Source organism: Populus alba, chromosome 5 (assembly GCF_005239225.2).
Source record: "Populus alba chromosome 5, ASM523922v2, whole genome shotgun sequence".
NCBI lineage: Eukaryota > Viridiplantae > Streptophyta > Magnoliopsida > Malpighiales > Salicaceae > Populus > Populus alba.
Genome location: NC_133288.1, coordinates 16192636 through 16261621, shown reverse-complemented (window position 1 = coordinate 16261621; position 68986 = coordinate 16192636). Strand labels below are relative to the sequence as shown.

Genomic DNA, 68986 nt, shown 5'->3' with positions numbered 1-68986 from the left:
TCACCTTTATAAAATTTATTGAGAATCTTCTCAATGTAATGAGATTGGGACATTACCAATCTATCTAACGTTTGAGTAATTTTTGTTCCTAATATGACACCTGCAACATCTAAGTCTTTCATGTAAAATTTATTAGTTAATATCTTTTTGGTAGACTTGATCATGTAATCATTAATGCCAATCTATATAGAGACATACAATGACATAAACTTTACATGTGTTTTTCATATAAACACATTGATCTTGAATATCAAAAATTTTATGTCTTTGTTTAGGTGCTTGTTTTAAATCATATAATGATTTAACAAGATTAAATAATTTCTTTTCTTATTCATTAACAATAAACCCCTCGATTTATTGCATATATACCTCTTCATCAAGGTCACCATTTAAGAAAGCTATTTTTACATGTATTTGATGTATTTCAAGTTTGTTGATAGCTACGATGGTTATTAAGATTCTTATGAAAGTTATTATTAACACATGTGAATATGTATTAAAATAGTCCACACCTTCTTATTATTTAAATCCTTTAACAAGTATTGTTTTGTATTTGCCAATAGTTCCATCATCTTTCATCTTTTTTTTTTTGAAGATTCACTTATATATTAATGGTTTACTTCTGGGTTAAAGACCCACTAGTTTATATGTATGATTTTTCATAATAAATCAAATCTTATTATTTATTGTCTCATTCTAATAGAAAGCTTTATGATAGGATATTTCATAGGATTATATTCTAGTTTTATTTTCTAACATGTTAGAAAAAGTGGACTAAATATTATGATTTATTTGCCTTTTTACTCCTTCTAAGCTTAGTTTTATCTTTTGACAAATGATAATCATTTAAGTTGATATGAATCGTTATTTTAAATGAACAATCTTCTTGTGTTTCTTTAAATAAAAATGCATCTTTAAAAAATATAACATTTCTTGATTCCATTATAGTATTATAATGAATACCTCTAACATTTGACTTGTGTATAATAAATAAATATGCAGTGCTATTGTAAATATATTTGATAAATACATAATCCACAATTTTAGATCTTATCTTGACTTTTTTAGGATTACATACTACCATCTTTGCAAGACACCTCCACGCTTTAAGGTGTTTACAGAAAGATTTTTTACCTTTTCATAATTCATATGGTGTCTTTTCTATCTTTTTATGGGGTACTTTGTTAAATATATAATTGGCAAATAAAATTATCTTCCCCCACAATTTAGGAGGTTCACTCAAACTTATCAACATGACATTTATCAATTCTTTTAATGTTTGATTCTTATGTTCCATAATGTCATTTGTTGAGGTGAATTAGGAATGATAGTTCGGTAGATAATACCATATTGAGAACAAAATTCATCAAATAATGCTTTATAATCTTCACCTCTATCACTTCTTATTATCTATATTTTTATATTCTTGTAATATTTAAATATTATGCAATCATTTATAAAAGAAATATATTTTTTTCTCACCTCTAGATTGCACAATCTTTAAATCACCAATATTCAAGTAAATTAAACCTAAAGGTTCACTACTTCTTTCAATTAAATTAAAAAAAAAAAAAAAGATTTTATGAATTTTGATTCTACATAAACCTTACACTTATGTTTTTTTTTCTAAAAACTCATACTTCGTAATAAATTAAAAAAATCTTAACATTTGTATATAATTATAATTCACATGACCTAATTTGTCATATTACATGTTACAAGACTCAAACATGTAAGAACAATAGACATTATTATACTTATTCCTCTCATTCATAGTTATAATAGTCAAAATATTCCTTTTGAAAAGACCATCATTAAAATTCCCCTCTTCAGTAAATATTTAATTTTTAGAAAGTACAAATTTATCACTCTCAAAGACTAATTTAAACCATTTTTACTCAATAATGAATCAAACATTAAGTTTATCCTAATGTCAGTAAAATAAAGCACATTGTTAAGGTCAAATGTTTTTTGAAAATCATCTTCAATATGACTTTTCCAACATCTAATATCTTAGAGGCTGATGAATTCCCTATGTACAAGTGTTCACCATCCATTTCTTTATAAATGGAGAACATCCTCTTCTCAGTGCATACATATCTTTTTACATCAGGGTCAACTATCACAAGTTGAGATTTTTTATTGGGTTAACTTCAGAAAAAACAACAGGCATGTTCATTTTCAAAACAATAGCAGTAAGGTAATCAACCTCGGTGATGTTGTCTTTAGCAGTCATTCCCTTTCTTCCATTACTTTATTTAGTTATATTTTTGCAACCTTTAGCTAGGCATCCTGTCTAGTTATAGATAAAATATTTTCCATTAAACCTTTTGGCAATACTTTTCCCCTTATCGACAAGCTTTGACTTTTGGTTTTTCTTATAAAACTTCATCACTTGTTTCATAAAGTTTTCTTTGGGGGGTTAAACCAAAAGAGTTAGCTATTATTTTAAAAAACTTATTATCCTTTTATGCCCTTTGCCTCAAGATGAGATCTTTAACTCTCATTTTGTTGCTCTTATATTTAAGATAGTTTTTTAATTCTTTCCAAGATAGTGGTAATTTTTTCAATAATTACAACCACTTGAAATAATTCACTTAAAATCATACCTTTAGCTTAAAAACCATGCAAAATGCTTTCAAACTCTTAAACTTAACTTATATTAAGTCAACCATCTTTAAATTTATAAATTTTTCAACTTTTATATATTGATGTCTTTAGCCATAAACATTTTGTCCAAAACTTTTTAAATTATCTTTCACTCTTGATTGAACTATACACATCAGATTGTGTATTGTCCAATCTATTCAAGATATAGTTCTTGTACATGAAATCACTATAACTTTGTGCATCCAAAGCTACCACAATAATGAAATCCTATTCATTATCTTATATTTTTTATGTTTTTCTTGACAAAAACTTATCAAAGTTCAAGGTGGTTATAGAGAACAATATTTTATGTTGCTAACTCTTAAAGTTCAATCCATTTAACTTTTCAGGTTTCTCATAATTAAACACAAAAGGTAATGGTAGTAGTTGCTGAAGCAATATTGGTTAGGATAACCAATTCTCGAATTGATGTCATAATTAAATTTTATAAAACAATAATTATACAAATAAAATTGGGTTTTCCAACAAGTATAAAAATATATAAAAGAAAATCATTTTTTTGACAAACCGAAGTTTGATAAAGTTTTTTAACAATTATAAAAAAAAAAAAAAAAAAGCTTGGAAAAACAAATATTCCCAACTAAGCAAGATTGTTTTAAAATATTTTTCAATTAACATTCATCATACCATTTTAATCTTTTTTTTAAATAGCATACCAATATAAATTTGTATAAACAAATTAAACAATTAGCATGTTATACAAGATTGAAAAATTACATGTATAAACTAAATAAATAACTAGTAAAAAATATATGGTAGACATAAACAAGTTTTTATTGTTTAGTTCATAAGGACATATTATATGCATCAATCTAAAAGCATGAAAATAAATAACTAGATAAATTTTAAATTATAACTTAGAGATTTTAATATCCTATTTAACTATTAATCTAGTTATAACAGGTATTATAAATTAAACAAAGTCTAATTAATATTAAAGTCTTAAGATTATACTTGTCACACGTCCCTACACAGCATCATTGGCGATTTTTTTTTTTCATTTGCTTGATTGATCTTGGGTGTCGCCACCTAGTATTTGATTGAAGGTTACTAGGAAACCTGGATATACCGGTCTTGTCATAGATTCACAGGTAAAGGACTGGTTATGGCTAAGGAATGTATTAGCACTCCTAGCGCACCCTACCTAAGATAAGATGCTTCGTGATTTTGAGGTATTAGAGAAGTTTTAAAAATTTTCTTTTTATCGAATATTAGAAATATGACTTGCATGTAAGTTCATAATCCTTAACCGTGAGCAAATCAAAACATTAAATTCTTTTTTTGTCTTTGATACTATATCAAAAAAAAAATCATAAAAAATACAAACACACATTCACTTTTACTGTGTTTTACACATACACCCATGATTACACGTTACAACATAACATAAATTAAAATAAAACAGACAATGCCTTAAACAATTTGAAATTTACAAAATAGACCCAAAACAATTTAGGAATTGTAGAGATGGCCTTTTGCAACTACAGGAATAATGACAGCGCGTCTCCTCCATATGCGGCCAACACTGGCAGTGCATGGGCTTACACGCCACCACAAGAAGAATCTAAACAGCAGAGGAATCTGGAACTGTTTCCTCCCTTTTTCCTTTCCCTGTCAGTGGTAACACCCACCGTCATCTGCAAAAAAAGACACAAGCCAAGTTTTGGTTCTTTCTCCTTTTAGATCTGTTCCCTTATGTCTTCTTTCTTTCCCTTCAGATTTGTTTCCATTGCAAATCTTTTTCTCCTTTACAGGCAGTTGATGGCTCTAAGTTTAGGGCATCTGTAGTCAGATTACAGAGGCGAAGGGGCGTGGCTTGTGGTCAGTAGTTTTTGTTTGATCTGCTATGTTGGGGTTGCTGCTTAAGGAGAAGGGAATGTTGGGCGGTGGTTGGTGGAGATGGAGACCTGGTTCGTCAACGGGGAGTGGTTGTTTCTGGTCTTGGATAACTAGTTAAGGTTTGGTTGGGACAAGAAGAAAAGAGAAAGACATATCGGGAAAGAGAGGTCGGGTGGTGGATGGTGGTGTTGTCTTGGCCACAAGGGAGAGCAACGGTGAGATTGTGTTTGGGTGGCGGCTCAAAATGAAGAAGAGTCAGGCAACTCCTGTTTTGTGTGTGTAAGGGCAGTTGGATCTGTGAGGGGGAAGATCTGGTATAGGGAGAAGTGAGAGGAGAAGGGATAGTAAGGGAGGTATGTCAGGTGGGTGTTAGCTTGCAGAGTTGAGCTGAGGGTGAGATGGCCGAGGGGGGCTGCTGTCTTGGAGAAGATGATTTTAAGGTTTTGTCTTTATGGTATTTTATGGCTCCTCCTATTAAAATTGCTCATCTCAATGTGCAAAATTACCCCCCCAAATCCATTTTTTTCTTCTTTATTTATAAAGAAAAAAAATAATTTTTTTTCAAATACTTAGTAAACATTTGTACTTGAATTTTTTTTTCTGAAAACGAGCAATATAAATGTCGCCTTGATGAGGAAAATCAATAATTTTGAAAATAACGCATGAAAAGTCAAACGCATTTAAAAGACCTTTGAAAATTTAAATTCTTTTGAGATTATGCTAAAAATGTTAAAAACGATGCAAATATATTAAAAAATATATTTTTTGGATTTTTGTTATTTTTGGATTTTTTGAAAATTTTATAAAAAAAGATGGGTAAAAAATTAGGTAACAATACTCTAAATGTAATATATTATATTTGTGAGAAAGTTTAATTTATCATAACATGAACATTCTATACAAATTAGATGTTCAAGAAAAGTCTAGTGTTCGTACATTTAAAACTATAAGCATGTAATTCTATATGTCATGGAAAATTTGCAAACAATTTTAAAACAAATAAAATACATGCATGCATATATTCAATATATCACAGGAGATTGAAATGCAGTCCTGGTATTAAATTAAACAAAATCAAAGAGGGTTACTTACTTGTTGAAGCACATTAAAATTAACCGCACATTAAAATCAACAAATGGTTCTTTGTCCTTAAGACTTTATTACTTCTGACTTAGTGTAAAGAATATTTACAATAAGCCTCCCAAGATTCCAAAACCACCATTTTATTTAGATGCATTTCTAAACAAGGTTTATGATCCAAAGATAACGTAACTCAAGTATCTTTAAATAAAATTGAACTTAAGCTTTAGATTGGGAGGGAAAACAAAGCTCAAAACTGAGGACAAAAAACTATAAGACTAAGGTGATAAAAAGTGTATAAATTAAAATTAAAAAAAAAAATTCTTCTCATAACATCATTTGATTATTCGTCATAAAACCATAACTAAACCTAATAGTGTTGGTTTTAAAGAGCTACAGAAACTATCTAAAATTATACAGTTTATGAAGAGTCAGTTGGGGGGGGGGGACTAGAAAAAATAGTTAGACTTAATCCATGGTCTAGAGAAAATAATCCTTTATAGACCAGACCTAAGCCTAAAATAATTAAGTTGACAAACAAATAATCTTTTATACCCCAAAAAATTATTTTATAGTAAACTCAAAATCAAGCCCAGACTAGGTCGTCCATGCCCTAAACAATTAAGCTTGCGGGAAAAAAAAAAATTGTAGCCTAAAAGCTCATTTTACACCAAACCTAGGCTCAGGCCTGACTAGGCTATGCGCATCTGGGTTTAAACCTAAAGCCTGCTTTGTTTAGGTCATCTCTCATCTAAAAACTTAGGTGTTTTTTTAGCCTAATTTAACTTTTCACACTCCTATTAACTAGGAATGCTTGTTTCTTTTCTATGTGGGATAAAAGTTTTAATAGGTTTTGGGTTTCTTCAAAACATGTCAACCAATAATTATTTTAGATCAATTTCTTATTCACCCGTAATTTTTTAAAAAATTATGTTAATGTTTAATATTAAATAGTTTATGTTGGAGAATAATTCCAATAAGATTTTAACACCAAAAATGAGTGGACTTTATTTTTTACCTCAATGTGCTTTTTAACCATGCTTGAAATAATTTTCCAACAAGTTTTACCTAATTTCAATACATATTAATGTGTGTTTGGTATTGCAAGGTGCTTTAAAAGGTGCTTTTTAATTAAAAATACATTAAAATTATAATTTTTCAGTTTTGATTTTTGCATAAACTCATCAAAACCATCTAATGATGTTTTTTTTTTAAAAGCAATTTAATGTTTTTTCAAGCCAGAAGCATGGTTCAAAACACTTTGAAAAGTAAAGTGTAATGCAAAAATAAACATTCTTGTATGGCACAATAGGATTTGTGTGAACTAAATTGGAGAAAGTGCTTAAAAGCTCTATATATAAGCCATAAATTGTCTTAAAAGACAACAAGAACATGCCTTTCCTCCCTGTGTCGTGACCTATGTAAGCCTTAAATTATTCAAGGTTAAAAAATAATTAAAAGTTGGTCCCCTTCATCCCTTCCAACCTCTTATAAATATATGATAGGTGTAAAGCACAGTAAAAGAATCACCTAATTAACTTGTCTTGATATCAGGATGGTATGAATATTAAAAGGCAACATATCACTGATACAAATGAATGATTTTGCTTGCCACTCTAAGGTACAAAACTGAAGAGATACAGAAACAAACAACTCACCACTTAAGATACATATAAAATCACCATTTTAGAGATACAGAGTTAAAGGAAGTACACTACTCACAAAAACGATATTGAACTTGATAGATTGCTAAAAAGGCCAAGTCTAAGACTTTTAATTCAAGTTTTGCCAAAAGATCTCAATACATGGTCCAGAAAAACACCAAAATGATTCAACATTGTATGCTTGGAATAACCCTCAAAGTCTATAAAAACACCAAAATGATATGATTAAAACCTAAATAAATGACTTTGATAGAAAACTAAATAAATAATAATTATCACACATTTTTTACCCATTAGAAACACAAATAAACACTTAGAAAACTTAAAAATTAAAACATACATAACTTCTTATAATAAACTCCAATGTAAGCATGGCTAGATAATTTGGAAAGATCACATTCTAAACTTGAAAACCATATAGGAAAAAATTATTTTCATGCAATGAAAAGATGAGAATTTAGGTTAAAAGTTGGCTCATGGGTTAACAATCACATTATCAAGGACTTTATTGACTTGCATTGCCAACCCAAACTCAAATAACCCAATATCAATAGGGTCATTAGAGGACACTCATCTATTATTTTTTCCCTATGGAAAAAAACTTGTTCTCGAGTCATATGTACTATCATTACTCAAGTAAGCAGCCATGTTAGCCACATTAAAAGTGTTTGAAATGTCTAGATGTGCAAGTAGCTCAATCTTGTAGTCATTTTCACCAATCAACTCCTAAACCTTAAATGGACCATAGCTTCAAAACATTCCCTTATCAATCACCCTCTTTGAACTTTACATATAATGCTTATTAGCTTGAGTTTGATACTTTTGATTTTTCCTTTCAATCTTGTCACAAAATTATTCATGCAACTTTTTAAGCTGTTTAGCCCTTTCTTCAGTATCGCCATTGAAATATTGACTTATTAGAAGAGGAATTAAGTCCAATAAACTCAATGGATTCTGAACATACACAACTTAAAAAGGATTACAACTAGTACTTTGGCTAGTAGAATGGTTGTAAGTGAAATCAACTTATAGCTATACAAGATCTCAATCTCGAATATTCTTCTTCACCAAACTTCTTAAAAGACTTTCTAAACTCTAATTGATGACTTTAGTTTGCCTATCATTCATTGATGACAAGTAGTGTTGAATTGAATATGAGTATCAATTTTCCTCTAAAAGTAAGCCAAAAATGACTAATGAACTTGGAATCTCGATATGAAGTTATTATTTTTGGAATGCCATGAAATCTAATAATCTCCTTAAAGTATAAATCAACAATAATAGTAGCATCAAGTGTTTTTCTACATGGAATAAAATGTGTCACTTTAGAGAAACGATCAACCACCACTATAATTGAATCTTTGTTCTTTTAAATTCGATACAAGACTAACACAAGATCCATATGAATATCATCCTAAAGAGCTTTAGCTACCGGAAGTAGAGTGTATAAACCTAAATTCTGGCTATATGATTTAGCAATATGGCATACCCTACAATGTTGTATGAACCTTGTAGTATCTCTTTTCATCTTTGGCCAAAATAAATTATCCTAGATAACAATATGTGTTTAGTCTATCACAAAGTGTCTACCAAGTCCACCGTTGTGAGCTTCAAAGATATTGGCTTTCCTTAAAGAAACTTAAGGAATACACAAACAAATTCTTTTGAAAATAAAACCCTCTAGCACAACAAAATTCTTGGAAACACCATTTTCGCATCCAACCTATATCTTACTGAAGTCATCATCATGCTTGTAAAGATCTTTAACACTTCAAAACTTGTCACTTCCATTTACATATTACTCAATAATAAATGTCTTCGACTTAAAACGTCAACAACAGCATTATGAACTCTAGATTTATGTCACATAAAGAAACTAATAGTTTATAAAAATTCAAACCAAGAAGCTTGTCTTCAACTATGTTTCTGTTGGCTATTAGAAAAATTTAAAGCCTTGTGATCAGAAAATAGCATAAATGGTTTTGGACACATATATTGACACCAATTGTCCAAAGCGAAAACAATGGCATAAAACTCTTTGTCATAAAATGAATATTTTCTTTACAAATCACTAAACTTCTCGTATAGAAAGAAATAGTTTCTTCTTTAGCAAAGAATAACACCAATGCCAACTTTATATGTGTTGCATGCAATTTAGAAAAAAAAAAAAACTTTTTGAAAATCAAGTGGTTAAAGAATCGACCCAATGATCACCTTTTGCTTCATAACTTCAAAACTCTTTTCTACCTCGTCATTCCACTTGAAACTACCTCTTTTCAAGCATTTAGTGATTGAAGCAATTATAATGCTGAAATTTTTTCTGAAACGCTAATAAAAATATGCTAGACCATGAAAGCTTTGAATATCATAAAAAGTTTGAGTATGTAGCAATCGATAATTGCTTCAATCTTTTTAGGATCCATCTTTACTCCTTTATTGGAAACAACAAAACCCAAGAAAACAAGGTTGATAGAGAAGAATTCACACTTCTTCAAATTAGCATAGAACTTCTAACTCCTTCAAGTATGAAATACTTCTTACAAGTGACTAAGATGATCTTCTTTATCCTTGTTGTATACAATAAGATCATCAAAGTAAATAATAACAAATTGGTCAACAAAAGGTTTAAACACATCATTTATTTGTATGAAAGTACTAGTCATATTAGAAAGGTCAAATGGCATAACCATCTATTTTAAAAGGACATCCTATGCTTTAAATGTTATTTTTCATTCATTAGCGACTCTTATTCGAATATGATGGAAGTTGCTTCTAAGATCAATCTTTGAAAAGGTGGTAACACCATGAAATTGATCGAACAAGCCATCTAGTCGAGGAATAGAAAATTGATAGCCAATAATGATTTTGTTCGTTGCCTAACTATTAATGCATATTCTCCATGAACCATCCTTTTTTGGAACAAGAAGAGAAAGCACAACATACAGACTCATACTTTCCCTTACTAAGTCCTTCAAAATTAGCTCATCAACTTACCTTTGTAACTCCTCATGTTCGATAGAACTCATTTGATAGGCTATCTTATTAGAAAGCATAACACCCTAAATGAAATGAATGCAATGTTGAATATCCCTTATCGAAGGAAGTCCATATGGTATATCTCATAGAAGGAAGTACATATGGTATATCTTTAGGAATCACATCAGAAAAACATCAAGAAAAGGTTGTACTTCAAGTGGCAAGTCATTTATTTTATTTCAGCATTTTTCTATATATATATATATATATAAAAAAACAAACAAGAGCATAAGCCAAATCCACATCATCAACAAGTTTTTCTATTTCAAAACATGCAACCAAAAGAGTTTCTGCCCCTTTAAAAGGTTTGGAAATAAGTTGAAGGACCTAAAATAATATTTACACTATCTTTACAAAAGAATAAGTATTTTTAAAGCCATCATGCTAAACTTTCCTATCATATTGTCGTGGAAGATCAAGCAATAAATGACATGCATACATAAGAATTACATCACATCATACCTATTTAGAATACTTTTTCATAATGAAAATTAAAACAAGACTTTTATTTGTCACCTTATGTTCATGCTTCTTTTCCAGCCACCTTAATTTGTAGGGTTGAGGGTGTGCTTCCATCTCGAGCAATAATTTATTTACCATATTAGTAGATATAATATTAGTTAAGCACCATTATCAATGGTCACGTCATGAACTTTCTCATTTATACTACAACATGTGTAAAAAATGATGCAATAAACTCAATCTTTACTCTCATTATGAATAACACTCAAACTTCATTGAATAATTAGTAACTCACCTTGATCAACATAAGCCACTTCATCTTATTGATCTGATTCATTCGACAAGTCATTTTTGCTAGTTATCTTATCCTTTATAACAACAACAATTTTGTGGTTTGAACAATTAAAAGCAATATGTTCATGCCCTTGACACTTAAAACACTTCTTTGAATTAGAATTTGAGGAACTAGTTACTTTAGGACCAACTCCAACACTTCCATTTTAAAGAGCCTTAAAAATGGAAGACTTTGTTGATGTATTAATCTTAAAGAATGAAGTCCTCCCCCGATTAGAAGAACTCTCCCAAGATGCCGATTTTCAACTAGTCTTTCTAACCTTTTTCTACTGCTTTTCCATATTCAAAAAAAAAAAAAATCTCACATCATTGAATGCCTAATAAGGTTGTAACTGAACAACTTTAGAAATTTCCTCTTTTAACCCACCCAAGTATTAAGTTATTGTTTGTTTTTTAGGTTGATCAATATCACCCTTTAACATGAGCAATTCAAATTACATTATATACTCTTCTACAGTCAGTCTTGATTGCCTTGAATTATAAAACTTTAAAAAATTCTCTTGCCAATAGTATTCAAGCAAGAACCTCCTCTTAAACTTCATTTTCATCTTCTCTCAAAACTTAATCTTGCTTTTTTCCTCACAAACCCTTTGTTTCTTAAGATTCTCCCACTAAAAAGAAGCAAATTTTCTAAGTTTCAAAGCCATTAACTTAACTTTTCTATCATCAGGATACTCTTTGAAATAAATAAATAAAATCCCCTTAATAATTTGGAGTCGATCAATGAAATTGTTAGATTGCATTTTCCCTTTGATAATTAGAAATATCAACTCTGATATTAGAATCTTGTTAACGACTTATATTCCTTCTTCTTTGATGCTGAGAAGAACTATCACTGACATCATGGTATGATCTATTATGAAAAGGATTAACATCATTATTATTGCTAGAAGAACCAATTTCAATGTTATTCTAATCACTTCAATGTTATTATAATCATCATCATTGTCTCGATTCTCATATAATTCAAGATGCTCCTGGAGTTGCTTAATTTGCCTTCTCATTTTATTCATTTCAAGAGTACGGTTGTCCCTCTTGAATTCTTACACACAACATCCACAAATAGCCATAGTTGTAAACCAAAAGCTCTGATACCAAATTGGTACCAAAATGACATGAATATTAAAAAGTAACAGGTCACATAAAAAAAAATGATTTGCTCACCACTCAAAGGTACAAAATTGAAGAGATATAGAAATGAACAACTCACCACTCCAAAGATACAGATGAAATCATTATTTTAGATATACAAAGTACAAGGAAGTACACCACTCACAGAGGAGATACAAAACTTGATATGTTGCCAAAAATGTCAAGTCAAAGACTTTTAATTCAAGTTTTACCTAAAAATCTCAACACATGGTCTGATTCAATATTATATACTTGGAACAACCCTCTAAGTCCAGAAAAATACCAAAATGACATAATTAATATCCAAATAAATGACATTGACAGAAAAAGACAAACAATAATTATCACACGCTTTTTACTCATTAAAAACACAAACGAACACTTAAAAATCTAAAAAATTAAAACAAACATAACTTCTTGTAGAAAACTCTAATGCATACATGGCTAGATAATCTAGAAAGATCACATTTTAAACTTGAAAACCACCCAAAATAAGATTATTTTCTGAAGCAATGAAGAGATGAAAATTCATGCTCAAAGTTGGCCTATGAACTAACTGATAGTAAACATCACCAAAAGACTTCATTAATTTGCATTGCCAATCCAAACTCAAATAGCCCATCATCAATTGAGGCCATCATCAATAATGGTCATTAGAGGACACTCTTGTTTCATGCCTGACCATGAAGAAGCTTAACATGTACAGGCAAAACAAAAAGACCCAGATGGCCAGATTCAGAGAAGATCAATTCCAAGATACCATAAAATTAAATTCTCTTGGTTTTGTTGTATGCCCTACATGCACTACTACCTGTATGTTGTTTCCGCAAATGGAGGTGAATGGCCTAGCATTATTGAAGTTAGAACATAGTTTTATAGAGAAGTATAACAGGAAGAAGATGAGCCAATGTCACATCCCAGTTCCAAATAGTGATCAAACAAAGTAGGTGATGAGATGTCACATTTTTGTCATTGCCATATTCTGAAATGAAACCAGTCATTCAGGGCAGGAAAAGAATAAGAACGTTTCAACTTTTTTAGCTGCTGATCAGGATCGTAGTTTGAGGTCACCTGCTCTGACAAATCCAAAGATAATTGATTATATCACATCGATATGGCATTCAACATTATCTTTAATTTTGGTTCATTGGTTGAAAAAACAATTGCAGTACAAATCCGCTATTCACCCTTGACTGCTTGGTCATGAAGATTTAAACTATACGCCATAAACCAGAAGCCGGATTAAAAGAAAGTGTCAAAACTCAAAACAGCCACAACCTTCAATCACATTTCATACAGGAACAAACAGGAATGGCATGATATAGGGGTTAGTCAGCATTACCACAACAGATGCTGAATGAGAACATGAAAGGAAAACACTATGAAAGAACTGCAAACACATACCTTTTGATTGAGGTAAATAGACAGGCAATGAAGGCAAGAAAATAATCATCCAGTTTTCAAATGCAACCTTATCATGGCTAATCAAATTGTTCTACAAGTATTTAACAAATTCGTATGTGGTCTGGGTTGAGGCTTTGCAGAATCGAGCTGCTATAAAATCCATTTCTCCAGGAAATGCTATTTGATGAAGGTAAAAAAGAGAGAATGATCAATTCCGTTTCCTCGCTGATAGGTCTCACCATACATTGACTGATAGTGTTATAACTTACACGTTGCAACATCAAAATAAGATAGCTATCCATTCAGATGAAGGAAGGGGATGGCATGTAGCTCTGATGGCCACTGTAGTACCGAGTCATTTTACTCCCACAGTAGACATGTCCTCGTGAGCTATTGTTAAGAACTCTCATGCTTTTCCTCATCTCGAGGCATGTCCCAATGGCTATCATTGAGAATTTTCATCCTTTCCCTCATAATGAACCACCACTGCCTCATTCTGCTTAGGCTCTGATACAAGAATCTCTTCACCAACAAGGGAAAGCATATTTGAACCATCTGTCATGCTAGTATGCGTCTGAAACTCATCATTTAGCCCTCCTGCTGCGCTATCTTGATGGTTCCTGGGCTTCAATTCAACATTCTCTTCGTCAACAAGGGAAGCCATATTTAAACCATCTGTCATACCAGTATGTTTACGTGCCTCTTTATTTGCCTCTACTGCAGTGTTATTTTGGTCATAGTTCAGAGTTTTGACATCACCATGAACTTGCGTCTGAGAACTGGTCAAAGGAAGAGATGGATTAGCAACACCCAGCCCTTTAGAAAGACAAACATACTTGAAGACAAGTTGTTTGTAATTATTTAGCAGGTCTTCTACATCATTGATTGTTAGATCACCAACACTGGCAAACAAGTATGGGTATTCTCGAAGGACCTGACTTGTCAGATCCTCCTTCAAAAGCAAAGTTGCTCCTTTATTCTCTATATCTGAGAGTGACAAAATCTTTTCCATTGGCGACTCATCTTTGGCATATTGCAGATCCTTACTCATAGATGTCACTTCAGAAGATCTGGATCCAATTGACAAGTCCCTTTCCTTCTTAGAGCTCAAAGCTCGATGTTTGGATTCCATAAGTTCTGCTCTGGAATTGTTTCCTGCATTTTGATCACTTTGAGTAGACAGACCATTCAAATCAGTTGAAAGGCCAGTAAGGTCTCGAGCAAGTTCCATGTTTTTTTCAAATTCAGATTCCTCCATTGAAAGTGATTTTGCATCAATGTTTGAGATGAAAGACTCTGCAGAGAGAATGTTCGTAAGAAAATAGGCTGCTTCTCCAACTAGTCGAGATTGACACCTGTACCGTTGAATATACAACAAATTCGAGTGCAGTTGTGGGGGATTTGCCTGCATAATTTTGATGAAGCAGATCGATCTGAGTTAGTAGAGAATAAAATGAAATGTGGATTCAATTTTTTAATTGAGCAAACCAAAGACGAGACTATAAGGATTAAAAGCCTTTTGGGTTGCTTGAGAATAGTATTGAATTCCATCCATTAATGTTTTCAGGCATGGTTCTAATGCAAAAATCCAGGCTTTCAAGAGTCAAAAGGGCAATATCTGCATAATGAGAATTCACTTTAACAGAATTAATCTGATAATCTATGATTCTTTAGTTTGATTTTTATAAGAGAGTTCTAGAAAAAAATAAAGATCGCAACAAATTAGGGCAGTAAAGATCAAAATGTTATGAGGCAGATTAAATGATCAACAGAAGAGGAACTACATCAACTTGTGTCCATACAATTAACCTATTGATGTGCATATGAAATTTTATTAATTACACAAATGAACTCTTCACAAGCATGTAAGGTTTTGATTTGCATTCAAATTTGAATCAAATGTTTAACTTGGAGGGTCGAAACCCAGAGATCATAAGCATTTTGAATCAGAACTTGCCATGAAAACCTCAAATCTAGTCCAGTAAATTCCTCTAGAAATGCTAATTAAAACACAGCAATCAACTTTACCCAATGATGGTAATTATTGAGTGAATAGTTAATTCAGAACAAATTATTTCCTTTGGTATGGAAGCAAAATTCTGAACAATTTCAAATTTAATGCCAAGTAAATCTAATTATTACAATTGTTTATCTCACCTTTATAGTAACATAAATCAAAACGGGAAGAAATTCATCAGCTCCAGGAGGATTCTCATTTGAAGCCATTGAGGCATTGAACAGTAAATTATTTATGACTTTGCAACAATTGAGGATACACACAAGCTTGTCTCTTGGTGCTCTGTATAAGTTGACCTTTTGCAGCTCTTTTTGGGCAAGCTGCCAACATAAACATAAAGAAATGAATAAGGCAAAGCTGAAGATAATTGAGATATGATCCAGGAATATAGTTCGTTACTACCACCCAATGGAAACCCCCCCCCCCCACCCCCCTACCAAGTAATAAGTTCACTTAGCCAAAAGATAATGATTTGGTTGCAACAACTCATAGCAATGCATAAAGGAGATTTAAAATGTGCATATTACATAAGTGTAAAAAACAGTTGTATACAATATTATCTAATAAACATTAACCAGTCAACTTTGTTATTCTGAGTATTCAATTAGTCTGACAGCAAGCCAACACAGATTGATAAAATTCTTTGATTTGACAAAAAATAAATGGAAAACAGGGTGGTGTGAACATCATATTAATAAGATGGATTATAGAAAAAAAAAGATGAATCCCAAAATTGAAACAGCAGATGATTGATAAAAGTCATGGCCAGTTGTTAACGGTGGTTTTTCATTAATATGAACAGTTTCAGATGCCCTGTACACCTTGTAAATTGATATATTTGTGAGAGTATTTCATGCTAATCAAATGCACTGCTTTTACCTTAGAGAAAAAGCTTTTGTTATTTGAGATAAATAATTGACTACTACCGTTAAGGACAATATATGGATCATGCCTTCTTGGCAAGCAAACACAACAAAAATATTTGGAATTGCTTTTATATCACAAGGTATAACAAGATTGGATCCATCTTCCATCTACAGGCTGTTCTTCAACCTGGTATATGATTGAATTTGACACTCAAGCGTTTACAAGGGCAATGCAGTACATTGGTAATCCTAGCAATGAGGAAAGAAAAAAGAAGTCACCTCCATTTTGCACGATTCTGTATATTGAAAAAGACATGTCTTCCATAGTTATATCAACGTCAAAAAAAAGAGTGGACAGGGCAGGCTTGACAGCAATGCATCATTCATGCAATGTTTTCAACAGAAAAAGTTGCTAACAAGAGGAATTCTGCCTCTTATATAAAGCATAAATTAATGCCACTGGTTTAAGCTGCTGCTTTTGTGTTTCGAATTCGTGGCTGCTTGGAACACATCCATTGTTTCAAACACAGATTTACAAAATGCACTCTGTGCAAAGGGAAAATAGTATCCATGCCACGAAAAGAAAATCGATGGTTATGGAAAACCATCAACTCACCAGCCATGATGTTTCATTTTGAAAGGCAGGCTTAATATCTAAATTTTCTGGTCGAATGAACTGTTGAATCAAGGATATCTTCTCAGAAAGTTGCTTATCAACTTCCACGTCATCTGGAACTGAAGCAAATACACGGGAAGATAACTTTGTCATAACATACTTCTCAAGTCCCTGTGTATTAGAGAAAGCCCAGAAGTAAGAAATGAACATCAATAAGAATTGCCATTCATTAAGCAAGAAGTAATTAGTGTTGTGGCCTCTGATAAGAAATTTTCCCCTATTTTTCTTTTTTGGAGGGAGGCTGAACAGGACATTAGTCTGTTCAAAAAGATCAGGCTAACTTATAAGGAAACATTAATATATCACAGTTTTCATATCATAATGGAATGTCATCAAGGTAAAAGGCAATCAACTCACTTCGCCAGCACTCTCGAGCTCCTCCTCAGAGCAACCAGCCCAAAGCGGATGAGCCTTGAAAGCCGTTTCCATGTTGGCAAGGAACTCCTGCACGAGAGCACTGTCCCTTTCCGGATCAGGAGCATGGTTTGAAAAGGAGACAATAAAGCTGCCATACAGAAGTACCATCGCACAGTCAAACCTTATATTTTAGAACTTAAACAAATTCATGCAAGCCATTTAGCATTAATACTAATACTTTGAAGGTAGGCGGGTAGGAAACACGGGAAAACTGCCTTCCCAACTCAATTCCAACAGCTAAGTAGCTTCATGTATCGTTGCATTCCTAAAAATAGATGGATCCCAGCAAACGCATATAGCCATTGTAACTAAACTCAATAGAGCCACAATGTAGCATTTCGACATGACAAACGGAATTGACCACCAAAAGAAAACCGACCATTCAAAACTATTATTACCCACCGAAAAACAATTTTCTTTTCCACCTCGTGGGAATTGCTTTCTATTCTTATTAAGAAAGAACCCAGTCGTTTCTAGGGGTCTAAACTACCGTTTCTACAGTGGTGTTAAATACCATCTAGTATCTAGAAAAATTGCTTTTTTTTTAACTCCAAAAATTAAGCTTATTATGGTAATTGCATTTCATGTCTCACAGAAAGAAGAACATCGACAAATAATCTGAATTAAGATATTATGTAGAAACAAACGAAATAAAATAAAAAAGACTCGAATACAATCATAAATACTCTATTTATAGATTCTGTGTGTGCTCTGAGCGATTAGAGAGAGAGAGACCTTTTAATGGATTTGACAAAATCAGCGGCGGATGGATGGCGCATCCGTTCTAGGAAGTCGTGCAATCCCAGCGATATGTCTGAATTTTCCATTTCTCTTCAATTTCTGTTTCTATTGTCTACCTTCTTATATTATTACAGATGATTTTCTTCTATTCTATGAAAAGACTTCGATTCGCATTGGGGGAGGAAGATCAGGAAAAAGTCCTCTGTGTTTGTGAGTGAGGGAGAGAGTTGGGTTAATTAAGTTCACTTCTGGTTGAGAGAGGGTAGCTTATTAACACAGTTCGAAAAATATACGAGCCATCTCCGTGCTTTGATGCGGGCCGAATAAAAAATTAAATTCTAAAAAATAAGAACAAAAAGGAAGACAATGCAGGCAATAAGAGCGTGTAAGCTAAAAGGGAAACATTGTTTCCCATGTTGTGAATTATAATTTGTTATTTATTTTTTACTCTCTTTTTTTATTAATTTTTTTTATAATTTTATGTTAAATGGAAATTTAGAGTTGATGATTTATTTTAATTTTGTTTGCAAATATGAGGTATTGATCTTGGTTACTCAATTCATAAGTTTAGCAGGTTTACTCATAAACATTGATATGTTTTTTAAATTTTTGGTCTTTTAATTTTTCTAATTTTTTTTTTATTTTACTCTTATTCAATATTAGATTGTTTGAGAAATGAAATTTATAATTTATTTTTTTTATTTTCTATAGAGTTATCATAATTTTAAATAAATATTTTTTTTTAAAGTTGATGCTCGATTTTAAAAGCATCTAATGTTATTATAAAATTAAATAAAAATAATTTACAAAAAGAATAAAGTTATTAAACTAATTAAATCTCATGATCTAGGTCGTAGAGTGACCAAAATCGATCAAATCTGACATCGTCTCAATATAAAAAAAAATATCTTAAAGTTTTTTTAAAAAAATTATGTTATATTTTTATCAATCATATAAGTTGTTTTTAAATTTATTTAATCAAATAATTTATTTAAAATCAGTTTTTACACGATTTAATTTGAAACTCAAGTTAAGCAATAAATCAAAGTGACCAATTTTAAAATGAAACTATTTAATTGAATTTAACACACGCTAAAGTTACCATTCAAAAACAAGGCAGTGATTTCATAGAAACTCATTTTAACATATATATATATATATATATATATATGATATATATTTTAAACGTATATATATATATATATATAAATAGTGATTTCATACTCATTTTAACATATATATATATATATATATAATCATCTTCAAATGATTACATGTTTGGAATGTTAATGCAAGGAAGTAATTTATGCTTCATGAAATTAACTAAAAATCAAAAAATATGTGGTTAGGTTGTTGAAATGTTTGTTTTTTGTATTTTAAACGTCTTTTTAAAAAAAAAAATTATTTTTTTATTTTAAATTAATATATTTTTAATGTTTTCAAATCATTTTGATGTGTTGATGTTAAAAATAATTTTTTAAAAAAATATATATTATTTTGATATATTTATAAATAAAAAATACTTTAAAAAACAATCACTACAATTCTTATAAATTTCACCTCATATCATTTAAAATAGCTTTAGCTTCCAACCTCACAAAATCTTTTATATATATATAAAGAAAGTAGCATTTTTTATAACGAAACAAAACATTCAAATTTATTCATATTAACACCAAGCCAGTGATTAGTAAATGTAATCAATCAAATCACAATTATATAACAAAACACGGTAACCTCGACTCTTGTATTAGTAATTCCAACATTCAACATTATTGATGTTATGTTTCCACTAAATTACTCGAAATCATTCCTAATTGTATTAATTTATAGCTAACTTATATAATTCAAATAAAATTCTTGATTATAATAATCTCTTATTATAATTTATTATTAATTTATTTAATTTAAACATATTTAATATTCTTTACCTATTGTATTGCATAAAATAGTTTTGTAATTGCATCAATTCGTAGCTAATTTATTACAATTTAAAAAAAAAAACTCAATTGTAGCAATTCTAATTAATCTAATTTCAACATGATTGATGTTATTTACATACTCAATTGTATGAAAGCATTTATAATTATGTTAATTCATAGCTAACTTATCACAATTCAAACAAATTCTTAACTAAGACAATTAATCCTAAAATTAAATGTAAACTCTAATTAATTTAATTTCTACCTAATTGATGTTATTTACATCATCAATTCAATTGCATGCAATCTTCTTCGTTCTTTTTATGCATATGCTAGTTCTTCGTTCTCTTCTTGGTTAGCAAAGCTAATCTTGGGATCTTTATAACAAATAAGCATCTCTTTCTCAATTGATGTTATTTTGTCTTTTAAAATTTAATTCTTTTTAAATTAAATTTTGATTTTTTAGATATGTTTTTTATTTTGTTGGATTACCATATATGCATAATACTACTCGTGAGTTTTGACAATCTCACTTGGTTATGCTAGTGCTTTGCTTTTTAATACTTTTTTTTCATTGATTTTTTTCTTGATTTAATCATTCTACAGTTTGATTCCTGAGGTTTGACAATCATTATTTTTTTAGTTCTCTTTTTATTATGTCGACTTGCTGATTTTTTTCGTTCTTTAAAATACAATGACTATGTTTTAGCATCAGTTTTTTACGCTACAAAGAAATTGATCTGGCGCATAGCAAAGTACGGGTCATCAATCTAATAAAAACTAAAACAAGAGGGAGGAAACACCACAATACCCATTAATTATTACCAAAATGACCAAAGATAAATAAAAATAATATTCATTTTAAAAGCACAATGAAATAACCAAAATGCACTTTAAAGTAAAAAATTTAAAACTGGTCTCAATAGGCTTTTCGTATTTTCAGAATGGTTTTTTCAACATTATCATGTTAACTGGGAGGAAATTTGGTATTTGAATAAATATAAAAATTAATAAAAAAATAATAAAGCATAGTAAAATGACCAAAATACTCTTCAAAGCAAAAGATTTAAAAGTGGTCAAGGGGCTCTTTTTATATTTTCATTATGAGTTTTTTATTATTTTAGATCAGCTAAAGGAAAATCTGATATTTAAATAAATATAAAACAAAAAATAAAGATAAAGGGTGGCATGTGTCATTGTGTGGGAGGCACATATGGGAGGCATGTAAGGCGCCTTCTAGTGACTAAAATCCCTCTTTTTCTGTATCATTTGAAGTATTGATGTGTCTTCTTTCTTGTAGGGTAACGCATGTGGTTATTGGTGACATGATTTATCATTGATGACACTTCTTTCCCCCCCCTCTCTCTCTCTCTCTCTCTCCCCCCCCTCCACTTGAAATTTGTGTTTACCATGCAAGATTTTAGAGTCGTCCTTTGATTTATGGGTATTACCACTTAAGTCCTTATTCTTGTGATTTATAATTTTTTTTGTCTTTTTGTGAAATTTTGATTTGTTTTCAATTTCATCATTCAATCTCAATTTGAGATATGTTTTTTTTTTTTTAATTTGATCTTCATTGTTTTGATTGTTTTTTTTTTTTTTGTTGAAATGGTTTTTCTTTTCAATTTAATCTTTCAATAAAAATTATGCTTTTGTTTTTTCTTTCATTTTTTATCATTATTTTTTTATTGTATTTCGATTTTGATCCTCATTCTTTTAATTGTTTTTTATTATTATTATTTTGAATGATTTTACATAATTGAATTTTTTTTTTAATTTTAATCCTTCAATATTTGATTGATTGGGAATTGAGTTTCATGATTTTTCCAGATAGGATGTTTCTGATTTAATGATCTAGGTCACACGTTTAAAAAGTTAAAGCAGGTTAACATTGTTTTTTTTTTTTTTCACTTATTTTATTTTCTACTTTCATCATTCGACATTGGTTTTAAAAAAAATAAAAAAGAAAATTGGCTTTGTTATTTTCTTTGTTTCTATTGGGTTATTCTTGATCTTATGATTTGGGTCACGGGTTTGACATAATAACTCGGGTTTGCTCGACCTTGATTACCAGGATTATAGGTTTGTTATGATAACTTAAAGTTGATCTGGATCAATCTTTTTAAGTTTTTTTTTTATCTAATTTTATCCTTTTTATTTAATGAGCAAGAAATTAAGTTATATTGTTTATTTCTTTATGAATTTTTCTTTTTTTAATTTGATTTATTTATTATGTAATTTGTTTTTTAAATTTCATGGTTGTGGCTCCAAACATCATTTTTACAAAAGAAAAAAAACTTACCACGCGACCTATCATGGGTCCACACCTGTCGAAAACTGAAACCTGAAAATGCTGGCTTACTAATTTGATATTAATGTTTAGCAGGAAGTCCAAACTGCGTTAATTTTGCTAGAAATGCAGCCAGACCACAAAATGGGAACAACCTTCCCCTCCCCTCCCCTCCCCTGCTCGAAATTCATAATGCATATAAATGGCTTTGCCATAAAGTTCAATGTCGAGCTCTGAATTTGCCAAAATCTGGAAAGATAAAGCCATCATAACCGGAGACTAGAAATCGATAATTAAAATTGAATGTTGAAATTTCCATTGAAGACAATAAGAATCTGCATTATCATTCATAAGCAGTGCCATCTTTTCCCCATTTTTCCAACTAAACAAAGGTGTTGCCAGTCCAATGAAGCTAATGCTGCTCAAGAAAACTCGTGCAGGAATGCAACACCGACTCGCCAGCTTGTGTGTGCATCTATCTATCTCATAAATTGCATTTAACTATCTGTTCTCCTTTTTGCCTCCTACGAAGTGATTCTACTCCTTGGTCCTATCTGAAAGTATAATGTTGGGGGGTACATACATTGTATCCTGCCGAAATACGAAAAAAGCTAGAAGATCTGCACATTTCCAAAACCCATTTCCATGCAATTAAGTAACAGTTTCCATAGAAAGGTTCTACAGAAATATCCACTCCAGAGGTCTTGCTGCAGCACTCTTCAAATGGGCATCATTCAGAAGTTGAAGAAGGTATATGTTCGGAATTTGGTGAACTGTACAGTATCTATGGGGACTGCCTTCCACATCTCAACTCTGCATCCCGCCTTCTCAGAACCACAATTGAATAACTCCACCTAATTTTAAAAGAGAGCACTCCAGACAGATTCATCTCCTTCACCGCATTTTTCATGAACAAATTTGATCTTCTCCACGGATTTGCAGATTCCACTGCAGCTCCAGTCAAAAGATGCAATGCACACGTTGCCAGCCAGTGCCTTCCACTCGCAGTCTGAAGTGGCAGAGTTAAAAACAAAAAAAGTAGAACATAAATGCCTAGTTGTTCCAGACATGCCATGCCATTTGTGAGATTAAATAAAAACCAATAATCAAGCTCGTAACAATCTTAAGCATGAAACATAATTCATTCTTCTTTTTACTTATTAAATCCCTGCCAGTGATGCAATTTAGAGCAACATATGCTGTTCATACTGATATTTTGAGAGCAATACCTGGTGGTGTCCCACAGCACATGTTGCGGTCATCAATGAGCTCAACCTCAAGACCAATAAACCATGCACCAAGAGACACGTCTTCATTAGCATACTTATGCAATATGGGCCTGCAGTAACAATCAGCATCACAACATAAACTGTCTTGAAAAACACCCAAAAAATAGAGCTCCACAATCCATATGTGGCATCCCAGCAGGTGAATCAGCCAACCAAATTCCTAACTGAAAATTCCTAGCCTCACTGGTTAATGGAGATATAAGTGGCCAGTTCTTTTGAGATAGCATATATCTGCCCAGTTGCGTGTCGGAAGTAGTTGTTCCCCTCCACTCCAAATTTCCAATACTCTGGTTCATGATACTTGACATTCCTAAAGAATAGAAAGGAAATTTAAGATGTATGTAACACTAATAACACCAATTTATAGAGACAAAAAGATAATGAAAATCAATATTCTCATCAGTTTAGAGAGGGCCTAAAAGAATTACCTTTGGGAAAGAACAGGTCCAGATTTCATACATCCAATGTACACCCTGGGCTTTGATCGATGGCGAGCAAGTGTGGAAGCTAGCATACCTACAGAAGAAAGAAGTGTGCGTGATCATCTCAGGTAGTGGGGAATATTTTATAGAATCTATGTTTACAAGGATGCCTAAGAGCCAGTGTGTACCCAGATTAACATGAGCATCATCATCCACCTTGACATAAAACTCTGCATCCCACTTTGCAACTGCTGTGGAAAAGAAATTTTTTGTTTTTGCAGACAATTCATGGTATCCTTCAACATGCTCCTATAAAATTTAAAATAATGAGAACCAATTCCTGACATGGTATATTGTATCTTTCAAGATACATAAAAAAGCATCATGGTTTTCTAACCAGCCTAAGGAAATCCTTATGCTGAGCATCTTTCAAGTGTCAATGGCTCTGTCTAAAATGCTGTTGGATGTTGCACTGAAATAAATACATGCAGATGTCATCAAGGTCAATTCCAATTCAATACAATAGAGAAATTTGTGCAGATATATATAGTAAGATACAACATCATGTCAAGTCAACTTATGATGTTTATATTAGTCAAGAGAATTATAATGCAGCAATTTCAGGATCAACGACTTGCAATTGCAAGTTATATTGCTGGCTACTGCCGTTCAACACACTACAGAAAACCACACAGACAGGAAAAGAGAGGAATGAGGAGGAAGAGGGGAAGGTGGCAAAGGGCAATCCCTACTTCCCTCATCCTCGGAGTCTAACCTTTAGCTAAAACCAAGCTCTCTAACATTGACCATCCATCTGTTCCAGAAGAAGGATTATATCTGAGGGATTATGTGTTGGTAAATAACTAACATTCCACAAAGATGTATCTCTTATACCACCTGACAGCCAACCATCGCAGAGAGTGGTTAATTACTGGCATGGGCAACACAAAGCCTTGATGTGAAATTATGCAATTTTCATGGTCACTCTGTATTTAATTGCATGTATCCCTCCTTTTCCACATGAAATGATCATGGATGAGAATGATGATAGAGTATCATCATTAAGTCTAGCTACAGCAAATAACCACCACACAACATGAAGATTCAGCAAAAATGTGATCATACATTAGAAATTGCCTCTTGGAATAGAGGCTGATGCACTCATGAACTAGCTTAAATGAAGGCAGTAGTTTCACATGCTTAACAAGATCAAGTCTTCTAAACTACAGCCAATAAAATTCTTTCCTACAGATGGTGTCAAAGGAACATACAGAAACTTCTCAGACTTGCCCAATAAATGATTAAAGGGGGCAAAAGACTGTAAAACTAATTCACCTTTGGCCAATCATGAACCGGACAATAATACCCTTCTCACGCTCCAGTTGCATAAGCTTCTTCCCTAATCAAACAACAAAACAATTTGCAAAATTACTAAAAACATCAAGCTAAAACACCCAGTTTTTCATAAACAAACAAGAAATGCACCGAAGACAATTAAAACCTTGAGGCATCCAAGTCTCTCTAATTGAATCACGTCTCTTTCTACTACTAAAAGCAGTATTAATCCCAATAACCATGAAAACTTTCTGCCTTGCCGATCCGTCGCGAGACAAGGTTGACACAGCAGCAGAGCTATCCAGGCTCATCTCTTGAGAACTCCTAGATGCTGCTAATTGCATTTGAAGCTTCGCAACTGACTTATCTAATGATCTGGTAGGCATCCAATAATTCCACAAAAGTGAAACCGATGTTAACAAAGATGAAAAGGTCAAAATAAAAAAGGCTAACTTAAGGTCAGTGAAAGAAACACTAACTGAATTGCTTCATGATTTTTCAACACTTCGTCCATTGCATCGTTATTATGCGACAGATTCTTTAAAAAGAAAAAGAAAAAGAAAGCGATGACTTTAGAACCAAAAAGAAAAGAAAAAGGTCAATAAAAAAGGTGGGCAAACTAATTTTGATGAATTGTGATAGAAAATATATAAATAATAATAATAATAATTAAAAACCTTGTTAGTTGCGGAATCGTCATTGATGACTTGCAATACTTGTTCATGTCGACGCTGGGATAGGAGCTGCTGACCGTTGGGTTCAGCTGAGGAATCCCATAATCTGCACACACACAAACCCGATTCAAATGAACAGATTTGACGTCAAGTAAAAACTATATAAGAAAAAATAAAGGTCGAAAATGGAGGGGGAACGAAAAAGGATAAAAGAAGAAATGAAGAGGGAGGGTGTACCTGTTAGAGAAGAGAGTTCCAATAGCGAAGCAAAATACACAGAGAAACAGAATCCATTTTACAGAAACTTTGGTAGTGACTCGGCCCTTCATTGTTGTTCTGAGAGAACTGAATAATTCACCATAACAGAAATTAAATTTCTATTGCCACCCTTCTTTTTTTCTTTGTATTATGTTCTTAGCAGACTGGAAGGATAAAAAACAAGACAGAATTTTTTTTTTATTTCTTTTACTTTTATTACATGTTTGATGAAATTATGCCCTTTGACCGTCAAACGTTAGGCATACATGGGCCACTTTTTGTCGTGTTGGTCAGAGGATGGATCTCTCTCACGTCGACGACGCCTCTTCCTCTACTAGTCAATCACGCCACGACTCATGATGGCTTTGGCATTGACAGTTGACACCATATGCACCCACGCCACGGCCCGTGGGTTACAAATATTAAACGGGTTGGCCCGATCTTAAACAGTGATTTTCTACGGTGAAGATCTTCCCGTCTTTTTCTTTCCTACTCTAGTCAATGTTTGGAAATAATAATGCTCTTTAATAATCATAAATGGTATTTGGGATCCATTAACAGTTTAAAGTTTTGTTCCATTAATAATTAATATGTTACATTCTGGATAGTCAAAAAACTAAAAAACAAGACGATATGGATGATCAAATCTTAATTTGAAAAGATGATCCAAACAATGAGAGTAGGAAAAAGAAGTTAAGAAAATAATGGAATATGAATTTATTATGCTTTCCAAAAATATAATTATCACTGATGTATTTTTAACTGTAGCTAGCACTGATCTACAGTTAGCACTGATCATGAATTCATATAATATTAAGAATCAACTGTTTATTTTTTTAATAATTTATTTTAATTCTCAAAGTTTAATATTAAAAAATTTATTTATAATTAAAGATTGATTGCTTTTAATTTTTAAGTCAATGATGGAATTGAAATAAAATAATTCAGAATAAATAAAAAATGTGACAAAGAATTTAAGAAAAATTCACTTAGGTATTTGAACTTTAAAAATAACATATATTATATAATTTAGATTTTTAAAAATTTAAAAAAATATTTAGTATAAAAATTTATTTATATTATTTTTTTAGCCCTTGGTTTCTTTCTTTTTGGCCTTCTTTCGTTTATATATATATATATATATATATTGAGAAAAATAAGAAAAAAAGGTTAAAAGAAAAATATTTCTTGACTTGATTGAATTCTTGATCTGGATTATAAGTTTGGCAAGTTAAGCCATAATATATGGACTATTTTTTTAATTTTATTTTTTAATGTTTTTTTAAATAATATTTATATTTATATTTCATTTAATATCACTCATATGTGGATTTTGTTTTTATTTGTTTATTTAACCTTTTTTTTAATAGAGATTTTTTAAAAATATATATATTTTGTGTGTGTTTAATTTTTTAAGTGATTTTTCATATTGCAATATGAAAAATAATGTTTGAAAGAGATTATTGAAATTATTTTTTATATATTTGATATAAAAAACACATTTGCATGATGTATTTTAAAAAATAAAAATTATTTATTTTTGATAGAAAAAAGGCATAAATTAAAAAAAAACGTTAGGGTTAAATATTTTCATACTCGTTTATCTTTTGCTTTTCAAATATATATTATCTTTCTATTTCAATACTTAATTAGTATTGATGATTTTTGGTTGATTTATATTTTATTAAGCATAAGCAAAATTCTTATGTTTTTCAACTAAAAAAACTACAATATAATATAATATATCCGTAATATGAACACTGAAATGTTATTCTATCCATGAGAGATTCATATATTTTATTTCTTCACAAATACCAAAACGTAGGTGCTATCAATAATTAAATGTTATGGAGCATTTTTAATGAAAACGTGTCGTAGTTCGTTAGGTAGTTTAATTTATTTTTAAACCATGTTTAATGTAAAGCTGCCATAAATGATTGTTGATTTTGAGGGAAATAATTATTAATCTACGAGTGTTTGTTGGTCTGTTAAGAACGTTTGCAGGTGTGATTGTAATTAATTTTTAAAGTATTTTAAATTTAAAAATATATTAAAATAATATAATTTTTTATTTTTAAAAAATTATTTTTAATATTACTATATTAAAATAATTTTAAAACACAAAAAAATATTAATTTAAAATAAAATAAATAAATTTTTTAAAAAATATTTTTAAAATACATAAACAAAAAATAATGATATCTAAAAAATTAAAAAAGAAAACTTAGCCAACGATTTTTTTTATCTCTCGTTGAAAAGGCCCAAGGCCTGGTGACTATAAGGAAAGGCCACGAAGCCCAGTTACAATTGAAATTTGAAACTTATGGAAAGCTTAAACAAACAATTAAACCCTAAGCTGGCCAAAACCAACCATTTATTAAAAGAGGAGGAAGGGAAATTATAGACAGAAAATTCAAGTCCTTTGTTCAGTGGTTGGATTTGTTCGTCGTCCGATGAGCACTAGACAGCAACGAGCAACCTCAATCAGCATTCACACTGTTCATCCGAGATTTGTCTTCACCGTGAATGCCTTGAAAAATGGGATGGTAGTCCCTGTAGACACAATTTTTATTACTTGAGAATTATTTAGTTTTATTAAAATATATGATCGATATAGTTTTTATTTAAAATATTTTTACAAGAGAATAAAACAATCATTTGATTATTTACTTGAATTTGATTTGTGATAACTTAATTTATTTATAAAATCAAGTTAAAATTTATGCTTTCTAATAACATGAATTTAGATATATTAGCAAGTTAAATGTCAATATTTATTTCTCATATTTAGTATCTTTGGTTTAGTGCTTGAATTGTATCCTATTTTAGTTTCCTTGATTTAAGAGCTAATTGAAGTTTATTCTTGTATATAAGAATATCATTCATAAGTAATGAGAGACAAGTCAGATAACTCTTATTTTATAATTTCTTAAGATATGTATTATGAAATGAGACTTGATGATTTGATGCTCTGAAAAATATCTTTAATATTAAATAAATTTGACAAGGCTTTTAAGCTTGATTCAATAAAATTTTGTTCTTTGTAGACTTTAAGTATAAATGAATAAGACTTAAGAGCTTTTAAGAGAGTTTTCTTACTTGAAAAACTTGTTTTGAAGAAAATTTTATATCTCAAAAAATTCTCTTTTTTTTTTTTTTTATCTAAGGTGAAGTCCTCTATTTATAGAGATTTTTAGGGGCTCTTATATCATTTTCTAATGCCACTTGATGTTATTTTATTTATTGATTTTTATTAATAGGAGAGATTTTAAATATCTCTTCTCATGTGTTAACCTTTCAATGGCCAAGAAATACATAAAAAACTCATTTATTTTTCAAGTCATTTATTTCGATTTTATTTCATCATTTTATATAAAATTAAAATAAAAATGATATATGAAGAATTTTGATTGGTAGAAAGTTCTTATATCTATGTGCCCTCTCGAGATAAGTTTACTTAGACTTCAAAATAAATATACATGTCTCGGAAAATTATTGTTAGGAGAGTTTTATACTTTGAGTATATTTTTTAACTAAAATTTGATTTGATCATATTAAATTCTTATAACAAATTAACATAAATATCTTTATTGTGAAAAATAAAATATAATTACCAAAATTAGAAATTTAAATATAAATTTTAAATTTTTATAAATCAAACGATAAAATTAAAGTCAAATGCCTAATTCAAAGCAACAGTATATTTTAGGAACCAAATAAAATTTACCCTCGGTATCCAACAATTTTGACCGTCCCGTAGACTTCTTTCTCACATTAAAAACAATTATTGTGGGATCTTATTTTAAATGTGTCATCATCTTGAATTCCATGGCCTATTCCTTTCATGATTTTGATTTGCGGTTGATAAGTCATGGCCTTTCAAAGATTTCATTCCTTTTCTCTTTCATGTCTCGGTTTTAATGCGCTCAAATGTTGCCAATTTGCTTTGCAAAAGTTCACACGTCTTAGTCTTTGCTTAACGGCCTTGAACGTGGCAGTAAAGTGATAAACAGCAAAGGCGAGGATAAGGGTGAACATTTTTATTTTTTTTTTACCACTTTCAACCCTGTTTTGTTTGTTTTTTTTTTTTTAATTTAAAAATGTTTTTAAAAAAATTAATTTTTTTTGTATTTTTTTTTGCTTCAAATTAATATTTTTTGATGTTTTCATATATTTTGATGCGTTGATATTAAAAATAATTTTTAAAAAATAAAAAAAATATTATTTTAATACATTTCAAAGTAAAAAGTATTCACAACTATATTTTGAAATAAGTTCTGGTCTACTGCCTTTAGCTTCAATGGTGAGTCTTTAAAGATAGGAGATTTATAACTGGGGAAAAAAATATTAAATTATAAAATTAAATTTAAATATATTGTTTGAAATATAAGAAATCTTAACTATTTTACTCTTAATTCGAAACCATGGATAAAGAAAATCAATTCTAAGAACTTGGAGGTCTCGAGTGTTTTGAAAATTTTCTGAAATTGCTAGTCGCTTTTCATGTAAAAGCATTAAAAAAAAGGTCTTGTTTTGTTGACTTAATTTAAACTAGTAAACATTGAATCAAATATGAATAATGTATTCGTGTTTCTTGACAAATTGCAATTATCCTTATGAATTGAATGTGATTTCACTTTTACATACATACATACATGTAAACGCAATTTATTTGTAAAATTATTTTTTGAGCGAGTGATTTTTTTGGATAATATGGGCAAGTTATTGACAGAATTAGTATCCCATGCCGTAGAAATTAAAAAGAGGGGATATATTTGGAAAATGATTTTTAATATCAATTTATAATTTAATTACTTGAGCAAATTAGAGGGTCTCCCCACTTCATTGTTTTTATTAATTTTTTATGAATTGAATTTTATTTGAAATTCAGTTTAATATCTAAAAAGTTCCATACACATGAATTCATTTAATAATATAAATTAAAATAGTTGTTACTTTTAAAAGTATTTTTTGCTCGAATATATATTAAAATAATTGTTTTTATTTTTTAAAAAAAAAAATTATACCATAACATTAAAACAACAAGAAAATATAAAAAATTAATTAAATTTTAACTGAATTGTCTAGCTAAACACACCTTTTATATAATTATTTAACATTGGACTGATATCTCGAGATAAAATATATTAAAATAAAGAAAACAAAGAGAAGATATATCTTCGTATATATAAAACAATATTTTATATTTACATCTTTGTTTTTATTATATATATATATATATTATATATATATATATATATATATATATATATATGTTTTTGTTGACCAGGGACAAACTCAGCAGCATACATGCAGTCTCACCACTACCTCGTGGTTGATTCGCGCGCTGTTAATTTTTCTTTTCGTGATAATCATTATCATCACTGATTCACTGCCAATACAACGATGTCATTGTACGAGATTTGTATTCATTTATAGAGCTGCGCTGCGAGTAACTGTACTGGAAAACTGTCGTCTTAAGGTCTCTCACTTGAGTACCTGCTGCTCATGCTTTTGCTGTCACAAATTCGAATCTTGGTCTTTATTTCGCTCCATTTATTTACTCTGACAAAGTTTCCTTATTTCTCATTAATTTAACATCAACTTATTTACCCTCGATTTAAATCCTCTCCTTACAGGACCACTTGTTCAAATATATATATATATATATATATATATATATATATAATTAGATAATCTCACTTAAATTACTATATAAATCTAAAAAGCTAAAATGACATCACCGTACCTACATGTCCAATTATACAAATTATTTTTTCTAGATGGCTGCTAGATGATTATCTGCACCATGCTTTGTTGTGGATTTGATTAAAAAAAATTTTAAAATAAAAAAATATTCAGATATTTTTAACATATTTTTTTGTACAAGAAAATTAAAACTATATAAGAATTAATTTGATGTAACCTAGTCGACTTAACAAGTCAAAAAACAACCTGAATAACTGAAAAATATATAGTTTAACTAAGAAAAAATCAAGACAACTTTTTTTTTTTTAAGTATTGAAACAAACAGCAACATATTAGATCGACTTGGATTAACCTGTCAAATCTATTACCTAGATCATGAGATATTGATAACCTTATAGAAAATAATTTTTTTTTTTATTAAATTCAATTTTCAATCAACCTCATATTGAAGAATGAAACTAAAAACTAAGTTCAACTAAAAAAATGAGCTGAGTCGACTTAGGTTAACCTTTCAAACCTGGGTTATGAGACCAAGATAACCTCTATAAATAATACATTAAGATAAATTATGAAACTCAATTCACAATTAACCTGATATTGAAAGATGAACTTAATTTATTTATTTATTTGAAAAATAACACAAAAAATCACCAAAGTCAACATAACAAACTCATGCCCTGAGTCATTAGACTAGGAAAGCCTCATAGATTGAAAAATTTATAAAGCCTAATTCTCAATCAACTCAATATTGAAAAGAAAATCAATAAAAAAAAATTCAAGTCAATCAGCTTAACCCGCGACCCGAGTTATAAGATTGTGATAACCTTATAAAAAAAAAAAAATTATGAAGTTCAATTCTCAATCAATCCAATGTTAAAGGATTAAGATGAAAATCAAATCAAATAAAAAAAAGAACAAAAACAATAACTTGGGTTAACTTGTCAAATCCGAGTAAAGAGACCGGGATAACTTCGTATAACTACATTAAAAAAATATAAACCGTGTTATTTTCTCTTGTATGTAATAAAATATTTGAAATGATGATTACAAACTCGACCAATGTATCCGAATAAATTAATTAACTACCATAAACGTTAATAATGAAAAAAATAGTTGGTGTGACTTGTTTGACCAAGTAAGGAAACAATAAATTGGCTACCTAACTCAAAATGATGATCTGGTTGAAAAAGAAAAATACACATGTCATTCTTGTCTTGTTTAACTCTATCTTAAATGTAAAAAACAAAGAATTGCCAAATGATTAAACTAGAAAAAAAAAACCTAGGGAGTGAGATGAAAAAATAAAGATAAATTGTATTGACTTGGGTTAACATGTGAAATTTACAAACTAGGTGATGGACATGATCATAATGAGTTCAAATGTCTGGATAAATTATTTTTCTTTTTCCTTCTCTCATTCTTTTACCAATATGACCTTTATTAAATTTTAATTGACAACAAATCGGATTACATCTAGAACAAAATAAAAGAGTTGTGAAAGAATTTGAGTTAAAACTTTAAAATTATTTCATACTATATTGATCCTAATAAGCTTTAATCAACAAACAAAATTTAGAACTTGGGTCAAAACATAATCCCAATCATGCATATTTTGTAAAGCCAAGCAATAAAAATTAATGCAATTGTTTTTTTTTTTTAAGGTAAATAAAAAAAAACCAATGATAACAAAAGCTAAATTATATTTTTTTAATTCATGGGGAAATGCATTAAAAAAACCTTGTATGTTATGTCACGACCTGTCGAATCAACAATTCGCACTAAGGGCTTAACATGGTCCAATAATTTTTTTTAATAAATTTATGTTGCATCTAAATAAAGACTAAAAAAATTACAAAAAAAAACCCCAACAAAGCCCAAGTGTGTGGGCCTAACAACCCAACGAGTCTGGGCTTATGAAAAAAAGAGCCCATGAACTTGGGCCTGGTGGCCCAAGCCACGTGTGTCTCGCTCTATATATTTTTTTAAATTTTTTAAAGGGGTGTACATCTTAAAAAAAATAAATAAATTAGGTGATATGTTGTCTGCCTATCCAAAATTCAACTATAATGGTGCTTAGAAAATCAACACAAAGGCATTTTTTTCCAATTTTCTTTTAAACTTATCTTAACCAATAAACATCCTTAAAATATCTAGAAACCAACTTATCAACCTAAAAACTCTAAAAATAGCCTCAAAACATGAAATCTAACCGTATTAGATTTTTCTTCCTCAACTTTGATATGCTTTTTAGGTAATATCAAAGTTTGAAGCAACCAACATTTAACTTTTTTAATCAAATGAAACTTGTGGACACCAATATTAACAAATTTGGTGGCCGAAATGTGCGAAAACAATGGCTTTCTCCCTTTATGCTGAAATCCAAGAAAACTTTTCTCCTTAAAAAACTAGGGACTTAAAAACAATAGAATTGAAGTTGTGTATTAAAAATAAATTTAGAAAAACATAAGGTATCGAGAAGGTCTATTTTTATAAATTAAAGGATTAAAATTTATTTTCTACGCCGACATTAAACACATCATTTATTTCCGATGCTTTTTCCAAGTTTGTTCTGTCTTTCAATTTTGTTATTATTCAATAAAATTGATGCAATTGAGTGTTAATTTTGCCTAAAAAACATGAAAAAAAAATTTAAAGAATCAAAGTGAAAAAAATTAAAATAACACTATTTTAATATATAATACTTTGTGAGTGCTTGAACAATATTTGACGACCGTTAAAAACACCCTTTCAATAGTTAATTCTAATAATAACTAGCAGCGTCCTTTTAACATATATTTTAATATTGTAAATTGGATATTTCAATTTTCACCCATCAACCATTAATTATTTTAAAATATTTTTTTTTCAGTTATTGGGAAAAAAAAGGAAAGAAAGAAAGGAGACAGAGTGTGTGTAATGCACGGGGGTTTTAATAGCGTGGTGAAGTAAAATAGTTGCAAATCCTGAAGTTAGTTAGAAAGAATGTCGTGGCCAAAACCGTAAAACACAGTGTGTAACCAATTAAGAAAGAAAAGGGTCCTCGACTTCTCTAACATCTTTTTCCCCGTGCTCAACCTCGAGGCGGCACTCCCCCCCCCCCCCCCCTACAACACTGCAACACTCTCCCTCTCTGTAGAGTCTGGACAGGCACATACGCAGAGCTCATATGTTAATAAACCGTTTCCATTTCACTCTTTGTCACTCTCTCTCTCTCTCTCTCGGTTTCAAAACCCAAACGAACTAACAAATGCCGCAACTGACGGAGCTCAGCCGTGTGGACCCGCGGATCTGGCGAGCCTGTGCTGGATCCTCCGTTCAAATCCCCACCATTAATTCTAGGGTTTACTACTTCCCTCAGGGGCATCTCGAACAATCCTCATCGTCTACGGCACCTCATCCCCCATTTCTCTCCAATCTCGCTCTCTCTAAACCCTTAATTTCTTGCCAAATCTCCGCCGTTGATTTCCTCGCCGATCCGGTAACCGATGAGGTCTTCATTAGACTTCTCCTTCTCCCTCTCAATGATCACTCCTGTAACCTCCCTCTCTCCTTTCTAGAACCTTCTAGAAGTGAGGGTGGAGGTGTTAATGACGTCGATGACGATGAGAATAAGATTTTGGCCTTCGCTAAGATTCTAACGCCGTCAGATGCGAATAACGGTGGTGGTTTCTCCGTCCCGAGGTTCTGTGCCGACTCGATTTTCCCTCCGTTAAACTACCAGGCGGAGCCTCCCGTTCAGACTCTAACGGTCACCGATATTCACGGAATTAGTTGGGATTTCAGACACATTTATCGAGGGACGCCACGCAGGCACTTGCTAACTACTGGATGGAGTAAGTTTGTGAACAATAAGAAGTTGATTGCGGGTGACTCGGTGGTTTTTATGAGGAATTTGAAGGGAGAGATGTTTATTGGAGTGAGGAGGGCAGTTAGGCTTAATAACAGTGCCAGGTGGAGGGAGCAGATTGCTGGTGGCGGTGGAGAGGGCAAAGTGAAGTTAGAGGAGGGATTTTCGATGAGTGGGAGAGGGAGGTTGTCCCAGGAGGCTGTGGCGGAGGCTGTGGAGATGGCGGCTAAAGGTTCGCCGTTTGACGTTGTGTATTATCCGAGGGCAGGTTGGTACTCAGATTTTGTGGTGAGGGCTGAAGCGGTGGAGGCTGCCCTTGGTGTGTTTTGGACTGCTGGGATGAGAGTGAAGATGGCCATGGAGACTGAGGATTCTTCTAGAATGACTTGGTTTCAGGGGACTGTTTCGGGTACTGGCTTGCCAGACTCTGGTGCATGGCGTGGCTCTCCTTGGCGCATGCTTCAGGCATGTATTTTATAATGTATCTGTTGATTTATCATTTTTGTTTGGTTTATAGTGTGATTGGTTAATTGTTTTTATACCGTTTATGGTCACGGAAAATAAATGATTTGGGAGGATAACGGGATCATTTGCTTTTGAGGTAGGTAGCAGAAATTCATCCATTCTAAATGATTATATATCCTTTTTAGTAGTTCAAATTGCTTGCATATGCACTAAACATTACCTGCTAATTTTGATTTTGAACAGAAAAATGCTTTGGGATAATCTCCCCTGTTGCGATTTTTTGCTAATGATATCTGGAGTGTGTATTACTCATTAAGAATCAATGAAAACGATGTCAGAGAAAATGAAGAACAGTTGGTGCTAATGGAGCAGTGTATTTTAAAAATTGGATATCTGATTCTGGGTGATGCTTGAAATAGTGGTATTCTTTTCACAGTTTCCCCGTTTTCTTAATTTTATTTGTATGCTGTTTCCTGTGGCTCTGGTGCTTTGGGTATTGAGTTTTCAGGGCAGTGTATAGATTGGTGCAGCTAAGCTACTGTGTCGTACCTTTTTTGTCTTTGTTCTTCATTCTACCCCAGGCTACGTTATTTATCTTCAAGCTATATGCTATGAAACGTGATTGAGGTTTTATTCAATTCCTTGTGGAGGAGTGCCACTTAAAGTTTTAAGAACTTGGTTTTCATTGAAATTAGAATATCACTATGGAATTTATTAAGGACTTCTGATTTGTTCCATGAGTCATTTGTCCTTTCACAGGGGCCATTTTATTTGCCCAATGTCAAGAAAGCTAGGCCAGGCAGATGTTATAATAGTTTGGGGTTCAATTAAGAATATTGCTAGAATAAGATTCAATTGCACATGCAAATTGGATATCAGCGTATGCTGTTTTAACTCTTACATCTTTTTCATGCTGTTTTCCTCTCTCTGATTTTATTTATGTCTAGGTTTTCACAATCTCTGCAGTTTGATTATGAAGGTCAAGTAATTTTAACCAGGTCTTTCTATCTTCTTAGTTCTTCAGTGTCTAAAAGTTTTGGGTCAAGCAATGAGCCTCACAAGTGACTACTTGTTAATGATTCAGTTATATTGTTGCCGATATATAAGCTTTAACATTGAGAAATTTCTTCATTATAACAGTGAACTTTTGATCTTTTTACCGTATTTTCTGCCTTTTTAACTTTTTTTTTTCTCTGTTGCACAGATTACTTGGGATGAGCCTGAAGTTTTGCAGAGTGCAAAGAGAGTGAGCCCTTGGCAAGTTGAATTTGTTGCAACCACACCACAGCTTCAAGCTGCATTCCCCCCAATGAAGAAATTGAGATATCCAAATGATTCTAGGTTCCTGACAGATGGAGAACTTTTTTTTCCCATGTCAGATCTAACTAATTCAACTATGGGGCATATGAATGCTTCAATGTTGAATTATAGTACTTTTCCTGCTGGCATGCAGGGAGCCAGGCAAGATCCTTTTTCCACATTCGGTTTATCCAACTTTATAAGTGAAAATGCTCCTCAGGTGTTCAGTGACAGGGCCTTTGGAAACAACTTGGTCCCTAAGATGAAAAGAATGCCCAGTGAGATGAACATTGGCAGTTTGCAGTCTGAGAACTTATCACCTGAGAGCCAGAGTAGTGCATATTCTTTTGGCACAGGCTTTGTTGGAAACAGGGGCTTCAACCCCAAGAAAGTTGGAATTAACTCTATTCAGTTATTTGGTAAGATCATTCACATGGACCAGCCTGTTGAAAATGGTTTTGATGATGTTGGCTTCATGGATGACAGCAGTAAATGTTGCAATGAAACTGAAGGTGTTGATGCACTGGAACTTTCATTGACTTCCTCCTATACAGAACTACTTAACAGGATTGATGCCCAATGCCAAAGAACTTCACCTGTTGAGGCATGTCCTACTTGAACAAGTAGTTCTGTAGTGCTTGCATATAAGTAGCTGTGCAGGTATGTTTTTTGTGATTGGACCCCACAAACTCTATCATCTTAATCTTGCCTGAAATGTTACTTCTTTAAATTTGATTGTGCATCTTGGCTAGTTGTTTACAAATACTTAATTAATGATCAAGTTCCTATAATATGGTTTCTGCCATGCAATTTCAACTAATTGAGCCTTATCTCAAATGTTCTTCATTTAGCTTTAATGTCATTACAGTAATTGTTGTCATGTTTCTTTTCATGTATCATGCTCCCCTAGGAATTTGTTTTCATGTATCATGCACATGTTAATCTTGCACTAGATTTAGAGAGTGTGGTTCCAGTGTGAGCAATTCCCCACTGACACTTCTCCTTACATTTGTTCAGTATCTACATTGATTTATAGATATCTTTAGATCTTTGCATTCTTTAACTTATTCCTAAGCAAACCTGTTTGTTGGTGAAATAAACTGCAGGTTTCTTTTTTCATTAGAAGGTTAATCTGGTGTCCATTGAGGAGTAATTGGTCCTGTTCTAATATACTAGTGACAATCAAATTAGTTGAAATAAACAGCTCTTTGGCTTTCAGAAGCATAACATGGTACACCATACACTATTTTTTTTCTTGGGTCTTGATTCAAAGATATCTACAGCCAGTCAAATGCCTCTGAAGAACTAATTCTTTTTCTAATGGTTTGTGCTGAAATGAATAGTCAAAACCATTTATTTGTTTTGAAGCAAAACAAAGTTCCCAAGGATTTCTATGAATTGCTGTGTAGTAAAAGCATCATGCTATATGGTTAATGGTCAATACTAGAGGAATCTGTTCAAATTTAAAAGTTCGGTGATGTACATTCCAAAGGATTTCTTCCAATCTCCTAATTTAATCGTGTAATTGGGAATCAGATAATACAATTCCTTTTAATATATAACAAGTTTTGCAAATATTTTACTATTGAGAAGCAACTATAACTACATGATACAGCTTTCTTGCGAATGACCCACAAATGCCAAAAATCTCTTTTGATCCTGATATGCCTAAGACAGTTTTTATTTTACTGTCGGGTAATAGTTCCATTGATGGAAAATGAAAGGAAAAGACTATAAAAACTATATTCAATCACTTTTGGCATTTGGCTGTCACGGAAAAGGGTGAGTGCATGAACAGACTTATCATGTATTAAAATCCAAAAGGACAAGAATATCTACTCTCTTCTCCTTTCATGAGCGCCACATTTATAGCTAGACTTGCCTTGTTTATTGAGAAATGATGAATTAAAATGCTTTATTATGACTCGTAGTGCTGGATTTGCTGTTCTTGATTAGCGTAGAGAAAAAGAACCGGAGCCGAAAAACAAATAGGCCTCTGTGCAGTTTCAGTGTGAAATTATTTTATTTTATTTATCAAGAAGCCATTTCTGACATATATACTCTGTTGGATCATGTTTGCAGGTTCTATCTGTATGCAGGGGGCTGACTTCTGAAGGGACCCATGCAGTAGTAACTGGTCTCTGTTGGTTTAGTGTATGCTAGTTTGTTCTAGTTATAGTGATGTTGAGAACTAAAGAAAATTGACTTGGCGTATGTTTAAAACCTAGTGTTGGATATTCTTGTGGCATTTGCATGTTGTTGCCTTCTTTCTTTGACCTGGAAATTGAATTGCGGTTCCCTCATTTGACCTAAAAATAAGAGATTCTTATTTTGCTGGTCATGGAGAATGTTGCTTCTTCAGGAGGATACGTACATGAATATTACAGTTGTGTGCAATTACCGTTTAGTAGATACCAGCTGAGTTGAGTGGGCGTGGATAATTTTTAGAATCTATTTTTTTATTTAGTTATATAATTATAAAAATACAAATTTGTTAAAAAGACAATAAATAAAATTTTAAATATTTTTTTTAATGAAAATCGTCTTCTCTAGTTCATGATTTTTTTTTTGTTTTGAAAAAAAAAAAAGTATTTATTTTATATATATATATTAGCAACATGGTTTATTAAATAAAAAAGCAACAGTAATTATGAAATAATATTCGTAAAAACTATAATATTTTGAATTAAAAAAAGAGGATATGTAGATTTTTAATGAAAAATCTAGTTTTCTTATTCATGAACTTTTTTTTTTAAATAATTTTTTGAATATTTTTTATTACATAAAAGATAATTTTTTCTTTCTATCCTGCAACTTAACACGTGCGTGTAATCTAGTTATTATAACTTGAAAAAAATAAGTAGAGGTCAATCATGGGAGGTAACCTGGGAAGAATCAAGATTTCATGATTTTCTGATGTTGAACGGAAATATTGTTTAAGGAAATGAATTAAAGTCATCTTTAGAGAAAAATAAGAGTGAGAGAGAGCAACCTCACTTTGCTTGATGGTTGATTCGAGATTTGAAATCAAATTGAGTTTTAAAAAATAAATAAAATTAAAAACTCAGTTGATTCAGTAAAATCTAATTAAAAATTTGATTATAATTTATTAATTATTTATTTTTTTAACCTAAAATAATATTATTTTGATTTATAAAAATATTAAAATTTATTTAAATAATCCAATCAAAATTTAATAATTCAAATAAAATCTATAATCTAGATTTTAAGCCGGTCAACTACCAAACCAGATTTCAGTTGGACAACCTTGTTTGGGAGTGCTTTTCAAAAATATTTTTAAAAAATTTTGAAAATTTTTTATTTTTTTTAGCTTTAAACTAATATGTTTTTGATATTTTCAAATCATTTTGATGTACTAATTTCAAAAATAATTTTTTTTAAAAAAAAAAAAATATTATTAATATAATTGCAAACCAATTATATTTCCAAGCACTTGTTGCTTTTAAAAACTCTGAGTGAAGGACTCCACTGCCTCATATTCAAACAAAGGGCTATAACCTATTGATAAATCATCAATATTCTATGGCTATTTCCCTTTCTAACCACGCTCTCTTAGCCCCTCCTCGCTCTCCGCTTCTTCTTTCTCTTCAAAACCCTAGAAACCAAAACCTCATCATTACTCCTTCAACCTCTCCTCCACAGACCCCTCCGTCTCTGCAAACCCATCAATGCCTCCCTTCTCCCCCATTCCTCTCCAATCGCAATTAACTGAAAGAAGAGGCGTTCTTTGAAGGCTTTTCTTGCACCTCAAGACTCTGTTCCTACTCCTACCGTATGTTTTTCTCTTCATTTTCCACTCACTCTTATTAATGGAAGGAAACAACCAAGATCATCAGTTTTGCTATTTTGTTTTGTTTTCTGTTGGAAATAAATGGAAGTTTCTTATCAAATCATTCTGTGATTTTATTTTCCCTTCCTTCTTATTTAGACAAATGAGAAGGAAGAAAGTCAGAAACGAGGACCCGGTCTGAAGAATCTTTTGAAGATTTACAGGCAGGCTATTTCTTGCGGATATGAGAAGACCATGTTGGATATTGAGGCTAAGATAGGCATCATAGAAAAAGAGAATAACGAATTACTCAAGAAAGTGTCATCTTTGTCGGATGAGATAACCTCTGGGAAGGAGAAACGTATCCGTTTGCAAGCAGATTTTGATAATTTAGGAAAAGGACGGAGAAAGAGAAGCTTAACATCAGGAGTAATGCCCAGGGAGAAGTGATTAAGAGCCTGCTGCCCGTGGTGGACAGTTTTGAGAGAGCAAAGCAACAAGTACAGCCGCAAACAGATAAAGAAAAGAACATTGATACAAGTTACCAGGGTATATACAAGCATTTTGTGGAGATTATGAGGAGCTTGCAGGTGGCTGCTGTGTCAGTGGTTGGAAGCTGCTGTGCCAACGGTTGGAAAGCCTTTTGATCCTTCGGTAAGTGAAAATTCCTCGAGTTTACTTCATTTTGTACCTAGTGTTATGAACGATGCCTTTTCTTGTTTGTGCTGATGATTAACACTGGATATGAGATAGCGCGTAGGCTTGTGATTGATCTTGGTCGTCTATTTTTATTGCCTATACATATTGCAATGATTTCCAGAAATCGGTCCATGCATGAATAAAACAAACAACAAAACAAAAAAAATCTGGAATGCAAGTGATATTTTTCCAAATTGAAAATAACTTGGAATTGGGGGAAGTTTAAGATTTTGAATAGCAATTCAATTGCTAACCTCTGCTTCCTAGATTTACTTCCAGATTAGAAAGTCATCTTCATAGTGCTACCTATGATTTTTCAATTGAAGCAATTCCATTTTTTTTTTGCCCTAAGAGAGCCACTATATTATATATGGTTTTGTCAGAATCATGAGTAGAACGTATATCTTCTGGGAGGGAAGGGTAGAATAATGCTTGTAAACTTGAGTAATATGGGTCTCAGCACTTGAACACATTCAACATTGGCTTCTGTTAATACTTGAGTTTGACTCTATTTTCTTGTAGCTTCATGAGGCCATTGCACGTAAAGAGTCTCCAGAGTACAAAGAGGGAATTATAATTCAAGAATTCAGGCGTGGATTTCTCCTTGGAAATCGGTTAATAAGACCATCTATGGTTAAAGTTTCTTCCGGGCTCGGTAGTAGGAAAGCTTCAGTGGGTGCTGAGCAACCTTCCACGACTGCCGGAATGGACAAACGATAGTATTGCTGGGCAAGAAAGCTTTTAATGAAAAGATGGCACGATACCCTCTGAATCTACTCTTTCTGCACTCTGGAAGAGACAACATTTCTTGTTTACTGAAAAGCTTTTCATGATAGCTCAAATTCGTTTGATGCAAAATACCGATCAACAAAGATAATTGACGTGCGTGGAACGTTAACAACAATCATGGAACTTCAGATTGACACTGACTTCTCGAACAATTAACAACAATCATGAGATTACAGATTTTCTGAAACTTGATTTCTCTGTTGGGAACCGAGGATGGGTGTAGTTTCTCATTCCTTTGCCATCCCTTTCTCCCCGTCAAGTTCAATCTTCAGCTAATCCTGAGCTGTTTATCCTGCATTGCCACCAATCCTCCCGTTAGATTTCATAATTTCCAAAGGTAATGTTTGGAGTACAGTGGACGGAACAATTTATCCTATTGTCTGGTAGACATTGAACAAGACAGAACAACAAATTGTAATGACAATGACAGTAATACCTCTCTCGTCTAATGTTTGAAGTGAAGATTATAACACATTTTAATCCAAAACTTTAATATTATTATTATTATTATTTAACTATCAAAGAATACATAAACATGCTGTTGTTTTCAACCAAAGATCCCATATTTCAGCATTTTTTTTTTTAATAAGTAGCATGAAAGATAAACAAAAACACAAACATTCAACAATTCTCCTTTCTTTCTTTCGTTGCTGAACTTTCTCCGCAACCAAACAAAAAAATCAAACTTAAACCTAAGCTTCTACTATGATCCTAATAATTTGAGGAGCATCCTGCTGCCCTAGAAGAGGAGCACACAGCACATGATGTTGAAGCCATTGATGATGTTTCAGAATTTGTTGTTCACGGTGATTTGACACCATTTCTGCTTGATGATCATGAGGTGCATGAATTTGCTGATGATTTTGATGTTTCAGAAGTTAAGGAAAATGTTAATGGCAGTATAGTTGATTGTGGTGAAGTGGATGCTGATTTTGAGCACTTCCTGGATGGGAGGGAGCACCATTTGGAAGGTGACAGTGTCAACAGTTCCCCAGTTGAAATAGAAGGGATCCAACTATTCTCCAATATCTCATCAACATGCAAGGGATTCTAAGCATACTTTAACTAGTGAAAACAAGTGGTCCCATGTTCATAGAGGCATGGAAGTTATTGTTGAAGTTGTCATTTCATAAATAACAACTCCTGTACAGAGAATTGGACAAGCTTATTCTATTCTTTTTAGTGGGACAAAAATTTCTCCCCTAGAACAACCTTAAGACAGGACAAAATTTGTTTTTTGTTCTGTCAAAGTGCACCAAACAACTTCACAAAAAGTTATTGTTGAAGTTGTCAAGGAGATATTGGGTACATATGTTTTACAGTTTTTATTTTCTTGTTGCATTGATTTTCTCAGCAACCAAACACAGAAGCAAGAAAAAAAGAAACACGTGCATTGAATGTGTGTGTGTGTGAGAGAGAGAGAAGGAGCTTTCTTGAGAGGAGAGTCTATTTAGTGTAGTAGAGTGAGTAAACTACCTCTTGGCAAGGGCATTATAGCCATTTCATAAATAACAACTCTTGTACGGAGAATTGAACAAGCTTATTCTATCCTTTTAGTGGGACAAAAATTTCTCCCCTAGAACAACCTTAGACAGGACAAAAATTGATTTTTGTACTATCAAAGTACACCAAACAACTTAACAAAAAAAGGATAGAAATTTTTGTCAAGGTAGTTTACTCACGCGCATTGTGTGTGTGTGTGTGTGAGAGAGAGAGAGAGAGAGAGAGAGAGAGTCTATTTAGTGTAGTAGAGTGAGTAAACAATCTTTTGGCAAGGGCATCATAGCCATTTCATAAATAACAACTCTTGTGCAGATAATTGAACAAGCTTATTCTATCCTTTTAGTGGGACAAAAATTTCTCCCCTAGAACAACCTTAATCAGGATAAAAATTGATTTTTGTACTATCAAAGTGCACCAAACAACTTCACGAAAAAAATTGTCTTGTCCAATCCATTTTTGTCTATCATACCAAACACTCCCTAACATTTATTCATTGTTTCCATCACTCAATAATACAATAGATTCCCAGAGAAAGTTAAATTATATCATTGTGTTTCCCCAATACAGTCCCCTTATATCCATATTGTTCAATGAACACTATTTAAATCCCGGCGCTCCATTCTTCCCCATCTAGGACTCAAGCATCAAAGACTAAATGCCCTTGCTAACTCCTATTATACCCTCAAATGCAAGTACCCATAATGTCAGAAACAAACCAAAAGCTTCTTTTCGACTTGGAAGAGAACCAAAAACGAAGAAAGGGCTAGTGACCATTGCAAGCCACTTGTTTACAGAACCTGAGATTAAGTTTGTGGAGTTTGTCCAGATGAATCCTCTGTTCTTCGATAAGCCATGGGCAAACTGAGAAACCTAGTCTCCCTTTTACCATTACTACCTTAACCTTTTCTTCTTGGAAATCCTGACCACAGCAACGAGCTCTCAAACAACTATCATAATTCATCACAATTGACAAAGACAATAGTTTCTCAAGAACAAACTAACAAAACAGTATACTGTATCTAAATAGAGATCGATCCACTCATATGGCATTCTATGTGAGGTTTGACTATCCATGTTACATTTCCTTCACAGATTATCTACCCCGTACTAGGTCAACATTAGCCATGAAAGAAGCAATATAAACCCATCCAAAAAATATAGAAGGTTAAAGATCGCATCCATGGCAATAAAATCAATCAGCACAAGGATCTAGAGCCTACCGTCCATGGCAAAGATATCTCATGCTTTGCTTCGTGACCAGATGTCAATAAAACAAATAAAAAACTCCTTGTGGGCTTCCTCAGCTGTAGTACTGTTCAAGATCAACATAACAACTGGAAACCCCATTCCAGTAGTTTTAGGATAAAAACTAGCACAGCTAAGATCCCAGGCTATTGAGGCATCATCATAAAATTACTTGATTGAATTCTAGCTTAAAAGCGTACTTTGTGAATCCTATATATATATATATATATATATATATATATATAAAACAGAAACCATATAATTAACTATCAATCTTACATTTCCTTCACTGATCATCTACCCCATACTAGGCCAACATTAGCCATGAAAGAAGCAATATGAACCCATCCAAAAAATATAGATGGTTAAAGATCGCATCCATGGCAATAAATTCAATCAGCACAATGATCTAGAGCCTACCATCCATGGCAAAGATATCTCATGCTTTGCTTCGTGACCAGGTGTCAATAAAACAAATAAAAAACTCCTTGTGGGCTTCCTCAGCTGTAGAACTGTTCAAGATCAACATAACAGCTGGAAACCCCATACCAGTAGTTTTAGGATAAAAACTAGCACAGCTAAGATTCCAGGCTATTGAGGCATCATCATAAAATTACTTGATTTAATTCTAGCTTAAAAGCGTACTTTGTGAATCCTATATATATATAAACCGAAACCATATAATTGACTATCTACATAAATCAAAGAATAGAACTTTCAAATTCTGACTTCAACCTAAACTCTTAATTTAATAATATAAAAAAATGAACAAAAAAAGAAAAAGAGAACATAAAAAATTACCCAGCAGGAGTGGAATTTCGGGCATCAATGGTATTATAAATTCTTGATATTCGACCGGTCCGTGGCTTAGGCTTGGTGAGTTTTTTACGCAGTCCGAAAATCTCTTGAACCAAAGGCACATGTACCAGCACTAGCTTCCATGCTAAAAACCACCCTGATCATCAAATTTCCACCAGTCAAATCCTCAAATTACAGTCACTCACGAAACAACAAAGGAACAAAATACATACCAATAGAGATAAACGATGTCACAAACAAGATTGCGAGAGCAGGACGTAAAATTAACAAGCCCAGATAATCCCAAAGAGAAGGAGAAGGAGAAGACGGGGAGAAGGAGGAGACCTCCATTCCATCGACACAAGCAAGCAACCACTTTAGACAGCTAAGTGCTTGATGGATTGATATGTAATCAAAATTAATGGGATCCGGCCCATAGGGAGACTGGACATTTGGGCCCAAACCATAATCGCTCTCTACATCAAGTTCGGTCAGAGTTTATTGAAAAATAAAAAATAAAAAAGACGCGCAGGTGTAACTGTCACTGAACCTGCCCTAAATTTAGTCCGCGTGAGCTAACACTTCCTCTCTCACCTAGAAGGAAGCTTGACTCTACCGGCTATTCCGGTCAATTCACAAACGTTCCCCTTTTCGGTCCAGGTTCATTTCCCCTTTACCATTTAACTACCCTAAAAACAATTCTCGCTCACAATTTCTTTACAAATTAGGGTTTGTTTCTGATTTTGATGGAAGCCTCTGTTAACACAAGAACACCAGCAAGAGTTCGTTACTTTCACTGTAATTGCATCAGACGTTGGTGTTGTTGTCGCTGTTTCTGTTGTTTCTACTCCTCCCCTTGAAAAAAAAATAGAACCAGAAAGCCCTAAAAAAAGCCTCCATTTTTGTTTGTTATTTTGTGATGGATTTAACACAAGCAGCACAATCAGGTCTCTCACTTGGATTTCACTCAAGTCCAATTCCACTACAATTACTCGATCAAAAACAAGAAACCCGCATCGATAACGAAGAGAATCAAACCGAAGATGAGCAATTTAGCATTTTGGGTCACCAAATGTGTATAAAGAGACCGAGAGATAACAGTTCTCAATCATCAGCGTCATCTTCGTCCACAAATTCTTCCAAAAGGGTTGCTATGGACCCTGGTTTGGAGTCTCGTCGGGCCATGGTTCGGGCATGGGGAAACCACCCGCTTCCAATCGCAGATCCTGAGATTCATGAGATTATGGAGAAGGAGAAGCAAAGGCAGTTTAAAGGTATTGAATTGATTGCGTCTGAGAATTTTGTTTGCCGTGCTGTTATGGAAGCTCTTGGTAGTCATTTAACTAATAAATATTCTGAGGGATTGCCTGGTTCCAGATATTATACGGGAAATCAAAATATTGATCAAATTGAATTGATTTGTTGGAGTCGCGCCTTGGCAGCTTTTGGACTTGATTCTGATAAATGGGGTGTTAATGTGCAACCATATTCCTGTACTTCAGCAAATTTTGCTGTTTACACCGGGCTTTTGTTGCCTGGGGATAGGATCATGGGGTTAGATTCGCCTTCTGGAGGACATTTGAGTCATGGGTACTATACACCGGGAGGGAAAAGGGTGTCGGCTTCTTCGATTTTTTTTGAGAGTTTGCCTTATAAAGTGAACCCACAAACTGGGTATATTGATTATGATAAGATGGAGGAGAAGGCTATGGATTTTAGACCTAAGATACTGATCTGTGGTGGGAGTTCCTATCCGAGGGAGTGGGATTATGCGAGGTTTAGACAGGTTGCTGATAGGATTGGTGCTGTTTTGATGTGCGATATGGCTCACATTAGCGGGCTTGTGGCAGCTAAGGTTTGGGATTTTGATTTTGCGTAACTTGTTTATTTACCATTTTTATTTCGAATCTATGGATATTGTTTTAGAATTTGGAGTTAGGGTACAAAGTTACTACCTGAAGGCAGGAGTGCTTGATTGATCAGCTTGTGCTTTTAGTATCATGAATTGCTTCTTGTTTAACAACTTCTAAATTGTTTTGCGTGCATGATATTGGGATGCATTTATAAATATATGTTGTGATATAACACATGACATATCATTAACACATAGATACACGCCTCTCTCTTTATGCGGCCATTGCGTGGCAGAGCATATTTCAAATAATCTCTCTACATTGCTGGTTTGTGCTATTGAGAAGGAAATGGGACTGTTTTCTAACATTTTGCAAGAAGGTAATTGTAGGGAAAAGATATGCATCTCCTTCTGTTCTGATTTTTTTGTGAAAGCGGAGTGTGGTAGCTCAAATAGCTTTTCGTTGCCTGTTCTGATTTGAATTTTGGTGAAAAGCCGGTTTTAAAAATTGCAACATGCAGAATCCTTTTTGGATCAATCAATTTTTTTTTTTATGAAATGGAATTGTATAGCTTAGAATTGCCTGGTTTCTTATCTTCACCACTTGCCAACTGCTGTAAATACCTAAACTAAACATTAACACGTGTATTAGAATACAGAAGATCTAATGTGCATTAGGATTTAGATTTTAATATGGATGTATTTGCTGAAAGCATACTTTAGAAGAACCACACCTATTGAGTCCATATTTGTATTTAGAAGAACAAGTTTGTAGAACAGCAATTACACATTGATCTACAATTAGCACAATATATATATATTTTCCTTACTGTTGTTTTATGTCTTTCACAGGAATGTGTTAGTCCATTTGAATATTGTGATATTGTTACCTCTACAACTCACAAAAGTCTTCGAGGTCCTAGAGGGGGGATTATTTTTTATAGGAAAGGCCCAAAATTGAGGAAGCAGGGCATGCTTAGTCATGGTGATGGTAGCAGCCATTATGATTTTGAAGAAAAGATAAATTTTGCAGTCCATCCATCATTACAAGGGGGTCCTCACAATAATCACATTGCTGCTCTTGCCATAGCCTTAAAACAAGTGGCTACAACAGAGTACAAAGCATATATGCAACAGGTGAGGAAAAATGCTCAGGCATTAGCGTCTGCTTTGTTGAGAAGAAAATGCAGATTGGTGACTGGCGGTACTGATAACCATTTGGTGCTGTGGGATCTAACAACTTGGGGCTTAGCAGGTAATATATTTCTATCCTTGCATAATCTTCACATTAGTAGCCAGCTCAAGATTTAGTGTTTGCTTGTGCATTGAATTATTACCAACTCTGCCCCTGCTTTATCTGTTATGCAATTCAATCACTATGTTTTTCTTTTTACTTTACTAATTTTTAATGTCAATGGATTCTGTTTGGTGGGTATAAAGTATCATTTTTTACTTAGTTAAAATCATTTATTATGAAAATGAATAAAAATATACTCCCATAACCACATTCCCCACCCTCTCCTTGAGGCAGGGATCACTGTTGAGTGCTAAGTTCGGTCTTTTGTGGAAAACGTTGGGAAAGGTACCCAATTCCACTCCTAGAAGGCAATCTATTCTTTTATACTGTTATTTCAGGAACACAACAGAAAGACATTACTCATTTTTTAAAATGAATAAACTTAACCACTTAGACTAAGCCGGCAGGTAAACATATAACTGTTATGCATCTTAGGGGCTATAAGTTTTCCAAATTTTCCACTTATCTGAAACTCTTTGTAGCCTCTTTTATTTGATTGTGAGAATAAACAAACAAAATTCATAATTTGCCAACCTCCTTGTAGCCTGTTTTATTTTATTGTGAGAATAACCAAACAGAATTCATAGTTTGCCCAGTTACACCAGAAAAATAAAGTAATTTCAATGGAAATTTACACTTTTATGAAGCTTAAGGTTGTTCATTCAATTGTCTTTTGTACTTGTAATTTTTTCATTGATCAGCAATTTGTGTTAAGGGTGCATAGACTGCCATTACTTCCTAGGTGTTGTAATATTAAGTATTGGCTATAACCATATAATCAGCTCTAAATGGAACAAAATTTAACATACCTTTGTGCTACACAATTCACCCTTGAAACTGGATGTTCAAAATTTATTTGATCCCTCCTTTCATCTGCACATTTTCTTGCCTTGTCTCCAACAGCAATAAGTTCTCGTTTCCACTTGTCCAGTCCATATTTGTTTGATGCACTGTTTCACAACGCTAAAACCTATTTTATGAGCATAGAGTGTGTAAAACAAAGAAGCACTAACCTCATGATGAGATTGCATACCATGCACGCTTTTGTTGGTAGGCTGACATCATCTCATTCTATTGATATTCAAAATTGAAATGTTGTATGCTTGTATTTCTTAGGGTTATGTAGCATTGGAGTCCTAGATAGGATGAATTTTCTTAGCACATTGACTACTTTGAATTTCAGTTTGATTCTCTTGTGCAATTCTGCTTACTGCCTTGTCTTGTTAAAAAGATTCTGGTATTCATTATCTAGAAAAATCACTACCTCTAGTATATGCAGGCTTCGGAGTTTGTCTTTGAGCAGATATATCTGTGCGGAAGAGTGATGTATTATTTAAGTGGAAAAGATATGAATTGCCAATAGTGGAAACGTTACTCATCTATGCTTGTGTCACTGTTTAGATAATAAAATTGGGGAAGGAACACTTGAAATGGACAATACACTCCTGTAGAATCTTATTGCTGCAACTACTTTCTGGAATACCCCCTTTCACTCTCCCTTCTAACTTTTTTTTATATCAAAGGGGGCTAATGTAGGCATTAGGATTAAGCCTTTTTTTTTTTTATTTATTAAATTACCATTTACCTTTCCAAGATAGCCTGATTCTTCTTGGGACCCAGTGGATGATGGCAGAGCTCAAGTGCATGTATCATTTACCTGTCCAGAGAAAGAAATCATTGTAGGGAAAAAGCTCCTGGTCATGGGCCTTCGAAAAAACTGCTCTAAACAGTTATATTCTCCCCAAATACTGCTCAAAGTAGCAGTCCTATTTGATTCCTGATTCCACTTTCCTTTTCTTTTTAAGTTCTTGTAGGGACATCATTTAATACTTAGCTTTATTGTGGTACAATCTTCATGTAGAAATGGTAGCTTTTATAGTAACAAGGCTACAGTAGATGGAGACCTGGGTGGGATGCTCATTCCAATTGAATAGCTTCAACTGTTTATGTAAATGTACATCCTATTTATCTCTGTGTACGTAACTTTTCTTCCCGGTTGTATATGCTTTATTTTTCTTCTAGTACACATGAGCAAGTGGGTGTTTATGCATGCTGTTGACTGTATTTTATAAAATTATCCATTCATGTGTGTATGTATGTTTCTTTTGTTATCCTACTGACCACATTCTTTCTTCCAGGCAAGTGTTATGAGAAGGTGTGTGAAATGTGCCAAATCACTCTAAATAAAAGTGCCATATTTGGTGACAATGGTGCTATCTGTCCTGGAGGAGTGAGAATCGGTGAGTTGTAATCTTGCCAAGCCAGTAATTTATCAATTTTCAATTAATTTGAAGACTTGTAGGGTTGTCAAGTTTAAAATTTCCAATCAAATTTCCTTAGTATTCTAGATATACTTTTAAAGGCAGCACAAGATGATTTTTTTGCAGCAGAAAGTAGATGATATTGTTAGCTTGCAGAGTGGCCTCACAATGGATTATCTTTGCTTATTCCTAATCCCTCCAATTTCCTTGATTCCAGATTCTTCATTGTGTTGAATTCCTGCATCTAAATGTTAAGCTACTAACATGGTAATTTAAGGGCATTATGCTTTCTTCAATTTCTAAGTTTTTCATAATTTTAACCCTGTTCAGGTACTCCTGCTATGACATCAAGAGGTTGCTTAGAGGCTGATTTTGAGAAAATTGCTGACTTTCTTCTTAAGGCCTCTCATATAACGACTGTTGTGCAGAGGGAACATGGAAAAAAGGATTTTCTCAAAGGTCTTCATAACAATAAAGAAATTGTTGAGCTTCGAAACCGGGTTGAGATGTTTGCTTCTCAGTTTGCCATGCCAGGATTTGACGTTTGAATATGTAATAGAGGCAACTTGCATGCATAGCTATAGATCTTTTTTCCTTGCCTTTTTCGACTTACTGCCACTTCCGCATGGTAACCCATCATTTCCCCTCCATATAGCTGTTACTTTTCATTCGTCTTGTGTAAATTACAGATATGGTGAATCTCTAGAGTGTTGCCACACTATCCCAACCTTGTTTATTCCTGATTGTGTAAAGGTTTTGTTACGAGCCAATTAAAATTTGTCTAGGGCCAGCCAAGTTTCTTTATGCTTGATTGTTCAGAATCACGTAGCATTATCTTACTTGTGATTTAAACAGGATGGATGCCTGCTGTTTCAAATGAATCCAACGTGCAAAACGTGGAAATGGTATCTGGTTTTGGGTGAATGCCTCTGCCTTTCTCCTTTAATGAAACCCTAATGCAGATTTAAATGGTGATGTGCTGCTCTGCTGGAAGCCACGTCTATTTCAGTACTTTGTTAGGTTGCCTGCGTTTCTTTCTCTGCCTGTTCAACTTTTTTTTTTTAAATCCTGTGTGAATTCTTCTGCTAGTCATAACTTTGGCTCTCCTGTTATGGGGATCTTATTTTACTCACCGTTCACGAGGGGCAAGGTGGGGAACAACTGTGAGTTTCCATTTTTCTTTTAGCAGTGCTTGCTCTGTTAGTAAATTTTGTTAGAAGGACGGGGGTGGAAGGAAGGGCATAATTGGCTGTGATAATTGAAGGCCTGGTATCGTGGCTTAAAGGGTAATGATAATTCTCAGTATGCTGCCTCCTGCCCACAGCTTCGTTGGAACACAACTTTGCAGCCCAAAAACTGGCTGCTTCTGGTGCAGCTAGCTTTATTTATTCATTTAGCTAGATTTTGTCGTCATGTTTTCTCCCCTTCTCCTTTATTTTATACTTTAGTTCGCTCAGCATTCTCATATGGAACCCCTGAGGGGAGGCAAGGCATGAATTTCCGGCAAGGGACAAAAAGCACGAGATACGGTTAAGAACGAGAAAGCGACCCCCCCTCCATATCTTCTTGTGCATTTTATATAGTTTCCCAGACCCCAGAAAGGGCAGATAAATTGGCAACAGAGCATAGAGAGAGAGAGAGAGAGAGAGAGATCAGAAACGACATGTCAGGTGGAAAGAGTGTTGTGGCAAGAAGCTTTCATCATCAAAACCCATTTCTTTCAAAGTGAGCCCGAATCAGACTAAAGCCTTGTTCCTACCCCCAAGAGCAGAGAGGGAAGGAGGGCTGCCTTTGAAATTAAAGCGAGACCCAGGAATCCCCTGTTAAGACCCTGGAATCTTTTTCTTTCTGTTCTTTTTCACCGCTAGAATGATTAGTCATTTACTATAACAACTAGAAACCGCTTGTATGACTACGCAACTGGAACAAGAGGGAAAACCACTCGGAGACTTTTCTTGCACAAAATAAAATAATGCTAACGAGGATTTTTGTTCTTTTTTTTAATCTCTCTCTCTCTCTCTCCTGTGAGAAAAATACAAGAAGAAGCAGGGTTGGATGTGAAAAAGCGTAACAACTTAGTCCCTGCATGTTAACTATCCCTGAACACCTCTGCCAAATCTCTTCCATGGAGTCCCACTTTTATGCTATCTTTTCCTTTAACCAAAAGCTACAGAATTATCATTGCAACCGTAGTAAAACAAGAAATCCACATTAATGGATGGAAGGAGGAGGAGGAGAGGAAAATGGAAAATTAAAAAAGAGAAAGGAGGGAAGAGTTAAGGGTACAACAACCCCAACAACTGCTTCGTCTACCTTGTATTTTTTTATTATTTTTTTTTCTTTTTTCAATCATTCTATTTCTCTCTCTTTCTCTTGAGCCTTGACTCCTTTTCCCCTTCTCTCTTCCTACCTGTGACTGCAAAAGTCCAAAAGCTTCTTCCTTCCTTCAACGATCTCATCAAAGAAATCATCAAGTTGCCCAACAATATTTTCAGCTCCAGATCTCAACACCCCAAAACACCCTCTTAAGTTGTCCACTCTTTCTCTTATCCCCACCTCTGTTTCCCACTCTACAGCTCCTCCTTGTCCACACTTTCTCTCAAGCTCCCCTCTCAGCTCCTCCATGGCCATCTTTGATCTCCTGAACTCATAGAGCAGAATCCCTGGCCTCCCATTTATCTGGTTTATCTCTGCCGCTACTCTCTGCTGCAATCTCCCTGTTGAGATCAAGAAAGCTGATCCGAAAAACAAGCACCCTTCATACCCTCCTCGCAGAAAACTTGATTCCGGCCAACAATACACTAGTCCATAGAGCAGGATCATCAATAGCAAAGAGCTTACGTTTCTCATTGCATACAAAACCCCACGAAAACCATTGAATCCGTTGAGTTTGGATTCAATAGAAATCTTCTCATCAAACCTCAAAGATAGTGGTTGGATTCTTGTTTCCATTAAAGCTCTATTCTCTTCTTCTAATCCCACTGCTTCTCTTCTACACCCGGAGATTGCCCTTGTAACCTGTTACAGGAATTCAATTTTTATTTTTATTTTTAATTTTGTAAAGAACCATACCTTTTGATCCCGAGTTACATATATTTATAGAAATGAATCAAGAAATGAGACAAAGTTGTGGTGTTTTTTTCTTTTTGAACCTGGCGAGATAGCTGGGGGCTAAGATGGCGATGGTTTTCAAGAGAAGAAGTGATATTGAATCCAGCAGAGTAGTAATTCTCGATCCCAGATAAGCCTGATTTAAGGACATGGCATGCCTCCCATAGCTTAGAACTCTCGTCCATGTATTCATCAAGCCACTTATCCCCAACAGGCAAATGGAGTTTTTGGACAAGCAGGGTCAGCTGAGAGTGAAAAGATCTTAATAAAGAGAGAACCCTTTGAAGGAATTGAATCGACATGAAGTTGTTAGAGAGATAGACACGTTCAAGATCATCGATCCCTCTGGTTAGAAAGGAGTAGAAACCATTGAGAGAATTCGCAGAGGAAGGATCCATTGTAGTAATTTAAGAGGAGAAACTAACTAATCAGGAGAGGACACCACTGATCACTCACTCGCTATAGCACAACTCTCTCTATAAGGCTAAAAAAGAACAGTGATGGGATGGTTACATAAGAGCAGTTGGAGGAGGAGGAGGAGGAGGGTGTGTGTTTGTGAGAGGAGAGAAAAGGCTATAGAGATGAGGGGGTATTTAAGTTGAGAGAATTGAAGGGAAGCATAAGAGAGAAAGAATGGAAGGGAGGGAATATATTAGAAGCTCAGGTTTCCAAGGATGAAAAGGATTGTTGGGAGCAATGATGGGTGTTTCCTATAGAGGGGAAAGGATGATTGGTAATATGCCATTTTCATTGTTTAATGGGCAGAAAGGAAGAGAAAGGAGAAAAAAGACTTGAAGGATTTGCAAATAAATAAAGAAGAAGAAGCAGAGGAATTTTTACCATAATTGAAAAGCTTAGAAAAAAGCCTATAAGACATGATTTCTTTCGTAAGCTCCCTTCCAATTTCTTCCTTTTTGTGTTATGTCTGCCCTCCCTCCCCCCTCCTATTAAATTATACTTGTGTGTGTGTGTGTGTGTGTGTGTGAGAGAGAGAGAGAGAGAGAGAGAGAGAGGGGCAGGCAAGCTGTGATGCTATATTATATATATATATATATATATATATATATATATATATAGTTGGCAATGTTGCATGATGATAGAGTGAGGCTTTTTTATTGGGTTGTAGAAAGTTTGACTGGGTTGTTGACCGAGATTCTGCTCCCGCAGCTCGTAATTCCTTCCTTCGATCCATCCATTCTACACACGAGAGGGTCTCTGCTTTTGGTTCGAGTGCCTCTTCTTCCTCGAGCAACTGACTCAGCCTCTCTATTCTATTGAGATTTGTGGGTTTGATTCGTCCTAGATTTATTTTCCTTCTTCAAAAGGAGGGAATGGAATGATGAGGTTCTTTGCATTTGTGTTCCGTAACCTTCTACTATGCATAAAAATCCAGTCTTTTTAGGCCTCCTCTCATCTTATTTTATATCTCCTTTTTCCCCTATCGGGACAAATAGGAGCTTGATTCTTCCTTCTTTTCTTTTTTATTTTTTAAAGAGATATACGAAGTAACTCACGTATACCTTAACTAATTCCTCAAAATTTTAAAAATTAATAAACTATATAAACCTCTAATAATTATAAAATTTATATAACTCAAACTAATAATATCTAAATAAACAAATCCAAAATCTAAATAATTAAACTATATTCCTTAAAATTATCTTCTTTCCAATCTTTTTATTACAAAAACATGAAATCAATCCAGGCCATTCGTTTGGTAGAGCTTCAGGACCCCATCAAACGGCGGATCTTGAAAAAGGGATTTTGTGACATTTTTTTCTGCTGATTCTTTGATTATGCTATGTATGCTCTTTGGCTTCCAAGTTTTTCCCACTTGGCTCATGATTAGTTGACCAACGGCTATAGAATGTTTAAAGGTGCGTATGTGGGGGGGTATTTCCTCCTTTATTCTCTCATCGTATATTGCCTCATTTCATCTCAATCCTTTCTCTTAAATAAATAAATAAATAAATAAATCCCCCCCTTTTTTTATTTTTGGGTAGCAAGCGGATGTGGGACCATCAAATCTTATTTATATCGAGTTATGTTTAATTTCAAGAAATTTGCTTGGGAGGGTGCTCGTGGGTTTTCGGAGAAAGGGAAGATCTTAAGAGGATGTTGGTCTTTAGAGATTTCATTGGAATGTGAGGAGGAACTAATGTCTAGGGAACCATTATTTTTTATTGTTGTAGTACTGTAGAGGTGATACAATTTTAATTTTCAAGATTTTTTTGTGAAATTTTTTTTTCATATATATTTTTTCTCTTTATACTTGTCTTTTTTTATTTATTAATATTTTTTTAGTTTTTCTTTTTTTTTTCTTTACACTTTTTTTGAAAAAAAATATTTTATTTTTATTTATTACAATTTGAATATTTATCACTCTATACTTGATCTATTTATACCTTTTTTTTTTTTCTTATCTTTATTTTTTTATAATTTCTTTAATTTTTTTTCTTTACTTTTTTTGGAGAAATTAGTATACAATGACTAAGAAAATGGTGTTTCACAATAGTAATTGCAACATTGTTTTATTTTTCTACTACGTTAAAAATTAGCTTGATATCTTACATGTTTTGATTAACGCATTTGATCTTTACCATATTTTATTATATGTAAGTATCGAATTTTTAATTAACAGTTATGTATTTTACTCGAAGTCAAAAAATACGTTAATAACACCTAAACATTAACTATTTTGTGTTGGAAAAAAAAACTACTCGACTTGCAGCAAGACGAGTTAACACTTTGTTTTTTGTATTTATTAGCACATATGATTCTTGAAGTATTTAATTAAATGCATGCATATAGTTTTTGATTTATAATTATATATTTGTTTTTTAAAAAACCCGCATTTGAAAAGCTTGCATATTTATATGTTTTTTTTTTTTGTCAAAAAACATTATCTGACCTATGGTGAAGCGCGGGTCAAATAACTAGTACATATACTAAAAGAAAATGGTGTTTTCATTATTGTAGTGATGGCAAAATTATAATTTTCAGGTTTTTTTTAAAAAACAAGTTTTTCTTATGTTTTTTTTCCCCTTTTTATACTTGATATTTTTATCATTTAATTTACACTGGCCTATTTATCACTAGTTTTTTTTTTCTTATCTTTATTTTTTTTGTAATAATTTTTTACTTTCCCTTTTTTTCTTTACAGTTTTTTTTTGGAAAAAGAATAATTTTTTTTTTTTTTTCACTCTACACTTGACCTATTATAAATTATTTTATAATTTTTTTTACACTTTTATTTTGAAAAATTAGTATACAAAGACTAATAAAATAGTGTTTCATTATAGTAATTGCAACATTGTTCAACCACGTTAAAAATTAGCTTGAGATGTTACATGTTTTTATTAATACATATTGTTTTTTACTATATTTTATTATATATTTGAATCAATTTTTTAATTTACAGTTATATTTTTTATTCGATGTTAAAAAATACGTTAATAACATCTACATATCAATTGTTTTTATGTTAGAGAGAAAAAAGATAAGTTTTTTAAAACAAAAAAAATAAAAAGAAAGAAAAGTTTTAGCTAAAAAAAATCAAATATTTACTTATGTATTTATCTTTTATTTCTTACAATGAAAATCAACTTTTATCTTTAGTCTTTTAGTCTTTGATTTGATTAGTATTAACAATTTTTTTTTCTATAATTTATTAGTTTATATGTTTTTAATTAATGTTATAAAACACAAACATCATATTTTTAATTTTTAATTAAAATTCTTTATAATACTAAAAATAATACACAATGCATTGGATTTTACATTGCAAATTAACTTGAAATTCTACCTACAATTTGTGTTTATATACTTATCCTTACGAATTAATAAACGAATAATTGTGGTAGTATTAATTTTTGTGTGGTTCTCTTGTCCAAAAAAAGGCTCCTTCAATTCATCTGCTTGAGTTAAGTTGGGTCTAGACTTGTTCTTGGATAAGGAGCCAACGTCAATTTTTGTTGTTGATGGTCTGGTCGACTCAACTCTAATATTTCAATTTCTCTATTTCAAAGAGAACAAATTATTTTATTTTTGATCAAATAATTGAGTACGAATCCGGCGACGTTTCTTTAATAAAATGGTCGTATTTTGGGAACAAAATAAAAAAAAAATAAAAATAAAAATAAAATCATGGCTTCTTAGTGAACAAGCCTCTATCTAGGGGTAAACAAAAAAAACTGAAAAATCAATTAAATTGATAAAATTAAAAAAAAAAAACCAAACTATGAAAAAACTGATTAAAATTTTAAAAAAACAACCCAAACTAAAAAAACTAATCCAAATCAAAAAAAACTGAGCAAAATCTAGTTAAACCAGTTTGAATTGGTTTTTATTCTAAAAACTAAACCAAAATTGAGTCAGTTTGAATCAGTTTTGATTTGATTTCAGTTTTTTTTTTTAAAAATTTGATTTAGTTATTTTTTTTAAAAAAAAAATTAAACCAAATAAAAAATAATCACGAATGTATTTAGTGATTCTACTTCACAGCTAAATCTGACAAGATGCAAATATTCAACTAAAAACGTGCTCCAGGAAAACAAAATAAAGAAAATATTTACAGTTACGCTAATTCCAAGTAAAATCTTTTGTTATATTTTTAAGTAAGTTAATTTTATCTTTATAAAATGACCAAGTTTACAATCTATCATTTAACCTTTTTATTCTTTTTGGTTTTTTCAAATTAACTATATTAGTCATTAACATGACTTAATATTATACTAAAATGATCCTTAGCTTTATGAACATAACAGTTATATGCAAAATACATGATAAATATAAAAAAGAATTAAAAATTCGCCCAAGACTAAACATCTCTTCCTCTTTAAAACCTTCCTCCCCTCTCATTCTCCCTTTCTTGAGTGACCTTTATATAACTAAATAGATAATTCCACTCTAACCACGAGTCGACTAAATATATTTTTAATATTAAAAAAATATTAAGATAATATAAATATTTTTTAAAAAACATGATATTTAAATCATTGACTCGATTGAGTTTAATAAAATTGAATAATTTAATTAACATGAATAAAAAAAAATATTATGATTGTAAATCAATTGATTTTTTTTTTTAAAAAACCTCGACTTGATCCCATATGGGCTAGTATGTCAAATATATGACTTGCTCATGATATCAAGATAACTATGTCAAAAGCAAATTGAATTAAATCATATAAAACAACTCAATATTGAAAGGGAAAAAAATTAAAAAGCAAAAAAAAAAAAAAAAATCAAACTAGGTTAACCTATTATGACCTTGTGATTCATTAACATAAGAATGAGATAACCTCATAGAAAAAAAAGCAAAAAAAGCATGAAGACTGACCTAATCAATCAAACATTGAATGATAAATTAAAATAAAAAATAATTTTTTTAAAAAATTAAGATTTGAAGGATCTTATTTGATAACAAAGAAAAAAAATTAAATGAGAATGCAATAATCCAATAAAAAAGTAAAATATAAAACATTCAAAGCTTAATTTCTAGAAAACAAAACATTAAAGGATGGAATTGAAGAAAAATATATAATCCAAAAAAAGTAAAAAAAAATTAATTCCAGTCCACCCAGGTCAACATGCAAAATTTGCTACATGGTTATGATATCAAGATAACCGCGTCAAAATCAAATAGAATAAAACTATGAAGATTAATTATCAAACAACCCAAAGTTGAAAGACGAGTTAATCTAGAATAAAACTATGAAGATTAATTATCGAGATTAATTTTTTGTAATAATATTTATATTTGTTAAACTACTAAATAGCCCCCAAGTAAATCTGATTATATATATATAAAAAAAAAACATAATAAAAAGACCTTGTACGACAACTTAATATTTTATTTTATTTTAAGGGTAATTAGTCATTTCTCCGTGTTTAAAAAATTTAGAAGATAAAAAAAATCTCTTTACACAAGTTTAATATTTTTTTTCCATTAAGGTAATTAAACCATTCTACTATGCAAAAATAAAACAAAATTGATAAAACCCTTTTATTTAAATATATTTGGAAATGACCATGAATCATATGAAAAGGATCGTATTAGCTAGCCTTGATAGCAAGGGTTTTGTTAGAAGGCAAAATAAGTATTTTACTATTCCATTTCTAAACTGTATTTTGATGCACAGTGAAAGTGAAAGATCAATGGCTTTTAGTTTTAGTTTTTTAAGTCATATGTATACCTTATTATATTAATTTAGATAATAAAAATCAATAAGATAATAGATTAAAAACTCAATTATTCTATAATGATAAAATTAACTACGATATAGATACAGATTAAAAACTCATCCTAGCATATAAGAACCGGGTTATGCCCTTTAAAAATATTCCTTATTAATGGATGGTTCTTGAGATGGGTTGCAAATTTTAACCAAGATAAAAAACAAAAAACCTTGGAAATTAACTCTCCAAAAACAGTTTTAGTATTTATTAGGTCAAGGCAAGCCCCTTAATTTCCAGCAAAACAATTAAAGATCTCAATCTCTCCATATCTCTCTCTCTCTCTTAATAGTAGATGATCAAGCTAGTTTACACATAAATTGACTAATTCTTTGAGGTCTTGTAGTTAATAATTATATTATAAACCTTTAATATTTCTAAAATTTATGGTATTTAAATTGATAACGTCTAATAAATAACTTTAAAATCTAACTAATTAAGTTATTGATATATTTTTTGTTTTTCATCTTGTTTCCCTTAGCAGGCAGGGGAGAGGAGAATCATTTCATCTGCCTTCCATCCAGAATAAAACTCTTCCAGGCTTACGAAGCTCCACACTCCTTTAGACATCTTTATTCTAACAGGAAAGATAAATGTGCAAAGATGATTCGATCAACTTACAGCAAGTGACATTGGGTGGCTGTAGCCTGTAGTTTTAGGATCCGGTGGGTGAGTTGGGGGGAAGTAGCCGGCAGGTTATCGACGGCCAGCGAATTAAGCAATGTGAAAAATCCACCCTCAACTAAACCAGAAGCAAAAAGGCGATGATACCTTTCTTCTTTTCCTTTCTCATGTAAATAGATTTTACATCATGCATGGGAACATGAACGTGAGCTTAGCCTGAATTACTGCACAAGTAATTAATTATTTTAAATCCCACCCTTGTATATTTACTGGGTCCTAGATTTGGCTGGCTGGGATGTAGGAGAATGTTTCATTTTCTTCTTAATGATCCTACAAGGATCGATACAACTGGATGGTCCATAGCAGCTCTAACATTTGAAAACGATGCAAAGGAATAATTGTTCATACAGAATTTCCAAACGAAAAGAATATTTCTCAGGAAGAAAAACGTACTAACAATGGGGGGGGGGGGAGGTGGGGGAAGGGCCACAGCCAATCAAGCGACCGAGCAAGTCAGGGCTTGATGATATGCCCAGTCCTGGCAAGTTGGGTGCCATATTAATTTCCAAATTAAATTGGGGGTAGCCAGGGGACCACTGATGCTTCTTTTCATCCTCCAATTTTGTATTTTTTATTTATATAATAAAGGGATTTCTGAAAAGCATACTTTGTTTCAAGCACAAGTGATTCTCAAGCATTTCTGCTAACATTAATGATGGGGACACAAACTCTGGTATTGGTTTGATGGTATGGAATGAAGTGAATGTGACTTCAATCCAATTTGGTGTTGGTTGGAGTTGGAATTGAATTATTTTTAAGCCCTCTGTTGCATCTAATCTACACCATCATGAAGCTACAGCCGAAGTTGACAGCTTCCCTTTTCTTCTTTCTTGTACATGTTTCATTTTTTGCTCTGATAAGACAAAAAAAAAAAGAAAAAACCCAGCTAGCGAATTCTTTTTCTATCAACAAACCTGAAGAATCCCGCTCCCAATTTTTTTATATATTAATAGAGAAAAATAAATATTGACAAAATAGCATAGGTTATAATTATTTAAATAGTTTGATGAGTTGTAAGTCTCATCCGCTACTTACAAGTTAGATGTCACATCTACAACTCGTAAAAAAAAAAAAAAAAAAGCTAGAGCAGTTTTTTAAGCCTCTCAACTCATTGCCATAAAAAAAACCGACCTTAACAATAATCACAATTCAGAAATACAATTTATAACTCTTTTCCCCAATACAATTAAAAAATCATCACATTTCACAATTCATCAAAATTAATAATTTATAATTAAATACAAGGAAAATTCACATAACATCTCATTAAATCTAAACTAAATTAATAATTCTTAAAACATTAAGTATATAATCTAACTATATTTAAAAATCATTTCAGTTTGTGAAAGGGTTTGTACCACCCTAACTCATTTAATTTAAGGATAGTCCTATAATATCCATATAAGGGTCAGCATGAAAATTACCCACTTGTAGACAAGCCTAAGATCGCTCGTGGACGAACCTACCTTCCTAACTACATATCTTATCGTTAAGGTTGCTTCGAAGATGCTCCACCTCCTCAACCTCTTCAAAGTCCACCACAACACAAATTAAGTATATTATTGGTCAGGGCACATCCTATTTCATTAACACCTTTATGGATATCGGACAACCTAACCAGCTTGTAATCTAGTGTCACTCCATAAATATTTGAATCCATAATATAAACCCTCAAACAAATACCATACACATGCTGGTTTCTAAATGCATACCAATTGCACATAAATTTTAGTTGAACGCTGAACCTTGTACTACACTGGATTCTTGATATGTCATCGTTTAACTGCAATGATATACCCAGACTTTTCCCTTAATTTTTTCTTACATCTAATTCATTACCTGATAAGCCTAAATGCCTATGATTTAAAGCCTAGTCATTGTGTACATGTTGGGCGTACCCACTCATATACCTTAAATTAAAAAGTATAAAGGTGATATGAATTAGTATAATGGATCAACTAATTCAACATTCCTATCTTTCTTAACTCTACCAATATGACAATTATCTTTGTCGTCACTTGGTTTGGATTCTTCATAATAATATGATACTCGTCACTTGGTTTGGATTCTTCATATTATTATGGAGAATCCAAACCATGTGACGATAAAGATAATTGTCATAATAATATCCTAGCCAAGATCTTTCCATATCTATAATTTCTTATATTGACATTTGATTCCTTTATATTAACACCTAAACCATATAGACTAACTACTTGTGATGCCTTTGTGGTCCTTTGAATGTTACTTGACACTCAAGTGAACTCCATAATAGAGAAGTTTCATAGTATGGTTACTATTCGTAAAGCTCTAAAATATTTGTCCTATTAATGTTGGTAAACCAAAATATTGAATTCACATTTCTATACTACAAATGGGTACACTAATATAATGAGTTGGATAAACCTCAATTTGCATCATCATCTAAGTAATTTCAACTTTAATCTTAAATATATTCTAGCCAAGTCGATCACATAAATATTTGAGATAGCTTCGATAAGAGACAGATCTTATGTAATAGTTAAGAACCCATTACTTTCTCCATTATAAGTGATATCATTGTTCGTATTGACAACGAAACCACCATAGAAGCATCTTATTCTAATACTATGAGATATTTTGTCAAACAACATAACAAAATCCAAGCTTAATTTATAAATATTGTGTGGTTAATCAAGGTATATAATCTATCAACAAAACCCAATGATAACATAATTAGTGAAAACTCAATTTCATTAATCTTCACCATAAATAACAAAATTATCAACCTAATTAATGTATTTTATAACTAATTAACATATTTTATACCTAATTTCAGCAAAATTCATAATTAAATCTTAGAAACCCTAACCCTAACATTATCCTAACATCCCTGCTTTAATTTTACACATCCTATATAAAAAAAAAATATTTTTTTATAATTATATGTATTTTATATATTGTACTCGCATTGGAATTAAATCTTAAAATACATCTATAACATGAGGATAATTAGATTTAAATATATCACATTTCTAATGAGATTTCATATAAAATATAAAATGTCATATTAAATGAACTTTATTTTTACCATCTAAATCAATTCATAAGAGACAACGAGATATTAATCTAATAATTAATAAAATATTCATATTTTAATTACATATTGGGTTATATTTAGCTTGAAAATACTTGTATTTTCTTGAAAATTGTCCATTGTGCTCCAATGCACTCCTTGCTTTACTTCTTATAATTCATTTTAAAATAATTTGGAACTAATATAGTTTTGTCAATAATAATTAACATATAAATACTAGCTAGGATGACTTGTTCAATGATAAAGGGAAAACATAATGATATCATATAATAATTTTCTCTCTTTTCTCAAACTTCGCGAGGACAACAAAACAGTTTTCACTAAAAACTAAAAAAAAAAAAAAAGGATTAAAAAGAAGAAGTCCTTAGAGAAGGCACGATGAACAAGAGAAAAGAAGGGAAAAAAAAAAGATTTGTTATTATAATTATTCCTTCATCCACCTTACCTATTTCTGCAATTTCTTGGGAAATAAAATAAAATAAAAAGGGAACGTTGTCAATGCTTCATTCTTGAATTTATATAGCCACAAAATCGCAATGATTACTGGAAATTAGCTTCTACTTGTAATAATGATGAAGGAGGAGGAAAAATCACATTAATTCATATAAATAATAAATGAATTGTTGGTTAATGATACTCGAGGACTTTATGCAGACAATAATTGAATACTTGAACAAAAAACATCGAATATTCTCACCTCACACTCATGTCTCCTCTTCTAAGGAAAACAAGAGGGAAGGAGAGGCGTTTTACTCTTTCTAGTCCGGCATCCAATACATTGCTGGCTCCAAAAGGATTTTGCATGCTAGATTCCACAATAAAAGATTGAAATGGAAGAAAGAACGTGATCCAGATTATTATTAAAAATTTATTTTAATTCAATAATTTAAATTATTGGATAAGTTTTTAAAATATTATTTATATTATTCTGTAATACATCCTTTCAAGTAAAAAATTTTTTGGACTTAAAACTTACATAAACCCACGCTACTTTATGCTTAATTTTTATCAAATAAATAGAGATGCTGAGATTCAAACTCGTGACCACTTATTTATCAAGACTTTGATATCATGTCAAAGAACTATCTCAACCTAATAGTTTAAACAGTTAAATAAAATCCCATATAGTATTTATATTATTCTTTAATAATTATAATAAAATAATAGCGATTAAATTAAATCACTGTTCTGCTTGTGAAAGGAGAAAGGGAGAAGTAAGAGCTAGGGTAAAAAGCGTTGCCTACACATTCTAGCTAGGACATATGGCAAGCAAGAAACTACACTGCTGGATAACAATCAGATATGCCAAACCTTCCTAAGTAGGGTTCTCTCTATTCTTCTGGCCACGTATCGACATTCTTTAGCATGGATCTTATCTTATCTTATCTTATTTTAATTTATTTAATTGAACAACAAATTAACCTCAGAAACTAGGGAGAATAATCAAAAGAAAAATAATATTAAAGTAGTTAAGTGTGAATTATATATCATCCACATCTTGCAAGTTTTATTTCCCTTGATTTTTATTTCAGTTGTTTTTTAAAATTTAAAAATGTTTTTCGGCCACAAAAACAAACACACGCTATTTATATTCTGCCATAGTATTTCTTTTTTTTAAAATAAAAAATAAAATTCATGGTGTAATGTTGATGCTTCCATCATGCAAAAGTAGGGATGAGCTAGTCTGTGGTGGTATCATATTTCTATAAAACATTAAGAAAAATGGCTTGAAATAATTGACTTTGTTAAAAATGATTGATGATAGGCAAGATTTATTTGTGGTGGATGGAATCTTTCAAACCCTTATTTATTTATTTATTTTTCTTTTAAGCAAGTGAATCTGTCTTGAAAACGAATTATTAGTTAGTGATGTACGCCGACCGGTGCTAAATACAATGTAGCAAAATACTAGGCTACATTATCTACTTAATCATTTGAGCACAAAATCTCCCTTGATCCATGGCTAAGATGGCTTGGATTGAGACTATCCTTGATTATATATATCCTTGTTTACGTGCGGACAGCTTTCTTCTCATAAGAAGACGACGGGCCACGAACACATCATCATATTTTGACATGACTGGAGGAAGAGCTTGGTTTCGACGGGTCAGGAGGAGGAATATATTTGCTTTTGTTCTCTGTGTAATCCATCACTCCATCACTAGTACTGTTGCTGTTCTGCGCTTCAAAATAGATTAACCTTTGTGTCGCAAATACTCAGTGGCTACTCGAGGATTATTGATTTGGCTGTGGCTGTGGTTTCGAGTGTTTGATAATATTTTAAAATTAATATTATAGTTGTTCTCAGGAGTTACAATTTGTGTCTTTTTAAAAGCTAAAAGCTAACTTTCCCGAGCATACTCTAAACATAACACTTACAAAAACCGATCTTGCCATAGTGCGAATCCATCAATTCCATTCATAGCTTGATGTAATAATATCCACGGAGTATTTGATCATTTCGCCACCCACTTGTGTCCTTTGTGCATTTTTATGTACATGTGCATGACCGCATGTATATGTATGTATGTACGCACGCACGGACGAGAGTCATCAAGGGTGGTGGGGGCTTTTACACTCGCCCCTCCGAGGAAGATAAGGAAATGGAGAGAGGGTCAACTAAACAAGCTCATCTTTCCTTCCTTCTTTTTTCTTTTTTTAATAAGAAAACAGATAGGAGGAGACTTGAAATGATGATGATACATGGAGAGAGGACCCCATGGTCATATTCAAGTCCAAACCTTATTCCTTGGGTTCCAATAGCCCATCACCATTCTTTGACCATCAATGGTTTTTATTTAGTTAAACTAGGCAAAACCCACTTCAGGATTCCTTCCCACTACAGGTGCCTTTCCTCCCCTCCAAAAGGGGAGCCTTGTGGCATTATAAATCTACAAGCTAGCTAGCTAGCAAAACGAAAGGCATTTATAGGAGTGTAAGAAGCGTACCAGCAAGCTGTAGGCTTTATGGACGGGTATCTAATGAAAGCCATAGGGGCAGGGGGGTGCTTCACTTTTTCATGATTATGATTTTGATCTAGAAGTGCATGCCAATATGGTTAAGGCTTTGCCTCATCATGTGCTGATGGGAACCCGCCACATGCTGTCAAATCAGTGGTTGCAACCCCGTGGTGCATAGCCATCGTGGAGAGATGCTGTTACAACATAATTTCTGACAGGTGACATGTTTGTCCATCCTGACCAGGAGTGACCCAACCTCCTCCTTTGTCTTGTGTCAATCTATTTGCATGTAAGAAAACAGAGAGGGAGAGAGGGAGAGCTTGGACATGGAAATGAATTAGAACTGGCCTTCATGTGTGTCTTAGGTCTTGACACATAGCTGCATATTTAAATGGTCCGAGACCCATCGTAAGGCTTTGCAAATCATCATGTAATGTTTACTTCATCATCATGCATGCGTTACCAGCTTAATCAAGAAGCACCCAGTTTCTTTTTTCTTTTTTTAATTTCGTCCCTGTCATCTTTTTCAGACTTTGGTGTACTATCCCTGGCTCACTCAGAAATAAACAAATAAAAAGTCACTCAAAAATCTCCTTTGAACCTGGTTGGCTTTCCAGCTGTTCTAATTAAGGGGGGAGGGGAAGCCAGTGTGGTTTAGTGCAAAGCTGCCAAGGAAAGTATAGCTCATGATTAAGAGTTTGTGGGCTATTTATTGATTTTAGTTGAACAAGCTGCTCTGGTCCATGATTTATGGTTTTCCAGCTTGAAGGTAATGGTGGTCCAAATAAGACTTGAATTCTAAGCCGGAAAATTGATT

The 68986-nt window shown here is 32.4% G+C and overlaps 4 protein-coding genes, 2 long non-coding RNA genes and 1 pseudogene across 7 annotated transcripts; 3 read left to right on the top strand and 4 right to left on the bottom strand.

The window, feature by feature from the left end:
- Positions 1 to 13623: 13623 nt before the first annotated feature.
- On the bottom strand, positions 13624 to 18692 carry LOC118029343 (vacuolar protein sorting-associated protein 9A). The gene is made up of 5 exons (XM_035033217.2): positions 18352 to 18692; positions 17557 to 17704; positions 17140 to 17310; positions 15798 to 15977; positions 13624 to 15045 (listed from the first exon to the last, which is right to left on the bottom strand). Exons 1-5 carry the CDS (start codon positions 18441 to 18443, stop codon positions 14086 to 14088), a joined length of 1551 nt encoding a protein of 516 aa, XP_034889108.1. The 5' UTR covers positions 18444 to 18692; the 3' UTR covers positions 13624 to 14085.
- Positions 18693 to 22846: 4154 nt separating this feature from the next.
- Positions 22847 to 26767, bottom strand: LOC118029341 (beta-1,3-galactosyltransferase 7-like; annotated as a pseudogene).
- Positions 26768 to 35329: 8562 nt separating this feature from the next.
- Positions 35330 to 40200, top strand: LOC118029340 (auxin response factor 17). Of its 2 annotated transcripts, XR_004684157.2 has the most exons (4): positions 35330 to 36568; positions 37773 to 38527; positions 38974 to 39016; positions 39950 to 40200. XR_004684157.2 is itself a non-coding variant. In XM_035033216.2 (3 exons), the coding sequence occupies exons 1-2, from the start codon at positions 35504 to 35506 to the stop codon at positions 38484 to 38486; spliced, it is 1779 nt and encodes a 592-aa protein (XP_034889107.1). In that variant the 5' UTR covers positions 35330 to 35503; the 3' UTR covers positions 38487 to 38527; positions 39950 to 40200. The 2 variants fall into 2 exon arrangements, 1 of the variants encoding a protein (XP_034889107.1); XM_035033216.2 differs by lacking the exon at positions 38974 to 39016.
- A 1155-nt stretch (positions 40201 to 41355) lies between these two features.
- LOC118029339 (uncharacterized) lies at positions 41356 to 43017 on the top strand. Its single transcript, XR_004684156.2, has 3 exons — positions 41356 to 41660; positions 41817 to 42311; positions 42879 to 43017. It is a non-coding gene; the product is annotated as an uncharacterized lncRNA (long non-coding RNA).
- A 129-nt stretch (positions 43018 to 43146) lies between these two features.
- LOC118029338 (uncharacterized) lies at positions 43147 to 47085 on the bottom strand. The gene is made up of 3 exons (XR_012169948.1): positions 46925 to 47085; positions 46695 to 46848; positions 43147 to 43437 (listed from the first exon to the last, which is right to left on the bottom strand). It is a non-coding gene; the product is annotated as an uncharacterized lncRNA (long non-coding RNA).
- Positions 47086 to 47280: 195 nt separating this feature from the next.
- Positions 47281 to 52905, top strand: LOC118029336 (serine hydroxymethyltransferase 7). The gene is made up of 4 exons (XM_035033212.2): positions 47281 to 48546; positions 49396 to 49798; positions 51979 to 52080; positions 52432 to 52905. Exons 1-4 carry the CDS (start codon positions 47611 to 47613, stop codon positions 52647 to 52649), a joined length of 1659 nt encoding a protein of 552 aa, XP_034889103.1. The 5' UTR covers positions 47281 to 47610; the 3' UTR covers positions 52650 to 52905.
- A 1304-nt stretch (positions 52906 to 54209) lies between these two features.
- On the bottom strand, positions 54210 to 56180 carry LOC118029337 (uncharacterized). The gene is made up of 2 exons (XM_035033213.2): positions 55254 to 56180; positions 54210 to 55119 (listed from the first exon to the last, which is right to left on the bottom strand). Exons 1-2 carry the CDS (start codon positions 55608 to 55610, stop codon positions 54508 to 54510), a joined length of 969 nt encoding a protein of 322 aa, XP_034889104.1. The 5' UTR covers positions 55611 to 56180; the 3' UTR covers positions 54210 to 54507.
- Between the last annotated feature and the right edge of the window lie 12806 nt (positions 56181 to 68986).

What these genes read in the sequence shown, in the direction of transcription:
- LOC118029343 (XM_035033217.2), bottom strand. Translation starts at nt 18,443, where the DNA reads ATGGAAAATTCAGACATATCGCTGGGATTGCACGACTTCCTAGAACGG. An exon ending in TTTGTCAAATCCATTAAAAG is followed by an intron (nt 17,705 to 18,351) that starts GTCTCTCTCTCT and finishes TCTGTATGGCAG; the next exon opens with CTTTATTGTCTCCTTTTCAA. An exon ending in AGCTCGAGAGTGCTGGCGAA is followed by an intron (nt 17,311 to 17,556) that starts GTGAGTTGATTG and finishes TCTAATACACAG; the next exon opens with GGACTTGAGAAGTATGTTAT.
- LOC118029340 (XM_035033216.2), top strand. Translation starts at nt 35,504, where the DNA reads ATGCCGCAACTGACGGAGCTCAGCCGTGTGGACCCGCGGATCTGGCGA. An exon ending in CTCCTTGGCGCATGCTTCAG is followed by an intron (nt 36,569 to 37,772) that starts GCATGTATTTTA and finishes TCTGTTGCACAG; the next exon opens with ATTACTTGGGATGAGCCTGA.
- LOC118029336 (XM_035033212.2), top strand. Translation starts at nt 47,611, where the DNA reads ATGGATTTAACACAAGCAGCACAATCAGGTCTCTCACTTGGATTTCAC. An exon ending in GCGGGCTTGTGGCAGCTAAG is followed by an intron (nt 48,547 to 49,395) that starts GTTTGGGATTTT and finishes TGTCTTTCACAG; the next exon opens with GAATGTGTTAGTCCATTTGA. An exon ending in TCCTGGAGGAGTGAGAATCG is followed by an intron (nt 52,081 to 52,431) that starts GTGAGTTGTAAT and finishes AACCCTGTTCAG; the next exon opens with GTACTCCTGCTATGACATCA.
- LOC118029337 (XM_035033213.2), bottom strand. Translation starts at nt 55,610, where the DNA reads ATGGATCCTTCCTCTGCGAATTCTCTCAATGGTTTCTACTCCTTTCTA. An exon ending in GCCCCCAGCTATCTCGCCAG is followed by an intron (nt 55,120 to 55,253) that starts GTTCAAAAAGAA and finishes TTCCTGTAACAG; the next exon opens with GTTACAAGGGCAATCTCCGG.